The sequence below is a fragment of the Vipera berus genome, assembly GCF_964194415.1.
Source record: "Vipera berus genome assembly, chromosome: 6".
NCBI classification, from domain to species: Eukaryota; Metazoa; Chordata; class Lepidosauria; order Squamata; family Viperidae; genus Vipera; species Vipera berus.
Window position 1 is genome coordinate 74,136,989 of NC_138208.1, and position 72,089 is coordinate 74,209,077.

The 72,089-nt window shown below is 39.4% G+C and overlaps 1 protein-coding gene across 2 annotated transcripts; it reads left to right on the forward strand.

Annotated features, from left to right (window-relative positions):
- Nucleotides 1-14,699: 14,699 nt before the first annotated feature.
- SYT10 (synaptotagmin 10) lies at nucleotides 14,700-59,642 on the forward strand (the record flags this gene model as incomplete). Of its 2 annotated transcripts, none has more annotated exons than XM_081330264.1 (7): nucleotides 14,700-14,850; nucleotides 32,066-32,429; nucleotides 48,514-49,078; nucleotides 55,261-55,381; nucleotides 55,620-55,791; nucleotides 58,196-58,325; nucleotides 59,571-59,642. In XM_081330264.1, the coding sequence occupies 7 exons, from the start codon at nucleotides 14,700-14,702 to the stop codon at nucleotides 59,640-59,642; spliced, it is 1,575 nt and encodes a 524-aa protein (XP_081186390.1). The 2 variants fall into 2 exon arrangements, with proteins under 2 accessions (XP_081186390.1, XP_081186391.1); XM_081330265.1 differs by having other exon boundaries at nucleotides 14,700-14,835.
- Between the last annotated feature and the right edge of the window lie 12,447 nt (nucleotides 59,643-72,089).

A 72,089-nucleotide genomic window follows, 5' to 3' on the forward strand; every position in this document is an offset into this window, starting at 1 on the left:
AGGACTGTAATGAAATGCCTGCAATCCTGAATAGAGAGAACTCCACACTGCCAACATTTTGTTGCAATTCCCATTTTTTGAATGGAATCTCTGTGTAATACAGCATGTATGGTACGTGTACAGAAGGAGAAATTGAAATAGTCTTCCATGGTCTTGCGTATACAGGCAATCCTCAGTTACTCACAGCAGTTGGGAACAGAATATCTATCAGTAAGCCAATACAGTCATAAATTGTGATGTCATATGACTGCGCCACTTAGTGAAAGCAGTTCCAGCACTTCCAGTTGCCATTTTTAAGTAGGTCCTACACCACTGTTAAGAGCAATGTCACATGTTCACCATTTGTGACTTCCTGCTGCTTTCCCTATTGAATTTGCTTATCAGAAGCTGGCAGTAAAGGTCGCAAATGACTATCAAGTGACCATTAGATATTGTGATGTCATAATTGTGAGCTAGGCTCTAATGACTACTAAGTATTATTGATTGTTGTTACTGTTTTAAAAATTGTGATGTCATAATTGTGAGCTAGGCTCTAATGACTACTAAGTATTATTGATTGTTGTTACTGTTTTAAAAATTGTTGCTTGAGGGTATTTTTTTAATCAATGGTTTGTGTTAATTTATTTTACTGTGGATGCCTTAATGGTATTGTTGTTCCTTGTGTTATGGGTCTGCTGCCAAGAATCAATTTTCATTCCATTGATATAGAAATAAATCCTTAAATGCAACAATTGTAAAATGTTATACTAGAATGAAGTATCATTAATATGTTGATGACAGTTATAAAAGAATCTTTAGTTATGCAGCCACTAAAGTAGTATTTCTCAACCGCAGTAACTTTAAGATATGTGGACTTCAACTCCCAAAAGAAAAAGGCACATTATGTTAACAAGAAACCCACAAGTGATCCATAAATTAATCTCTTTAATGTCGCTTAAGTTGAATAGTTGCTCTTGAGTTTAAATAGCAAGAGGGGAGTTTGTTGAAAGCTTCTATTACTTGAATTTGCCTGGAAGCATAAGTTGGCAGAAAGAAAGAATGTAACCCTAATCTAAACAGTGGGGTGAAAGGATACATCAGAATATAAGCTAACTAGGTGCAGAGAGTATTTAGTATGTCCTGAGGGTTGATTTTATTGTGCGTGAACTCAAAATCAATGATTTCCTCCAGTACTACTTTTGCCTGAGGTGTAACTTCCATCTTGGTTGATTCTATCCTCGTGCCAACCTAGCAGTTCAAAAGCCTGCAAATGCAAGTAGATAAATAGGTACCACTTCAGTGGGAAGGTAACAGTGTTCCATGTGCCTCAGCATATAGTCATACTGGCCACATGACCATGGAAAGAGTCTTCAGACAACACTGACTCCCTCAACTAAGAAACTGAGATGAGCTCTGCCTCCTAGAGTCAGATATGACTGGACAGGGGACACCTTTACCTATCCATGGTTTATATGTTTATAACGTACTGTCTTGAAGCATAATCCTTTTGTCTAAGCCTAACATCCTTCCGTCGGGACGCGGTGGCTCAGTGGGTTAGGACGCTGAGCTTGTCGATCAGAAGGTCGGCAGTTTGGCGGGTCGAATCCCGAGTGCCGCGTAACAGACTGAGCGCCTGTTACTCGTCCCAGCTTCTGCCAACCTAGCAGTTCGAAAGCACGTAAAAATGCAAGTAGAAAAATAGGGACCACTACGGTGGGAAGGTAACAGCGTTCCGTGCGCCTTTGGCGTCTAGTCATGCCGGCCACATGACCACGGAGATGTCCTCGGACAAGCGCTGGCTCTTCGGCTTTGAAACGGAGATGAGCACCGGCTCCTAGAGTCGGAAACGACTAGCACACGTGTGCGGGGGAACCTTTACCTTTACCTAACATCCTTCCATGTTTATTTTGCTATTGTATGTTTCTAATAAGCTGAAAAACTGGTTTGGAACTTGGGCCCTATAATCGAGTAAGCCTAAATCTCTTCAGATTGCCTAGCCAACATAGGTAGTCCTCGATTTACAACCACAATTGAGCCCAAAATTTCTATTGCTAAGCAAAACATTTGTCAAGTGAGTTTTGCCCCATTTTATGACCTTTCTTGCCACAGCTGGGTGAATCACTGCAGTTGTTAAGTTTAACAAGGTTGGTAAGTGAATCTGGTTTCTCCATTGACTTTGCTCATCAGAAGGTTGCAGAAGCTGATCACATGACCCCAAAGCACTGCAAACATCATAATATGAGTCAATTGCCAAGCATCTGAATTTTGATTCACATGACCACACGGATGCTGCAGTGGGTGTGTGAACAATGGTCATAAGTCACTTTTTTTCAGTGCTGTTATAACTTCTAAGTCACTAAATGAACTATTGTAAGTCAAGGACTACCTGTACTGAAATTAAAATGCTCTTGTATTTACAGTTAACAGGAAACTGTTAACCTTGATAAAGTTGAAGAAAACAAGGTGGCGGCAATAAATAATTCTGAAAGCGAACTTTGCTGCTTTGTCCCTGATTTGTTGGGGCAGATTGCTTGTAAGAGAACTTTACAACATCTAGTGATCGTTCTTTCCATTTTCCCAGATGATTGCTTGTTCATGCACTACACTTGAAAAGGATAATAGATTGCAAGATAATCAACAACATACAGTGGGTCATATTGGAAAGATAGAAATGTTGTTTATGGTTGAATTACCTTCCTCCATGGCAAATGTTTGTGGGAATATTGCTGGTTCTAGGTTAGATCCTAACTATTCAGTTTGAGAGGGGGACCCTAACTATGGTTAAATAAATTGTCATTTAGAAGAGATAAAACCAGATGTACATTCAAAATAATATCTTGAATGTATATTTGGATTTATCTCTTCTATCTTCAAGATAATATCTTGAATGTAAGTATTTTTTATCAAAATATAACATGTATTTGTTTCTAGCTCTTTATGTAGGCTGTAGGAAACTTATCTAAACTTTTCTACTTTTTACGAGTTAATACCGAACAACTTTTGATAGTTTGTAAATTGTTGATTGTCTCAGAAAGGTCTTTTCCATACTTGTTCTGAAGTTATGAAATCAATAATTGGATGAGGTATTAGAATGTGAACTCTCTGAGCCTGAATTTGACTCTATAAATGTTGATTTAGAGAGTCTGCCTTTTGTAACTATCAACAAAGAACTTTTTTGTTCCTTTCTCTACTTAGTGTTAATGATTCTTGGCATTTTGTAGCCATCTTTTGATTTTAAAACTATTCTCTGAATGCATTGTGGAGGGGAGACATGCTACAGGCCTTGATCTTCAGATGCTCAGCATAAAATATTAACTCTGTGCTGGTAGCTCTGAACACCTGATAGGATCTCTTGATTGTAGAGTCCCTGAGTGGAAACACCTAAATAAATGAAGTTATACAGATGCAAAACAGTTTTTCCCAACCGGTTGTCTATGAATCTAGAGGGCTTTAGGTTGGAGAAAGATAATATAGGCTGGCGTGCACTTTTGCTACTCAGTGCACAGTGCAAATACAGATCTTAATTTTGTTATTTATTTAATATGCACCTGCCCTCTCTAACAAAAGAGCCCTCAGGCCTGTAAATCCTCAATGGATCAATTTTTCACACATGAAAAATAGTTTGAAAGTAACTGTCTTTCATCTTTATCATTTATTAATGGCATTGTCTGTATTTTAGTTCTGTAGTTGTCTTTTTCCTCAGAATTTTCCCTCATGAAATGGAGGTAGGTGAGACATAAATATATTTTATCAATAAATAAAGTGAACTAGTGTTAATGCAGACTTGTTTGACACTATAGGAAAATCACTGTTGAATCAAAAGAAATCCCTAGCTAAACTCTTTTTCTTTGTAAAAAACTCTGGCTCTTTTCTAAAATGTTCCTTTTTGTGCCATTTTTACCTTTTTTTAGCATAAACTCTAAATTTACCCATGAATAACTAGGTTGTCCCATTGTTAACAAATAAAGCGGCCTAGAATACAAGAAATATAGGATTGCACTTCCAAGTAAACTTTAATATGTTTTGAGTTTAATTTGTTGTTCAAGCCTAGTCACTATGCTATAGTTTATGGTCATTCAGTGTGAACCAACCATTTCATTTATTCAACAATCCCACTTATAATATACTATAATATACAGTATTTACTGGTATATACTTTGTGTGATAATAATTCACAGAGACTGCAATGACTTGTTTTATTAGGACCAAGCAGTTGAAAAAAATATAAATAGCCCACGTAAGTAGAAGAATCTGAAAAAAAAACCATGCATTTTCTTTAAAAAGAAATCTACAATGGAAGAGTAAGCACAACAGAGAATATACTGCTCACAAAAATGGAAGAAAGCCAATGGATTAAAGACTTAGTGCCAGACAAAGTGGTTTACACAAAAAGTGTCTCATGGCAGACTTAGGTAAGAATCTAAAAGCATGCTGAAAATAAGCTCATATAATCCCCTTGCTAAATTTTAGATAATTATTTTAGCTCCTTGTTGAAAAATTAGGGGCAAGACAACATGGTGAAGAATATGGAGAGAAAAATCAATTTATCCCAGTCTGATGATGTCTAAAGGGGTGAAAGAATTAATTCAGACCCCATGAAAGGCTTCAGCTTGATCCTGAGGAAGGGACGTTAGATAGGAGAGGAAGACTCTAGAGCAGTGATTCTCAACCTTGGCAGTTTGAAGATGTGTGGACTTCAACCCCCAGAATTCCCCAGCCGGGAGTTGAAATCTGCACATCTTCAAAGGCCAAGGTTGAGAAACACTGCCCTAGAGAACGTAGGCTCACACACTGTTACCTAGTAGCATTAATCACCAGTTATCTTGGGTCCAGAAGAACCTCAGAAAAAGGACAGAAAAAGTCTGTCTTCTTTTTTTTGAGGAACCAGTAAATACAGATTTTGGTAGCCTACTGCCCCCTCCTGTCATACGCAGCTGGAAAATCAACAAGCTCATCATGGAACTTTGGGCAGGGTGTAGAGATCACTTTTTAACAAATTGATAATACACCCCTGAAGAATCTTGGCTGAAATCCTGAAAAGATGGAGCTAGTCAGAGCTTCCTTCAAGGTGAGGAACTACACCTCTCTAATTTTGGAAAACTACAGCTCCTGGAAACCCATGTTAGTATTGCCAATGGTGAAATATGTTAAGTCATATAATTAAGGAACATCTGAAGAGCTAATGTACCATAGGTAACAGTGACCTAGGTCAGGGATAGGCAACCCTGGCTCTTTTATGACTGGTGGACTTCAACTCCTAGAATTCCTGAGCCAGCCATGCTGGCTCAGGAATTCTGGGAGTTGAAGTCCACGTGTCATAAAAGAGCCAGGGTTGCCTACCCCTGACCCAGGTAAACCAATTATGTATCTGACCCAGTATAATGTAGCTGTTATGTATTGGGCTCATTTGTAACACCACGTGGTAAGCTGGAGCAGCTAACGGCTCTCCAGCAACTCACACTCCCTGTTTCCAGTGCTGCTATTGGCTGCCCCCAGGCAGCAATGGGTTGCTTTAAACCTATTGGCTACCGCCTAGGGGCCAGGCTATAAATTGCTGCAGGCTGCAGCCTATTCCTCAGTTCAGATCCTGCAAGCAATAAACCATGAGCTTTGTTGAACTCACTTGGCTTGTCTTCATTCCTGCTCAACGAACTCACTACACAACACTGGCGGTGAAGGTGGGATCCTGCTTCTCCAAAAGAGCTGAAGTTCACTAGGGGAGAGGCAGCACATGCCTGGCGGGAAAAAGGCATCCCCCCCTATGGTCAGCTAGCCAGACACGCTAGCGACCACGTGCTCAGTGGATTAATCCCTGGGCCTTGGAGAAGCAGGATCAGAAGATGCAGGAACCAGCCAAGAAGACCAGAAGATGCCCAAAGTCGGAAGGCTTCACGAATTCAATATCAAGCGTCCAGAGGGATGGCCTTCCTACTTGTCCCAGGTAGAAAACTACCTCCGGGCCAACCAAGTCGCAGAAGGTGGGTTGAAGGCCACCACGCTGCTCTGTGTGTGCAGCCCAGCCACATTCTACCTGGCCGAAAATCTGTTCGCCCCGACGCCGCTGGAGTCAGTTTCCTATGCTAAGCTTAAGAAGAAGCTAGGAGAACATTTCCAGCCGAAGATCTTGGTGATTGCTTGGCATTACACTTTCAAACAGCGATTGCAGCAGCCTGGTGAGACTGCGTCAGAATACATCGCAGCCTTGAGGCAGGCTGCACGCCTGTGTAAATTTTCTGACATGGAAGAGCAACTGCGAAACTGGCTTGTCTGCGGCCTATGGAACCGAACGCTCCAACAAAGACTTTTTGCCAGACCGAATTTAACCTTCTTGGAAGCCCAGGACAAAGTTATGGCAGACGAAGCTGCCGGGGGTGCAGTCCAAACAGTCCAGCCCGCCAAAACAACAAAACACAAAGAAACAGTCCACCACGAGGATACCAAATGCTCAGAGGAATCTTCAGAGGAAGAAGATCCTGAAGTCAACAAGCTACACAAGGAGCCTGATGCACAGCACTGCAGCAGAAAGCAACAGCAAGAGGCTCCTTACAAGGCAGTTCTCTTACCTAGATGTAAAGGTTGTGGCAGCAGCCACCATCACGCTGATTGCAGATTCCGGTCAACCACCTGCAGGGCCTGTGGCAAAACAGGCCACATCTCAGCAGTTTGCAGAGCTTGCCAGAGGGACCAGCCACCGAAACACCAGTTGGAAGATCCGACCAAGAGAGGTACCGGGGCCCAGGGACCATTTAGTGTGGGGTTTTGTAAAAGCCGCAGAAGTGTATGCCGCACCGAGGCCCGACGTTCCCTCAAACAAAAATTTAAACTGCTGGTAGAGCTACAAGGTGTCCCCTGTAAAATGGAGTTGGACACAGGCTCTGATGTCTCTATTATTTCCCTGGACACTTTTAATTTCGTGTGCAGTCGCAGTAGAAAATGGGCCAAGGTAAGGCCCTCCTACATAATTCTGATTTCCAAAATGCTCAAGTCAAAGTTAAGGGGGAAACCACCTTGGCCGTAAAATTTAAGGGGTTTTATGGGCACCTGGATGTCGTAGTAGTAGGGGGTCAGAGAATGACTCTAATGGGACTCAATTGGTTTGATGCTTTAAGCATTCAAGTAACCGGTATCAACCGAACACAAGCTGTGAATCTAACATCAGTTTGCGAGGACTTTGCAGACGTTTTTGATTCAACCCTAGGAACATACACAGGCACGCCTATCTCGTTCAAGCTAGATCCCAACGTGGTTCCCATTAGGGTCACGCCTCGAAGGGTCCCCTTTGCCCTCAAACATAAAATTGACTCAGAAATAGACAAGCTTGTAGAACAGGGCGTTTTACAACCAGTTGATGGTGGGGAGTGGGAAACTCCAATAGACACACCACTTAAGGCCAATGGAGAAATTAGAATATGTGCAGACTATAAATGTACAATTAACAAAGCCCTCAAGCAACACGCTTACCCTGTCCCAGTGGTGAACCACATTTTAGCTTCCTTGCATGGGGGCACTATTTTCGCAAAATTAGATTTGGCACAGGCCTATCAGCAATTGCCAGTCGATGAGGCCACAGCCATGGCTCAGACGATCGTGACTCACAGGGGGGCTTTCAAAGTAAAGCGTTTACAATTTGGAGTTAGTGTTGCTCCAGGCATTTTCCAGGGAATCATGGAACGCACACTTAAAGGCATTCAGGGCATTTGCCCTTATTTTGATGATGTACTTATTGCTGGGGAATCTACTGAAGTGTTAGCCAGCAGGCTCAGGGCTGTCCTACAGAGCCTTCACAAAGCAGGCCTCAAATTAAAAAAGAGTAAATGTAGTATTGGGGTCTCTTCGACTGAATTTCTGGGATTTTGAATTGATGCTAACGGCATTCACCCTGCTGAATCCAAAGTGAAGTCCATTAAATTGGCTCCTAGTCCTAAATCCAAGGGAGAGCTACAAGCATTCTTGGGCCTCCTCAACTTCTACCATGCATTTCTGCCTAACATGGCCGCATTGGCAGAGCCTCTTCACAGGCTCCTAGATAAGAAAGCTCCATGGAAATGGACCAGCATTCACGAGAAAAGTTTCCAGGACCTAAAGGCACTATTGTCAGTAAAATCTACTGTAACTCATTTTAGAGAGTCTAAACCAGTTTGTTTAGCATGTGATGCATCTCCTTATGGGGTGGGGGCAGTCTTGAGTCATTTAGAAAAGAATGGAACACAAGTCCCTATTGCATTTGATTCAAGGACACTGTCCTCTGCTGAACGTAACTACGCTCAAATTGACAAAGAGGCCTTAGCCATTGTAGTAGGAATAAAAAAATTCCATGACTATTTATATGGCAGGGACTTCACGGTCTTCACAGACCACAAACCACTGTTGGGCCTTTTCACAACAGACAAACAAACTCCCCACATACTTTCCCCAAGAATGTTGAGATGGTCTATTTTCTTATCTGCATACACATTTAAGCTGGTTCACAAACCCGGTAAAGAAATGGGCCATGTAGATGGCCTGAGCAGACTCCCACTGCCACTAATGGAACCAAACCTGGCCCCTGCGGCCAGAATTCTGTCTATTCAGGACCTGCCAGAATTTCCCCTCCACACTGGGGACATAGCTGCAGAAACAGCTACAGATAAAACACTTAGTAGAGTGCTTTCCTGGGTACACATGGGGTGGTTAGATAAAAGCCCAGGCTCTGAGTTCCCGAGTCACTTTGTCAGAAGACATGAGCTATCAGCTCACAAGGGGTGCATCCTTTGGGGGAACAGAGTCATAATTCCCTCTTCACTGAGAGATAGAGTTTTACATCCAGGCATTGTCAGAATGAAAGCTTTAGCAAGAAGCTACCTTTGGTGGCCTGGTCTAGACAAGGACATTGAGGCACAGGTACATGGATGTTATACATGCCAGCAATCAAGGCCTGAAATGCCACACGCTCCAGTTCACAGGTGGGAGGAAACGCACACTCCCTGGTCTAGAATTCACATAGACTATACTGGGCCCTTTCAGGGACAGCTCTTCCTCATAGTGGTAGACAGCCACTCCAAATGGCTTGAGGTAATCTCAGTTGCTAACATGACTACTGCTAGGACCATCCAGGTGCTGAGAAAACTCTTTGCCACACATGGGTTGCCAGATGTCTTAGTTTCAGACAATGGGGCCCAATTCACTGCTGCTGAATTTCAGGCCTTCCTAAGAGCAAATCTCATCAGACATGTAACGTCTGCCCCTTTTCACCCACCCTCTAATGGTCAAGCCAAACGTATGGTGAGGACCATGAAGGAGTCACTTAAACGCATAGTAACAGGTGACTGGCATCACAGACTGGCAGATTTTTTACTTTGCCAGCATTCTACGCCCTGCACTGCTACAGGCAAAAGTCCTGCAGAACTGCATTGGGGGAGGCGACTGATCACTAAACTGGACAGGTTGCATCCATATAGAGTGGCAGCAGAAACCTCTCGACCAAAACCCCCAAGGGGGCTGCAAATGGGCAATTGGGTTTGGGCCAGAAACTATGAACATGGGAATCTGTGGGTCCCTGGTAAAATTACAAAATCATCTTGTCCCCTTTCTTATGAAGTGGGGCTGGAGGGAGGGCAAGTCATCAGATGCCACATTGATCAACTCAGGAAACTGTTTCCAGAATAAGCGAGGACTGCATCATAAGTCCCTCCCAAAGTCTCCAAACTTGCAGCCAAGCCAGCCCATACATGGACTCTCAAGACTCTTCCTTTATAAGCAATGAGGAACTGGGCATAGAGGAGGGGAGTCCAGAAGTACAACATGGATCCCCTGAAGGAGCAAGCCAATCAGATTTTAAAAACCGCTGTGCTAACTCTGCTGAGCAACCTGACTCTGGGGTGGGTCAACCAGAAGAGGCCAGCCAGAGAGCATCTAACTCCTTTGACTCAAGTGCATCAAGGGACATTGGTCTACCTGGCCCGATGGGTAAGTTGGTAGACCAGAAAGTGACTGGAACTCTGAGACGTTCCACAAGGGCACGCAAGCCTCCTACTTATCTAGCTGATTATGTTGTAAAATAAAGAAACTATAATGTTGTCTGTACTGTTGATTTGTCGCTGTACTGAAACAATAATGGAGGTATGATGTTAACTGTCTAGAATGCTGTTAATGGAAGCCTATTCGCTCAGGTGTTAAAATTATGTAACTGGCTAACTGATGTTATGATATTAAATTGTGTAACTTGTATTGCTAATAGTTGCTATGATGTTAAGTCTTGTATTTTGTATTGTTTGCTAAATGTTGCTATGATGTTGTCTGTTCTAAGAGGGGAGGGGTGTTATGTATTGGGCTCATTTGTAACACCACGTGGTAACCTGGAGCACCTAACGGCTCTCCAGCAACTCAGACTCCCCGTCTCCAGTGCTGCTATTGGCTGCCCCTAGGCGGCAATGGGTTGCTTTAAACCTATTGGCTGCCGCCTAGGGGCCAGGCTATAAATTGCTGCAGGCTGCAGCCTATTCTTCAGTTCAGATCCTGCAAGCAATAAACCATGAGCTTTGTTGAACTCACTTGCCTCATCTTCATTCCTGCGCAACGAACTCACTACACACCAGTAGCTTTATATACAGTATTCTTTCCTAAACTAATATAATCTAGTCCATCCCATGAGATTTAAACATTGCAAAGCAAGTTCTGCATCCTGCCAAAAGCTCCATGATACTTGATTTTTCCAGCCACAGAAAACAGGAGGAGGCAGTAGGGCACCAAAATCTTTATTTGCGGGTTACAGTAGTTTGCAAGTATAAATTCTAAGTCTCAATCATCTTCCAACTAAAACTCGTTGTACAACCCAACACTGAAAGTCATGTTGACAATCTCCAAATCACCTTCAAACATTGCAACCTAATGATAATTTTTTAATATCACTGCAGGGGAATACAATTGTATTTATCTCAGAGGTGCTTTTTCAAAAGCCAACTGGACTGTTTTTCCTTGAGGACAATGTTTCACTTCTCATCCAAGAAGCTTTATCAGTTCTGGCAGGATGGGCGGGGGTGGGGGGGAAGGGGCAGAACAGATGAAGCTTCTTGGATGAGAAGTGAAACATCGTCCTCAAGGAAAAAACAGTCTAGCTGCCTTTTGAAAAAGCATATTTGAGACAACTATGAGCTGGATGACTGAGAATCTCCACAGACACAATTGTATTTACTTTCATTTAAAGTACTTTTCATATGGTGCATATCATTTGGTCGGGGGGGGGGATGAGGACCTCCAATCACTTTTTGGGGTGCAGTCCATAGCTCAAAAAATAATGCTTGTCTTTACATTAAATATTTTTAATAGTAGGACTCAGACGACCTGGTGTAATGACCTGCAGAGATGCTGCAAACAGTGGTCATCTAGGTTCTTTTCCTTACCAGGCCCTGCCTTCTCCACATGGTATTTTTAGTGTCTCTGAATGCAGAACCTCACAATGTCTTCTCTGTTCTCTGGTATTTTAGGAATATTTCCATTCCAGCAGCTCCAAATCCTCTCTTCAGCAGGGATGCAAATTACTAGTAAGTAAAAGAAATTGACGAATGATCTCAGTGGTATACCATTATGCGTAAGAATCCCCTAGAGATATTTGTCATGATTCACTTGATAAATTGCTGTTTTATGTCGTGTTAAACACAGGGATGGTCCATGAAATTAAAAAGTGAGGACACAGTTCAGGTTTCTTCAAAATCATCCAAGTTCACACATCATACTAAGCTGCAAGTCTTCTTTTCTCCAAGCTGAAGGTCCTACATTTCTCCTGCTTGTCCTCATGGGGTATGTCTTCCAGGATCTCTTTGGGCAAAAAGGCAAGATATCAATAAAAAAATATTACTAATCTGTAACTCAGCCACTTGCAATGCACTGTATACATGGTAGTTAAACAGTTAAGCAATATACTGTATGTTTATCAGGACTTAGTATTTCACTCTGTGTTGCAGGGGGTGACAGTAATAAACCCCTCTTCTAATGATCACACTGTAATGAATTAGATACTTAATTACATATTCCCTAAGCAAAACCACCAGCTTTATCAAAATAAAATGAGAGAGCAATAACTAACAAGCACATTCTAAGCAGAAGTCTGAATCTAATTGCAGCCATGTTTTTACAAATCTTATGAAACCTTAGCACTAAGGAAAGTTAATTTAGAATATTTACAAAATGTATGAGCTAGTTTGGTGCAATGGTTAAGCTACCAGGGTAGGAACTGGGAAAATGTGAGTCCTTTCCAGCCTTTGACATAAAGCCAGTATCCATGGTGCCTTTCAAATCATGATTTAGTTGTAATGTTAGCCCAGGCAACTGAGAATTGTTCAAAAAATAATGAAACCTGGGTTAAATGGCATTAATTCATAGGACAGTGTGGGCCCAGCCATGGTTTGAAACGTGATTTAAGGTGACTAAATCACTGGATGAAGTTGGAGATCTCCCAGTGAAAGAAGATACACGTTCATACAACTGATAAATCACAGTGCAACATGGAAAGACTACTTTCATAGCAAGTATGAAATTTAATATAAGAAGTAGGAGCAAACAATAAGGCAGAGGAGGATTACATGCATGTCCTGCTCATAGGAGAAAAAGTTGCTGAATTTTACTGCCTCCTAGAATTGGTCCTCATATCACATTCAGCCGTGGTTTTCTTAATCAAGTTGTTCAATAAGCCACAGTGGCAGAATTCATACTTAAACCACCCAAAGATCATACCTGTGATTATGAAAATGCATATGCTTTCCCCTAGAGATATTTAAAACTTCACACATTTAGCCCAAGCAATCACAAACACAACTTGGGGGGCTTTGCTCTGATAGCGCTCTTATAATTTCGAACAATTGTATCAGTTCACAAGAAGAATAGGCTTGTGAAGAATAAGTATCCATATTCATCTAGTCTTCTCTAACAATCTCTCTGAGATATGTGAATTTCAGTTCCCATCATCCCATCTAGGACAGCTTTTTTTTAAAAAAAAAAGGGCTGTCTTTTGAGAATAACTGCTGTATATACAAAGTACTTTTATCCATCCTGAATATCCTTATAAAGTCCTATCAAATCAAGGTTTGGTTGCATGATGCCCTTCAGAGACTTTGAAATAAAGTACTGTTAATTACAAGGGACTCTGGAGATTGTATATTGAATGGCATTTCAGATTGTTTAGTTTTGTAGTTTATATCTTTATTCAACAGTTCCAGTATTATGGCGGCGGGAGAGGGGGGGACCAGACAGGTATCACAATATATATATTGAAGAAAGCTGACTAGCATTGATGATGTTACCTAGTCTGGGTAATAAAACGTCTGCAAGAAAATAAGCAAGGACCTCTTGTGCCAACCCTGAGCTACAAATATTCTCCTTTTCAATCAGCTCTGGTTAAATCTCGGTCAAACGAGTCAGTATCTGACTCCAAACGAGTAGCTGAATAAATAAATAAACCCATAGATTTAGCTGCATCGCTTAACCAGGCAAACTCTTCCCAAACTGTTGACTCTTTTTCAAAATGGAATTGTGTAATAAAAAATACAACAAGGGAAAGAATAAACAGCGTCGTCAAACCATTGACTTTCGCTTCACTGGGGATTAGAGGCAGCAAGGATGGAAAACATCTGTTGAATTTGTCCCTTTGCCTGCAACTCCTCCTAAGCCACGTTGGGGAGAGTTTGTGGGTTTCATATCTCTCTCTCTCTCTCTCTCTCTCTCTCTCTCTCTCTCTCTCTCTCTCTCTCTCTCTCTCTCTCTCTCTCTCTCTCTCTCTCTCTCTCTCTCTCTCTCTCTCTCTCTCTCTCTCTCTCTCTCTCTCTCCTCCCTCCCTCCCTCCCTCCCTCCCTCCCTCCCTCTCTCTCTCTCTCTCTCTCTCTCTCTCTCTCTCTCTCTCTCTCTCTCCCACGCAGTCACTGATCTGATATAAGTTGTTGCCTTTCTGCCAGCCCCTCCGCAATTCCCCACTGCCCGTGTCTACCACGGCGCCATGAGTTGCAATTCAAGCTTTCCAGAGCCGGGTCGTCTCGGGAGGCTACGCTGGACCACCCGCTCGCCTCCACCGCGATGGGGTTTATCCCTCCCCCCCCCCCTCAGCATTATTGCATGGCTCCTCCCTCCTCGGTTCTCCATCTCCCCAAGCGCGAGCGGATCCCGCTCGACGGGCTTCCCAGGACCCGCACTCCTCCCAAGCTCATCACCCGCACTCCTCCCAAGCACCCGCGCTCTGCTGCCATTGGACCAACTGCCTACCGATGCCCTCAAGGCACAAAAGACGTTGCTAAGTGCCGTGAGATTTTTTTTTCCCCGTGGCTTTTTTTTTAAAGCCTTCCACCCCAATTAGGCGTCCTTGTTCTTCGGAGGTGAATCTCGACTCACTTTGCAACGTGCGGATCGGACTGTTCTTTCCTCCGTTGCTAAGCACATCTCTCCGCTCCTCGTCCCTCCTCCTCCTGCTCCTCCTCCTCTTCCTCCCGCTCTTTTCGCACTGATGACTTGGAAGCTGGGGACTCTCCGGGTTTCGGGAGCTGGGCTGGGGTAGGGGGGGGCGGGTTAGATGTCTCTTTGCAGTCATGCCGCGGGTGACCACCATCCAAGAGCAAGAAGGTGGAGGGTGAGCCGTCCTTTGCCCGTCAGGAGAACCATGGCTCAGCTCGAGAGGAGAAAAGAGGAGGCTTAAAAAGAGAGAGAAAGAGAAAGAGAGAAAGAGAGAGAGAGAGAGAGAGAGTGGAAGAGGACTCAAGAAGATGAGTTTCTCCAAGGAAGATGGGGTGAGCGGCTTGTGCCACAAAGCTCTGCAGATCATCTCCGAGCTGTGCCTGGGAGGCCAAGTGGAACTGGAGAAATGTTCGGGCATTTTTCCTCTGGAGACCTCCAGCCAAGGTATAAGCCGCACAGGTAGAGTAAGTAGGCAGCTCCCTCGCTCGCTCGTCCCGGTCGCCGTCCCGGCTTCTTCTTCTTCCTTCCCCGCCGCTCGCGTCTCCTCTCGTCCGCCTTCTGGGCGAGCGCTGCGCGGTTGGCTGACAAAAGGCAGGAGGACTCGCGGAGAGGCGTGGGGGAAAGAGAGCCAGGTTTCCCTCGACTAATGGCGTCGGGGCTGTGTGGGCGTTGGGAAAGTTGAAGTTTTCCTCTCTTCCTGCCTTCTTCTGCTCCTTGGATAGGAAAGGCGAAGGGCGAGGGACCGGGAAATCCCGGATTCAACCCGAAGCGTGTGGGCAGGCGAGAGGGCTTCACTTCCCAAGTCACCCGAGAGTCGGGGAAAAGACGCGATCGAGTCTCTCATGAGTGCAGGGAGAAACAAAGGGGAAGCACTTGGCGGAAGTTTGGGGGCTGAGGACGCTATGCTCCTTTATATACAGTATGTATATATCCTCGACTTAGTTAGTCGATTTCTGGTGTCTCTGGCCGTCTTCGGAAACACACTGTGTGTGTGCAGAAACACATAAGTTAAACTTGCGCCTTCCACCTTACATTTTCTTTTTTTTCCCTCCCCGCTTTGCCTCTTGCTAACCAGCTCTAAAAGGAATTACTGTTACGGGTTTGTGTATTTACCATTTTTGTGGTAATCTTTCCCCCTGGGTTTCATATAATTTAGGATCAAAGGGGGGGAACATTCTGCTTTTATTGCAAAAGAGGGGAGACTGTTTTTAAATAAAACTTCTGATGTCACATTTGTTGTTGTTGTTGTTGTTGAAAGCTTTATAAGAACATTCCAACCAGGTTAGAGATGCTTAAATATATAGGAATGGGATTTTTTAAAAAAACAAACAAAAACCACCCCTGTTCCTATGCTCCTGAGATCCTCTAAGGCAGAGCTGCCCAAAGCTAGGAGCAAGGCAACAGGCAGATAGGGTTTGTGTGTCCTTGCTCTCTTCTCAAAAGAGGGAGGATTGTTTCCTTTTGTTTGCCATTGCATCTCATAAGGTCAGAATAATAGCATTGATTAATCAAGCAGCAATCGATCTTGTCCAGTATTTTGCTTCCAGCAGTGGCCAGCCAGATGCCTCCCCGATCTAGAGCAGGGAGGGCATAGATCAGAGGCAGGACACATGCTTTGCACGTAGAATATTCCAGTTCCAGTAGCTTCTTTTTTTAAAAAAAAAAGCTAGGAAAGGTCTGTCTCTGCTTGTTGCTAATTGGAATACATAAATATGAGCTATAGGTAATTCCGGGGTAAGAGGGGACCATATGAGCTAAATCTGGAGCCAGATAAGACAGAGATGTTATAGTTAAAGTGTCAACTGCTCTGGGTGGATTTGCAGTCGTAGATGAGTTTGTACTTTCTCTGAAAGTTACCATATGCTTTATGGAGTTCTTAGGAACTCTGTTCAGACATTATCAGGGATCAAAATTGTGTCCAAGAGTACTACTTACATGTGTATGAAAGTAAATGGAACTCTCTTCAGATTTGCTATTGGACATGCATACAGAAGATGTAACAACCCCAGATTTAGAGCTTTAACTTTATAATTCTTCCCAGTTTCAGATAGTCACACATTCCAGTGAACACTCATAAAAGGCTCCAGCAGTCTCTTTTCTGAGTAAACCGGGGAAGCTCAGAGCACTTTGGCCAGGTTAAACTCTTCCGATGATGTAGACCTGCCTTAAACTTCTTTCGCTGGTTGTCTATTTTCTATAGCAGTGCTTCTCACCTTGGAAATTCTAAGATGTGTGCACTTCAGTTCCCAGAGGTGCTGGCTGGGCAATTTTGGAAACTGAAGCCCGCACTTCTTAGAGTTACCAAGTTTGAGGCACACTGTTTTAGAGAAATCAATACTTTTTTTCACAGCAAGTGGTTTGCGAATGCCTTCTTCCTTGGGTTGGCACAGAATCGCCCAGTTTGCCTAAGGCAAGGCTAGAACTCACAGTCTCTCAGTTTCTAGCATGATGCCTTAAATCTCTACAGCAAACATGCTCTCAATAAAAGAAGACTAGAATACCAAAAATTCTTTATGTTGAGCTGCCATGAATGAAGTGCAAAGGGCAACTGGCTAAGGTCTAGGACAGTGTTTCTCAACCTTGGCAACTCTCAGATGTGTGAACTTCAGTTCTCGGAATTTCCTAGCCAGCCCTGAAGTCCACACATTGAAATCCACACTTCTTAGAGTTTCTAGTTTTGAGAAATACTGGCCTAGGATAATGTGAGCTACTGTTGCTGCTATATTGGTTGTCAGTTTGTTTCCAGGCCCAATTTAAAATTTGGATTTGTTCTTTAAAGACTGTTAAAGTTCAGTTCTAACATTTATTTATTTAGTATCAATAAATCAGGTCTTTGTTATATGTCTGTTGATTTAAAAATAGTCAGTTTTGTGGATATGGGGAAAAAGGCTGTTTTCATGGTGACTTTATGACTCTATCATTCTGCTAAGCTTGTAAGCCGCCCTGAGTCTTCGGAGAAGGGCGGGATATAAATGTAATAAAAATAAAAAAATAAAAATAAATAAATAAATAAATAAATAAAATAAATCATTCAGATGGGCACTATTCAGTCCATGGTTTTATACAGAAATAATATATTTGAACATGAGTGGTAATTCACTGATGGTTTCTTCAAGGAAAAAAGTCTGTTAAAACTATCCCATCCTTAATGATATAATAACCTTTTCCAAAATTCATATTATAACCCAAGTTCTGTCAAACATCACTAACCTGGATTCATTAGACAAGGATCTCAGGGAGAACTGTAAAGCACTAGGAAGTGGTATATAAGTCTAAGTGCTATTGCTATCTGATGAATCCAGTTGTTTTTTTTAAAAAAATAGGCCACAATCCTCCAAATGTTCATTTTATCTTTGGTAATATACTCAAGAATGTTCAAACTGAAAAATATCAATAGGCCAGTATGAATGAATCAATCGTAACTGGAATTTCAAGATTCAAAGAACTTGTAAGTCCAACGTCTTCAAGATTTTATCTTAAAAAGTTTTATTCTTAGGCTATAATAGGGAAGCATCAAAACGTATGTATATGTTCAATTTTGCATGAAGGTGAAAAACAGCAGGCATCATAGTTCCCTTAGAACTAGATTTGGTATAGATCAGGGCTTTTCAAACTTTTCACCCATTGTACCACTTTTAGGATATGACAACATCTGAGTACCACCAGTCGCCTAGCAAGGTGTCAAAAATTTGATGACCAAAAAAGAAAAAGAAAAAAGTGATGAAGTACAGGTAGTCCTCAACTTACAACAGTTCACTTAGTGACTGTTCGAAGTTACAATGGCACAGAAAAAAGTGCCCCCCAAGCCACAGCCGAGCAAGACACCTGCCTGCCCACCCAGTGGCGCTCTTCCTCCTGTCCGAGGTTTTCCCTGTTGTGAGCATTTCTGTTGAGGATTGGCAGCGGGGGTGGTGTGGGGTGGTGTTTGGTTTTTATTCCCCCCCCCATCTGCTGGGTGGTTGCAGCAGGTTTTGATCACTTCACATGACCCTGGGACACTGACCGTCATAAATATGAATCAGTTGCCAAGCATCTGAATGTAAATCACAAGACCCTGGAGATGCTGCAACATTCCAGCTGATCGGCATTTCTTCTGGGCTCAGAAGTGCCAGGATCAGCGCCGAGCTCCAGCTGGAGCCTGGCACTGATCCTGGTGCTTCCGCTGAGCCCTGACAGCCCTGCAGCTCCAGCCATCTCTCGCTCAGACTTGTGCGGTGCTGCCACCGGTTCAGCTCATTCCCCTCCCCCGCTACCACTTTTCTAGGATGGTCACGTACCACCTGCTAGGTGCCAATGTACCACAGGTGGTACCCATACCACTGGTCAAAAAGCCCTGAACTAGCTTGCCTCCCTCTCCTCCGAGGTCAAATGAGATGTTAAGCTGAAAAAATATGTGCATTTGCAACATTTGATCTCTTGTGGGCAAAAGTAAGAATGACCACTCGCTTTCCCTACAGGATAGTATATAACAAGTGTCTATGGAGATTCTCAATCATCCAGGTGATGGTTGTCCCAAAGGTGCTTTTTCAAGAGGCAACTGGACTTTCTTGTTTTTCTTTGAAGACGTTTCACTTCTCATCCAAGAAGCTTCTTCAGCTCTGAGGCTGAAGTGCTCAGAGCTGAACAAGCTTCTCGAAAGAGAAGCGAAACGTCTTCAACGAAAAGCAAGAAAGTCCAGTTGCCTCTTGAAAAAGCACCTTTGGGACAATAGTATAACAACTTTGTTGTATGTGATACTGGAAAATGACCGGAATATAATATAATTAATCAGAAAATTTCTTCCTAAAAGGACATCCTCCCCATGGATGGGACTTGACAATAGCCTATGTTGATTAATTAGCAGAGGCATCAGTGGGGCTTGTGGTTGACCAGGCTGAAGCTGACAGCTGAGAAACTGAATAAAACCTAAAACAGTGCTGGAGACTCCCCCAAGCTCTTTCCATGGAGATAATCCTCCAGATCATGGATGTCCCAAAGGTGTTCAAAAGCAAATGGACTTTCTTGGTTGTTTTTTCTCTTGAAAACATTTCACTTCTCATCCCAGAAGCTTCTTTAGAATACTCTTGTTGGTGTCAGAAAGCCTATCACACTCTCAGCTATCCCCTCAGGGTTCTCCATATATGAAAGTAAAGTTGTGCAGCATTGTAAATTATCTCTAACTTTCCCAGAAGGCCTCCAGAAGCCTCAAATGCTTCAAAAAGTACAGAGAAGTTTGAAACCAAATGATTCAATTTGCAGGTTTCTGCCTTGATTTACAGATCTGCTACTCTGCTTCAGTCAGGTAGCTGGATCGAACTTAAGTTGCTTGTATAAAAGTCTAATATGATCAAGGTAGAAGCAATTTTTACTTGAAGTATCCAGTTGCTGAACCACTGACAACATCCTGTCAAGCTTCTGACAGCATAACTTTGGTGGCTGTCATTGTACACAGTCAGATATAAACGTTATTTTCCATCCTTCCCCTGCCCCCGTTCATTATTCCCACCTCATCTCTGTAAAAGCTTATGTCCCAATCCTTGTTACCACAGGATAACCTACAAGTAGCTCTTCTTTCAGAATTTAGGACAAAGTCCAGGCCATTCTCTGTCACAGATAACATTTGAGACACACTCATGATTGTGGACTTAAACATATGAAATTGGTCCACACAATTTAGGAGCTATTTTGACATGAATGAGAATGCTTTTTAGAACTTTAGGTATCCTCACCACCAGCCCTGAAATTTTGATAAGTAATTTGAAAAACAGACATTAACCAAAATCATTTAGCTGTAGTCCAAGCTATTCAACAGAAATAATGTACAATCCTTCACGACTGTGCCTTAGAAAAGTCTAACAAAGCTTATTCAAAACTTATTGTAGTAGTTACAATGGTAGATTGGGAGTAAGTAAACAAGAGGTTTAAGTTGGCTTTCCACTATGGAGTTCACTGGGTGACATCGGGACATCAACCCATCTACCTCTCTTAAGTTTTATTCATCAGGATAAAATGAGAAAAATGGAAGATTCCCATCTAACTTCCTTGAGCTCTCAAAGAAAAGATGAAATATAAGTGCAGTTATACAAGAAGCATTCAACTAAAAGCAACTCAGATTGGAGGCTTCCTCTGCATTTTCTAAAGATTAATATTTATTTAGTATGTTCCTCTTTCCTGGGAAAAGGATGAGACTAATGTGCCTAATATTTGAAATCACTAGCTGTCCATGTGTCAGTAAAGTTAAGGATAGGAGAGTACCATTTGAGGTGTAAAGACACAAAAAGAGTCCAAAAATACTATGTGAGCAAAACAAAAATATTTCCACTTACCATCTTTCCCCATTAGTGTATGTAGTTGCTAAGAAATGAAAGTGTGTTCCAGGTATTCCTGTTTCAAAATTATATCTCTCTTCTTTAAATTCATTATATCTGGGGAGGAATCATAGCTCATCTTTGATGCAAACATACCTTGTTCTGTTCCTGGCATCACCAACATTTGTTTGCTTGTTTTGAGGGACTGTTGGACTAAAACTCTAGAGATTAATTGCAAGCAGAAATATACTTTAATACTTTTTCGGCCCCAAATTTAATCTGGCACAATGACTGGTTTTTTTTTCTTTTTCTTTTTGCAAGACTCTCTCAAGATCATCCACGAGATTGCAAAAATTTCCCAAACTCTCCAACAAATTCTGAGATTTTTAACATTATTTCATTATCATGAAGGAGGCAGACACCACTTGGAGATATGAAGCATCGCCAATTGTTTACACAGAATCCTGGAATAGATAGATAACATTTATGATCTGAAAAAAGGAAAGGTAGCTTTATTTTATTTATTTATTTTATTTATTTTATTGGATTTATATACCGCCCTTTCCCGAAGGACTCAGGGCGGTTTACAGGGTATTTAAAACAAGGAATACAAAAGTTAAAAACAATTTAAAAAAGATTAAATCAATCCCTGAAAAAAGTAAAAACCCCAATTAAAATAAAAATTCTCAGCCTGGGCCAGAGAGCTCGAAGAGCCAGGTCTTCAGGTCCCGGCGGAATGAACGGAGATCGGGGGCAGTCCTAAGCTCCACTGGTAGCTGGTTCCAGAGGGCAGCCGCACCCACTGAGAAGGCCTTCCCCCTGGGTGTTATCCGCCGGCAATCTTTAACTGGCGGCACCCTGAGAAGACCCTCCCTGTGGGAGCGAACTGGACGAAGGGAGCTTGATGCCGGCAGCAGGTGTTCCCTCAGATATCCCAGACCCAAGCCATTTAGGGCTTTATAGGTCATCACCAGCTTGAATCTCACCTTGAATCTCACCCGGAGGGCAACCGGAAGCCAATGCAGCTCGCGGAGTAAAGGTGTTACATGGGAGTATCGGGAGTATTAGATGGCTTTAATTAAAATGCCACTTTACTTCTGCTTTACTATACCTTTCAGAATTAGAGGAAAAAGTGTTTATGAAGTCCTTTGATAATTCTAAAGCAATACATCACCATTTATTTGTTATTATTCTTAACCTCAACATACCCAAACAATGGAATAGAATATATACATAAAAGAAAAATAAAGCAATTGTCCCCTGAAATAATTACCTTGTAGTTAAAGCTGTAGTGTATCCTATAGTCAGCATAGGTGGATTGTCAGAAAAACTGCTTCAAAGTATCCCTTGACACGCACAACCCCAGCATCCTATTTCTCAAAGCATCAGCACTATCAAGGATCTCTCCATGCAGGTGAGCCCATACACCTGCCCATTCAGAAGGCACTTCCACCAGGATTACATCCTAAATGAAAGTTTTCTCCCAAAATCAGTGTACAGCTGTTCACACATTTATGCCAACATAGAAAACATCTCCAAGAATTGTTTAAGTGAGAGTTGTCAACTGACAAGGTAGGAAAACTGGGCAGCATATGGGATTAATGGGTGTGTTTTAGATAATTTTCTGTCTAGCTTCTTTATTTGGGGGAGGAATTGTCTTAAAGTAATCTCTCTTGTTCTTGTACAGCAAGGTTTTGTGTCAGTCAGCAAGCTATGGAACAGATTTGTAAAAAAAAAAGAATGTTTTCATGAATGGGAAGACCTTTTGATCCATAAGTGTTTGATTCTGATTTAATTTCTTTATATATTTATAATTTCTACTGCATTCATTAGGATCTGTTAATGCTTAGGCTTCATGACCTTAGAAGCTTTATAAGCATCAAGATGTAAAAAGTCTAATTGTAGTTTCAGGACAAGAGAGATATAAATGTACTCTACTGTTAAGCATTGCTTCTGACTAAACTCTGTAATTACTCCAATTCAGTGCACATTAATTGGGCACATTAAGAACATACATTGCCTTTTAAGTATTTTGGATGTATAAACCCTAACCACTAGACCAAACTGGCTCTGGTTTCCTGGTAAAAAGTATTATTTGGTTGGTGCTGATTATTTATTCTCTTTGCAATACTGAATGAGAGCCTCCATAGCTTTTCTAAAACCTATATGAGTCCTAGAAAGAATGGCAATATCCCCTGTATACAGAGTTAGTTAAGGCTCACCATCCAAAACCGCCAGATAGCATTTCAATCTTTGACGTACCTTACCTAAAATAGCTTTATTAACAAGCAACCTAAAAGAAAGTAACTAAATGTTCTCATCATTACTGGTTTGTTGATTGGATAATAAACTCTTCTACTGTCCTATAAAGGAAAACAGGAGAAGGCATTATTCCATAGTGCAGGGGTGTCAAACTGCCGGCCCATGGGCCAGATACGTCATACGGAAGCCATGCCCACCCCATTGCCAGCAATGGGGAAAAAGTTCCAATATGTTGCGCAACATCAGGTGATGTCGCGAGTTTGACATGTCTGCCATAGTTTGTTAGCATAACTATTATCAGAGCTCATCAAGTTTGGGCAGCAGATGTCCATATTGGAAGGCAGTGCTCCTTCCCAGCAAAGTTGGGTGCATAATATTTCCCCCCCTAAACTTTCCCTTTTTTTTGTTTCCATTACTTTTTACTAGTCTTTGGCTTGCTTTTATTGTCCTCTGCTGAGCATGAAACATGATTTACTTGTTGTTAGAAAACAGTTTGTGCCATTATTGCATCATCATTCATTCTGGTATCATGCGGAGGGATGAGCTGCAGTTTCCTGTTGTGTGCCAGATGCTCTGCACTCCTGACCATTGGGCTCAGCTAGAAGGAAATGACCTGTGAAGCGAGGATACCTTTTCCCCTATAAAGCAGCATATGATTTATGACCATCATTTCTTGGGTTAAGCTCTTCCTATAACTGTAAAAGAAGCAAGAAAGAATCTGAGACAAGTCTTATCATCAGTCTACTATAGCAAAGCATCATCTACTATTCTATACATTCTTAACACATTATTTAAAAACAGAATCCATGGTTGCTTCCATATTGGAATCTTAGCCCTTGACTTACAACAGGTCACTTAGAATCCATTTGGAATTACAACAAAGTTACCTTAGGGCTAGTTAGCACCTGGATTCAAAGTTCCAATGCTCCTCCCCCCAGAGTCATGGGACCAAACTTCATGTGCTTGATAACACAGCCACAATGTATGTTTATAGCATTCCACAGTCACATGGCCACATGTCAATATCCAGCTCAGGAATCCAAATAAAACTCCGGGTTCATTCCATTTCCTAAAATCTTGCTGTTTATAGAATATACGGCATGGTAATGTCGAAGCAAAACTAACTCTGAGATTCCCGGACACTAGTTCATAGAATTAAACAATAATTTCTCCGGTCAAACCCCAATCCTCTCACATAATCCATGTAAACAATTTCACTTTGTTATGGGAACTGTCTGCTTCCTCACCACACCTGTTGCAGTGTCCTTGGAAAAGTTTCAGGCTCTTTTCAACGTAATCGTAGAGGTTTTGTTTCTCCATCTAATCCATTCTAAAGCAACACCTCCCCCCCTACTCTAATGGCAAGTTGAAATGAGGAGGCACATAGCTGCCAAAGATTCATTCATGGCACCACATTTTATGATAATTTTGCTGAAAACTGGTGCTTCCAGTTTTGGAAAAAACTGCACCCATTGTGAACCACTGATTGGCTTAACAACCACATTGTATGCTTTATGACCACAGCACTTGCTTATTGACTGCATAAAAAAAGGTCGTAATCGGGCTTCCGGTTCTGCGCAGTTTAGCGCAACAGCCAAGGGATCACGGGCTCTGCGCCCTACAGCTGATTTCTTTCTGTTTGGGGACCCTAAATGGGCCAAAAGCTGCCCTGGAGAGGTAGCAAGGAAGGAGGGAAGCCCCATCGAACCTGGGGAGATGGCGGTCGATCCAAACGTCTGGGGAAAGCTCTCCAAAAACCGACAGAAGAAAGGCTAGCATCACTCATGAATCTAGCCCAAGCTACATGCAGCCGAAACCAAAAAGCACTAAACTAAGCGTGATTGTAAACAGCGTGATTGAACTGGGTAAGAATATTGATTTTCTCTCTTCTACCTGACTGATTTCCTGAGAAAAAAAGAAAAACCCCAGAAGTAAAAATCCTCCAAAAGTGAGGGGGTTATCTTTGTTCCACCCTCCTCTAAACGAAAGTGGCAAATTAAGTTTCCGGGGGGGGGGGGGGAGGGGATTGAAATATGGTGCTGACATCTAGTGGTGGATGAAAATACTGCCCTAAATATACAGCCCAGAAAGAGAAGCCTGTTGTCGTGACCTACAAGGTGTTGATTAAACAAAGAACAGCTGGACTATCTAAAAAGTGAGAACTACAAAACTTAGAAAAAATTGACCTTCCTGGATTATAAATATTTTTTAAATTGTGACTTTAAAGTGATTGGTAGAGAAAGGACTTTTGGTTATTATGGAGCATCAGAGATGTGCAGAAAGAACATACCAAGAAAAAAACAAATACTTACCAGGAGGAAATGTTTGTTCTGTTACAACAAATGCAAATGACATTAACTTCAAACCATGAGGAAATTAAAAATGAATTTGAAAATTTAAATGGATGCACTCTCAATTTAACATCACAACAATCAAATGATAAGGGAAAAAATGAGAGATCATGTAAAGCAGACAATTGAACATAAGCTAGTGGAGATTCAAGTGGAGAAGGACTTGCAAGAATCATTGAACATTAAAAAGATAACTCTAAGATCACAAAGTAAATTTGAGGATAAGGAAAAAGATTTAACAAAATGGATTGCTGAGCCGTTGGGAGTACCACAAGAAATGGGGAGACAAGGGATGATGAGAGAAATCTTCAATGAATATGAAGGGCCAAAATCTTTTTATAAAGACATGATGTTTGATTTGTCTACTATATCCACAACGACATTTACAAGATTATGGAAAGACTCTTTGATGCAATGGAATATATTGATTGGGAGAGATGCTTGGCAAAAGAAGAGGGCTAAAGTGAGAACTGAGAAATTAGATGATGGGGTGTATCAGAGGGAATATTTAAAAATTAAACAGTTGCTTGAATATGGCTGAAGAATTGAAAGATTTTAGTTTAAGATGGATGAGCTCTCTAAGTAAGACAGTATCTTTTTTTCCTTTTGTTTTTCAATATGAGAACTATAAAAATGTGTGGGATGATTAACATAAAGGACATGTTTTAGATATTTAAATGTAATTGATTTTAAGAAAATTCCAACGAATAACTAAAAATGGGAAAAATATTTTTAATAGAGTTAAAAGATTAGATGATTGGATTTATTAAATGGAACGTTTAAAGACTAAACATAGGTTTAATTATGGATAAAAAGAACAGAAAGAAATTGGAAATAAGTGTATACTAATTCAAGAGGGATACGTATTTTAAGTAGTATATTTTTTCTTTTTTTTTCTTTCCTTTCTTCTCTTTTTTTTCTCTCTCTCTCACGTCTTTTCTTTTTCTATGTCTTTCTTTTGTGTCTTTTTCTTACTTATTTTTTAAGATATGAAAATAGATTTAAATACTTTAAGGTAATTAATTCTGGGAAAATTTTAACCAGTAGAAATGTTTTGAACATTGTAGGGAAAATAAATTTAAATAAGAATTGTAAACAGGATTTCTGACAAGGCAACCAAGTTGACCAGATAGAAAAGAAACATGATATTGGTGAGATTATTATTGGTAAAAATTTTAGAAAAACCTTTATATTTAATTGTTACTTTTCAAATTAATAAGAATTGTATTAATTTAGGTTGCAAAGAGTATATTATTGGAAGAAGAGAAAATCGAACAAAGCTATAATGTGGATTTTGGAATATAGAAATTAATCGATAGTGATTACTTTGTAAATATAAACACAGACAACACGCTGTTTACCAAATATCAATAAATCAGTAAAATATTATTTTTTTAAAAAAAGGTCGTAATCAAGTCAGTCATGTGTTCAACCAGTTTTATGACTATCATGACTTATGACTTAATTCATTATTAGTTCTTCTACTAAGACTGCAACATCTGGGTCATCATTGGATGGCAACAAAAAAGAATATAGAAAATTGTAATGCTTTGCGGTTATCTAACTGGGAATTTTGGAGTGCAACTATGGTAGCTCTACATTCCATCATTTTTCTTATTGAAGAAAATCTGAGTTTTTGGATCAAACGGAAGAACTGCACAAGCTGATTGGTGTGGCAGTTTTAACATCACTCTTCTTTATTTTAAGAGGTTGTATGCAGGCAATGATGCATTGGACCGATAAACATGTTATACCTCTGCAAACATCCTTTACAATTCTCTTTTTCATCATCTTGTAATTCTACTTTTTCAAAAGCCAAAGTGCTTTTCTCACAGAAATATTGGTCTGGGCACCAACATTTTAGCAATATTTCCACTGTAATAAAATAGCTCCACTCTACTTTCAAGACAAAATGGGCAATCTCAAATATCGTTGTGTTTATTTATTAGTTTCAGAATTGTATACTGCCAACTTCAAAATAATGCTCAGCCACTTACAGCAGTAAAAATAGAAAATAAAATCATAACATCATAAAACTATCATAAAGCAATAAAAATGAAACAATCATGTCATTAAGTAATACCAACCATCAATTCCATCCTAGATAATAGTGTTGCAAGCAGGCCACTATCACCCAAAGGCCTAAAAATGGGTTTCCATCAACTTTCTGAATGACAGCAGGAGAGGAAACATTTGGACAAGGGAAGTTACCAAGGAATTCTGCATCCAAACCTCCCCATAATTTGAGAAACATTAGAGGAGGAAATTTAAATCATCCTCCTTTAAGCTGAATGATCAAAACTAGTATGTCCCATTCATGAGAGATGATCCTGAAATCTCTGGTCCTCAAGCCAATTTTCTCCTCTCCACCAGTTAAAATGAAAGGTGTCTTAGAATGGGTAGAAGCTTGCTAAAGAGAGATTCAACCTAGGAGTAAGGATGTTCCAAAGGTGCCTATTTCAGGAGGAAACTGGAGTTTCTTATTTTTTTCTTTCAAGACGTTTCACTTCTCATCTTTACCTCTGTCCTCAGGGTCACCTGAGAAGTGCCAATGTGTGTGGAGCCTTCTTGGCTGCTGGATGTTTTCTGCCCCATGTCCCTTCACTGTTGAAGAAAGGTGCAGGCTGTTGGGGATGAATCTGTGTTGCCTGCCTCTCAAACTGAAGCTCAAATGGTTCCTGTAGTCTGCAAAGTTTTCTGGAAATCCATTCATAATCCTACACCATTCAAAGGGCAAAACTCACATAACAACAATAGAGATTTTGGGCTCAGCTGTGGTCACAGGTTGAGGGTACCTGTAGTGGTTTTAAATAATGGCTATTTTGTATTTCTATTGTTTTATTGTTGTATGTGGCCCAGAGTTGCTTTCTGTGAGATGTGCGGTCATATAAATTTGATTAATAAAATAAATAAATATACAAAATAAATATATTGTACATTGGAATAAAGTATAATTGCTTTTCAGCAATTTTTATTACTGCCAGTGAGAGTGACAAATAAAAAATATCTTATAATAAACACAGAAACTTTTATAAGTTCCTCTAGTGGATATCTTAAATATTAAAGAATATGTTAAAGTATTAAGCTTAGTCTTATGAGTTTTTAAATTCTGTATCTTAAGATACATATTGAATGAATGAACCTTTATTGTCAAAGTACAACCATGTATACATTGAGATTGGCTGAGCCTCCCTTCGTGCCCCCACCCCCAACTTACAGTGACACAAACCTTCCATCTTATTACACCATGTGAGCTAATTGCACAACGCACCGGCCTCGCAAGTCAATTATACATAATTCAAAAGCCTAACAGCCCATGGATAAAAGCTGTTCTTCAGCCTGTTGGTACGGCTGGCTATACTCCTATATCTCCTACCCGATGGTAGGAGAGTAAAGAGATACCGTCCAGGGTGTGAGTCATCTCTGAGAATTTTTCTCACTCTTCCAAGGCAGTGAGCCCTGGCGATATCATCCAGTGGTGTCAGGGGACAGCCCACAATGTCTTGTGCTGTGCTCACCACCCTCTATAATACTTTCCTATCCATGGCTGTCAGACCAGCATACCAAACCACAATACCATACGAGAGGACGCTCTCTATAGTAGACCGGTAAAAGAGGCTCATAAGCCGTTGTTCTACCCTGTTCTTCTGCAAGACCCTGAGAAAGTGAAGTCTCTGTTGGGCCTTTCTGGCCACCTGGGTTGTATTAACTTTCCAGGACAGATCTTCACAGAGGTAGACTCCCAGAAATTTAAAGGAGGAAACTCTCTCCACACAGTCCTCCCCGATGTAAAGTGGGGCAGGTTCCTCCTTTTTCCTCCGGAAGTCTAGCACCATCTCTTTCGTCTTGCCGATGTTCAGGTGCAAGTTGTTGTTACAACACCATATGGATAGTTTTTGAACCTCTGCCCTGTATGCTGTCTCATCCCCACCTGTAATACATATTCTGTATGTATTTGGCCTTAAGGGCTAGAAATTTGGAATTTGATCCTTTTGTAAGGTCTGAAAGATTGGGGGTAAGTCACACACCCACCCATTTTTTTCTTGCTCTGTTCAAAGTTAGAGTAATATTCAGTTATATGGCTGAGTAGCACCATTAGCAGGATCTTGTTGCTTTTCATCACAAAGATGAAAACAGTATCATGATGTTGCAATGCAAGTGCTGACGTTTTTAGACATGTGTGTGATGTGGTGATGCATTAGAAAAAGAGGAAGTGCTTGTATTGCAACACCAATGGCTTTCATCAGCTCACATCCTGTTCCATACCATAGCTGGGACGGCTTAAAGGATTGCAGTAACTGTTAGGATATTGTTTTCATTGATTTGATTTACTGGGGAAATGATGTCTAAGGACAGAATTTAATCAAATAAAAAGCAGCAATCCACCAGATCATATTGCACATTAAACCATACAAGGACCCTTCCAAATGACTTAGTTAACATAATTGCCCAACGAGAAGATCTGAAGAAAATTCATTCCACAGTTTAGGGGTGGCAGAAGAGGGACTTCCTCTGTGTTTGAGAATAAGGCTTCTAAGAGCAACAGTCTTCCCAGATGCTTTGGCTCTGCCATTTTTTATAAAAGGACAGGATCATAATAAGAAGAATGTTGCATTTAGACTAGCTTATAGTTATTCAGAACCACCAGGTCAAGGGAGATTTTTTTGAACAGAGAGTATTCTAAGCAAGAAGAGACAGATCCATCTTTCATTTCTTTTTGAGAAACTTAAAGGGAGATTTTGGCTTTCCTCCTTGCTGTCTATTATTGTTTTTTTCACTTCCACTGATAGAGATAGCCCTAGTCATAGCTGAGTTGAGTGGCTTATACATTTAACCAATGTGGGAAAATTGTGAATAACCAGTTTGTAGCTTATAGCAAAAGGGTAAAAACGATGCAGCAACTGGTTGAAAGCAACGTATAAGAAGTTGAGTTTATAGACATTTGTGGCCTTAATATGGATGACTGACCAAATTAGTGCTTCCTCAGGAATCCAAGGTGAGAACAGTGTCAACAGTCATCTTGGTAAAGCACTGCCATAGTTCATACTCAAATGAACTCACTGGGTGAAAGCCAGCATAAACACATGATCTCCTTCTAGAGGGCTCCTGGTTCAAACCCAATAATATCAGGTGCAATTGGAAAATTTATTCTGTGAAACCTGGAGACATTCTGCTAGTCTATGCTTCTAATATAGCAACAAATAGACGAGTGCCCTGATGAAACTTTTTCTATTCCTATATGCACCTTCCAGATCTTGACTGCAGTGCTTCTAAACCTAGGGTCCCCAATTTGGCATCCAAGATGCTCACAAACATCTCTCTTGGCACAAAATAGGCTTCCAGATTTTTTATAGTCCAATCTTCTGGAAGTTAGCATGCTGCCAAGCACTGACCTCCTCCTCCTCCTCTCTTTTAAGAATATCTCTATAGGTTTCCATGAAATTCCTTGTGAAATCACCTGATTCTAAACCGTCAATAAAGGACACATCTTAGATTTTTTTTCCCTGATAACCCAATAGCCCCAATAGAAACTAAATAATAATAATGATGATGATGATGATGATGATGATGATGATGATGATGATGGAAGGGACCTTGGAGGTCATCTAGTACAACCCCCTGCTCAGGCAGGAAACCCTATACCATTTCAGACAAATGGCTGTCCAGTATCTTCTTAAAAACTTCCAGTGTTGTAGCATTCACTGCTTCTGGAGGCAGGTTGTTCCACTGGTTAATTGTTCTAACTGTCAGGAAGTTTCTCCTTAGTTCTAGGTTGCTTCTCTCCTTGATTAGTTTCCATCCGTTGCTTAAATATTGTATCCTTTTATATGGCATAGAAAATACGGACAGTAAACCAGCAGCAACATTGGTGGATGATGATCCCAATTTCTTCAAATTGGGTGGTAGCTTGGGACTAACAATAGTAGCACCAGTGATTGCTTGTGCAATTCCTATTGCTGCTGACCCAATGAGATGGGTCTGCCTCCACTCTTGTAGTTTATGGAGATTCACTGATTCACTGAGCTATCTTGGCTAGCTGGCCAAGATGGGTGCTTTGAAATTTGAAAAATAGCTAACTAGCTATTTATTTCTTTATTTTTCAAATTCCAAACCATCCATCTCTCACACAAAGGGACTCTGGGTGATATACAAATAAAATATGAAAAACATTAAAAAGTACACATATATTTTTTTAAAAGGCAAGCAATGTTAAGGGCTTCCAGGGTGCTAACCAATCCCATGGCATGTTTTCACACCTTTCCAGAAGGCCAGTGGGAAGAGTATTCCACAGGGAAAGAGAGGCAATGGCTTCCTAGACCTCTCCAATTCAAATTCTTTCACGGACAGGATCTGCAACATACTTTTCCCTACCTGCCAGATGGGATGGACTGATGTAATGGATTCCCTAGGTAGCCTGGTCCTGTGCCACGTAGAGCTTTAAAGGTCATAACCAAACCTTGAATTAGACCTGGAAGCAAACTGGCACCCAATGCAGTTCATGCAGCAGAGGTATTACATGCACCATTTTTGGGGGCACCCAAAATTACCCACATAGCCTCGTTCTGTACCAACTGAAGCTGCTGGATACTTTGACTTACCGCTAAACCTAGCAAGAGGTTGACAGACATCCATGTTTTCCCCCAGCTGATTAAATCAGCACTCACATTGCATTATAACATGACTAATCTACTAATTGACCCAATTACATTTTGAATTAATCTACCAATTCAAAGAAATTAAAACCACTTGAATGCTTTGCTTCCTTGTTTGCAGACATCTCTGTCAGCCTGCTCGCAGTTGTCGTCAGCTTCTGTGGGCTCGCCTTGTTGCTAGTCTCACTCTTCGTCTTCTGGAAGTTGTGTTGGCCGTGCTGGCGAAGCAAACCCACTGCTTCAGACACAACAACAAACATCCCTCAGAGCACCATCAGCGTTCCCCCTGAGTTTTTGGAAACCAACGAGAAAAAGGAAACCCTTAAAGAAAATGGGAAGCCCTCAACAAATATCCTGGAGGCAGCGATGAAAATCAGCCACACTTCCCCTGACATTCCAGCAGAAGTCCAGAATGCTTTAAAAGAACATCTCATCAAACATGCTCGAATGCAAAGGCAGATTACAGAACCTACATCTTCGTCCAGGTAAGAGAAAGCTAAGCAAACTTTTACAGAGCCTCGCTCAAAATTGACCACCTAGTTAAGGATCGAAAACAAATGAATTATGCTGTCTGATTCTTAAACAAAAAATGCACAGCACTGTTTCTCAACCGGTGGTCTGCAGACCCCTGAGGGCCACAATGTCCATGACTTAAATCTTGAGTTAGGTCTTGGTGGTTTGTGACCATGGTCTGTGACGGGTCCATGGTGAAGAAAAGATTGAGAATCACTGCTGTACAATAATAAACTCAAAAGATAAACATTGATTTCAATTAAAATTCAACTCAGCTTTAATATATGTTACGTACATATTTCTATGATAGCTTTAAGTTATATTTAAATCCAGGTTTACATGCACTATTCTGTGGGTCTCCATATACAGTACACTTTAATTAAGGGAGGAAAGTTAGCTGCAAGAAAAGCTGCTTAAAAGGGACTGATTTAGATCTACATTCCAATCTGTATCTAGTTTTTATTCTCAGAATCAAACATGAGTGAGTATTTATGTAGCATGTAGTAAATTACAACAGTCTACGATAACATCTGACCACAGGGTAAAGCAGATTTCCATAGTTTCCTGCTAAATGATATAGAAAATATTATTTCCCTTTTTCAACACCTGATCTGACATCTCAAGAAACTACAAAAACAGAGAAAAGTTTGATCACCTTAAAGCAGAGTGATGCAGAGGGCTGGCATAACAGTTATACTCCATAAAATGAAACCTTTTCTGCACCAGTAGCATTCCAGTGGGAATGCAAAATACCTATTCCTGCCATTTGTTTGACTGATTTTTTTTTAAAATCCAAAGTTAATTTAATTAACATTAAATTAAAGGCACTGGTTCTAAATAACTTCAGGCAACTTAGCATAATCAAGAACAATAAAAGTAAGAACAGATCACAGAAGTCCAGAATAGATGCAAATAGCTCAAATAGAAAATAGAATAGCTCAAAACAATCTACATGGGCTCAGCAGCCACCCTACCTCTAAAGCCTGGAAGAACAACCAGGTTTTTAAAAATTTTCAAAACATCATTACAATGGGAGCTATACAAATCCCTTTGAGGATACTATTTCTGAGGAAAAGCACATTGACCGAGAAAGACCATTTCCTAGATCCCAATAAATGGCATTCTTTAGACAACCCAAGTTGCACATCAGTCTCAACTTGGGAAGTACAACCCCATACAAAACTAAATATGGAAAGTTCCTAATGTCCTCACTCAAGCTTATTGGGATTGATCCTGATCCTAATCTTTCCCAGCCATACAATCACACCCTCCAGACAATGAGGCAGACATTGTCAGCATCACTTGGCTGGCCCAGGATTAAGATTTATAGTTGGGTACCATCAGCATACAAATGGTATCAAATTAATGATTAATCTCACCCAGACATCTCAGGTAGATGTTAAGCAAAAGGGATGAGCGTATTGAATCTTCAGGTACCCCACAAATGAGACATTCTGGGTGTTCTGTTACAGGCAGTTGTATTGTGGATTTAATTCCTTGTTAAGACACTTATTGGTCTGTTTAAGCGAATTTAGTCACATTTAACGGCCCTTTCCAGACAGTGAACTCATAAAGCACCTGGTTCATCTGAAATACCTTTATTTTGCATGTAGAAGGTGGTTACAGCAGAGAAGGTGCGGTCAGGTGAAATCTGGTCGGTGCTTTAAGGTTGAAAGACAGTAACAGGATTACTGTCCGCATGGCTTGTGTTCAGATGTTACAATGGAGGATGGACACAAGGGAGCAAGGAGAAGGAGGAGGTCCAACCCAGAAGGGGTGGATCCTAGTACAGCATCATGAGCAGGATAGGAAATACATCACAAAGGGGGAAGGTACTGGCAGACCCAATTAGCATATTATAATTTCCCAAGAACAGCCACGTGGTGGCAGCACACTCCCCGTCTGGTGTTTCATAATACCACTATATAAATCCCATAACGGTAGTTATGCAAATGCAAATACACGTTTGTGGTTTGTTGTTGTCAGAAAACACCTAAGAAATATAAGTAATACATCTGAGAAAAATATATAAAAATAAACATGCATACATATAAATGTAAACTTGAGGGATATACAAAAAAATAAACATGATATATGAGGCATAAAAACCTGAGAGATATAAGAGGTAAACATGCGTCCATATAGGACATAAAACCTGAGATATATAAGTAAACATGCATACATATTGCAATAATAAAACTGCCATTTCAGGCTGAGTTTTTGCTTGTTGTGTTCAAGACCTGAAAGATATAAAAGAACATGCATATATATTGCAACAATAACAATTGCCTTTTCAGGCTTCAATAGCCTGGATCAGGCTGAAGGCACTTTTCTTCTTGAAGGCAGGATTCAACAGGGAAAGCAATGAGTTCAGTGTTCAAGGGTTAGAGGCAAGACAAGTTCTTTGATAGTCTTATGGAGGTTTTAGTGCCTTTCGATTCTTGAGCTCGTTGGTCCTTAAACAGAACAAGGTCTCTAGCTTGGAGATTGGGTGAAGAGGAAACGTTGGTGACTGGAGCATGACTTGATGCTCCCCGCCATGCTGCTCCCCACCATAACTTGAAGCAGGGTTGGATACAGGTGGTTGCTGTGGATTGCCTGGAAGTGGATCAGGATGTGTAGCTGTATCGTGTTTGTTGCTATCGCATTCTGTGCACTTGTCAAAGGCTTTTCAATTTTTAGCAAAATGGCCATATGAAGCACAGCACCTGTAGCATATTCGTCCCTACCACTGAATTGCTCCATTTAGAAGGAGGTGGTACAGGATGTGAGTTGCCACCACCTGAATCACTCCATAGAGGAGGAGATGATACAGGAAGTGAGATGTCCATCTTTCTTGTAGAAACAGCTCCACGTGAGTCTCTGTGCTGAGCTGCTGTGTTATCATACCTTGGTGATGGTAATGGAGCAGGCACACTGGATTCAGTGAAGTTGAAGCTGGGTTCATTGTTCGTCCAGGCGTGATGACTTATAAACCTGCAAAAATATGAGAATAGGGGAAAGGAAAAGAGTAGGTCAAGTTCCTTTCTGGTGGTAAGGTTGAGATCACCAACAACAGCTTTGAAGATTGTTTTCCAGGATCTGAAGTCTTCTGGATGGTCATTAAACTTTGAGAGGCTATTGGCAGTGAGCTCTCAACAAGTCGCGTGTTTGGCGTACTCAGGAAGGTCTGGTCTCTCACTCTTTGATGCTGAAGAAACTTGTGGGACCTCTTGGGTGTGGGAGTTCTCTGGTGAATAAGGATCAGGTACACCAGGATAGAATGATGTTGCAGGAGCATTTAGCTCTGGTGTAATCTCTAAAAATTTGTGCTGGTTGTTGATTCAACCGTTGATCATTGCTGGAAGTTACGTAGTCATTGGCAAGAGGTAATGCAATTTGAGGTGTTGGCGCACCTGTTTCTGGGCGTTGAAGAGGTGCTGGCCTTGGCAGGCTTGGGGCTTCTGTGCTGTCTGTAGGAAGCACAGTTGATGCACCTGTGCTGCTTTGAAGAAGAGGTGTAGGCCCTGGCAGGCACGGGGCTTCTGTGCTGTTTGGAGGGAGCACAGCTGGCGCACCTGTGTTGCTTTGTTGAAGAGGTGTAGGCCCTTGCAGGTGCAGGACTTCTGTGCTCTTTGTGGGAAGCACGGTTGACGCACCTGTGTTGCTTTGAAGAAGAGGTGTAGGCTCTGTCAGGCGCGGAGCTTCTGTGCTGTTTGGAGGGAGCATAGCTGACGCACCTGTGTTGTTTGGTTGAAGAGGTGTAGGCTCTTGCAGGCTCGGGACTTCTGTGCTGTTTGGAGGGTGCACAGCTGGCGCACCTGTGTTGCTTTGTTGAAGAGGTGTAGGCCCTTGCAGGCGCGGGACTTCTATAAAGCACCTGTTCTTGGGAAATTATAATATGCTAATTGGGTCTGCCAGTACCTTCCCCCTTTGTGATGTATTTCCTATCCTGCTCATGATACTGTACTAGGATCCACCCCTTCTGGGTTGGACTTCCTCCTTCTCCTTGCTCCCTTGTGTCCATCCTCCATTGTAACATCTGAACACAAGCCATGCGGACAGTAATCCTGTTACTGTCTTTCGACTGTTCTGTTACAGGCAGTTGTATTGTGGATTTAATTCCTTGTTAAGACACTTATTGGTCTGTTTAAGCGAATTTAGTCACATTTAACGGCCCTTTCCAGACAGTGAACTCATAAAGCACCTGGTTCATCTGAAATACCTTTATTTTGCATGTAGAAGGTGGTTACAGCAGAGAAGGTGCGGTCAGGTGAAATCTGGTCGGTGTTTTAAGGTTGAAAGACAGTAACAGGATTACTGTCCGCATGGCTTGTAGTATCCCTTTGAGGATACTATTTCTGAGGAAAAGCACATTGACCGAGAAAGACCATTTCCTAGATCCCAATAAATGGCATTCTTTAGACAACCCAAGTTGCACATCAGTCTCAACTTGGGAAGTACAACCCCATACAAAACTAAATATGGAAAGTTCCTAATGTCCTCACTCAAGCTTATTGGGATTGATCCTGATCCTAATCTTTCCCAGCCATACAATCACACCCTCCAGACAATGAGGCAGACATTGTCAGCATCACTTGGCTGGCCCAGGATTAAGATTTATAGTTGGGTACCATCAGCATACAAATGGTATCAAATTAATGATTAATCTCACCCAGACATCTCAGGTAGATGTTAAGCAAAAGGGATGAGCGTATTGAATCTTCAGGTACCCCACAAATGAGACATTCTGGGTGTTCTGTTACAGGCAGTTGTATTGTGGATTTAATTCCTTGTTAAGACACTTATTGGTCTGTTTAAGCGAATTTAGTCACATTTAACGGCCCTTTCCAGACAGTGAACTCATAAAGCACCTGGTTCATCTGAAATACCTTTATTTTGCATGTAGAAGGTGGTTACAGCAGAGAAGGTGCGGTCAGGTGAAATCTGGTCGGTGCTTTAAGGTTGAAAGACAGTAACAGGATTACTGTCCGCATGGCTTGTGTTCAGATGTTACAATGGAGGATGGACACAAGGGAGCAAGGAGAAGGAGGAGGTCCAACCCAGAAGGGGTGGATCCTAGTACAGCATCATGAGCAGGATAGGAAATACATCACAAAGGGGGAAGGTACTGGCAGACCCAATTAGCATATTATAATTTCCCAAGAACAGCCACGTGGTGGCAGCACACTGGTCTTCGTCGTTCCCTCTTGTCAACAGCAACTAGAACCAGCCATGGTCCATCCCTCACTCTCACAATTGTGCCCATATTTCTCTCTTCTAATCTGCATGATTCAGTAAAGACCTGAAGATCAGGGAGTTTGCTGATATGAACCCCCTAGGGTACTTCGCTGATGTATGTTCTTTCTAATCTTGAGCTAGTACATGCAGGGTGTGTGGTGGGAAGAAGTTACAAAAACATTAGGGCAGGGCCAACAGCTGAAACAATGTTCACTGGGAATTAAACCTCAAATTTCCAAGCAGGACAGTTGTTAAGTGAGCTTTGCCCCACTTTATGACCTTTCTTTCCACAGTTGTTAAGTGAATCACTGCACTTGTTAAGTTAGTAACATGGTTGTTAAGTGGATCTGGCTTCCCCATTGACTTTGCATGTCAGAAAAGGTGATCACATGACCCCGGGATACTGCAACCATCATAAATACATGCCAGTTGCCAAGTATCTGAATTTTGATCACGTGACCGTGAAGATGCTACCATGGTCATAAGTGTGAAAAATGGTCATAAGTCCATAAGCACTTTTTTCAGTGCTTTTGTAACTTTGAATGGTCATTAAATGAATAGTTGTAAATTAAGGACTACCTGCACATGAACAAAAAACAGGTTTAGACATAGGGGTTGGTGTGAGTATGGGTGTGTGTGTCTGTGTCCATGACTATAATAGATAAGGCACAAAATACATTAAGGTAAGAAATAACACAAAGCAATGAACTAGCTATCAAATTATTTTTTTATATAAAAACCAATTTATTCTTTACCATTAATAGTTCACGTCCATCCTTATCCAACAATCAAGATTCTATCAAGACATAACTGAGAACAATATGCTAGCACTTAGCTAGCATCAGCTTAGCACTTAGCTGTCACATCAACCAACAAATGATTTAAGAAGACGGTGATTAGACACATCTGATTTTAATGTACTAAGAACATTAAGGGCGAAATGCTTGGAGTTTGTATTTGAGGTAATTGAAAGAATACTTTTGTTAAATAGCAGGTTCTTTGGTGCAGGAATGAAGACGCAGAACGGAGTACAGGGTAACTCATTGTTTATTTCGTGCTGGAACTGTACTGGGGAAATGCCTGCAACTAGCCAGAATATATAGTCTAGCCCCTAGGCGGCAGCCAATAGGTTTGAATCAACCATTGCCGCCTGGAGATAGCCAATTGCAGCACAGGAGACTTGTAGTCTGGGTTGCTGGAGAGCCATTAGCTGCTCCAGCAACCCACGTATTTCACAAGAGCCCAGTACATAACAACTTTCTTAAACAGAAAGTTCTGAACAAAAAAAAATAAATAGAAAAATTCTGTGAGCCTTGTTTTGCAAATTATGGCCAGTGTTCCATGTATGCAGTGTTGACTGATTGATTGATTATGTGCCATCAAATCATTTTTGACACCTAGCCACCATAGAGATATATTTTCTTTACAAACATATATCCTTAATCTGTTCTTTCAAATCTTCCAACTGTAACTGAGTTCATCCATCTTGCTGATGGTCATTCACTTCTCTTTCCTTCTACCTTTCCCAGTGTTAGAGCCTTTTCCAGAGAGCTGGGTCTTCACATAACAAGTTTGAAGTAGGATAGTTTCAGCTAGGTCAAGTAAGATTTGTTCAATGATCCATCAATTTGTTTTCTTGGCTGTCCTTGGTATTCTCAGGGATCTTCTCTGACATTCGCATTCAAAGGTGTCAATATTCTTCCTATCCTACTTCTTTAAAGACCAACTTTTGCTTCCAAGGATTGTCATGGGGACTTTAATTTTGGTCTCATTTTTTTTTCCATTGTGCTCTTTGACTTTTAGTAGTGGGTTTGAAGATCCTTTGCATTTTCATCTATTGGTGTTACCAACATAGTGCATGTTATTGATGTTTCAATCTGTTTTGCCAAGTTCTGGCCCTACCATATCTTCCTGAGCTGTATATAAGTTTCTCATGAGGACAATAGGATTCCCATTCTTCTTATCATTTTCCCTTGCTTGACATCATCGACAAAATCAGAGACTTTTCTATAATCGATGAAGCACATGCTGACTTCTTTTTGGTATTCTTTGGCTTTCTCAACCATCCAGTCTGCATCAGCAATAATGTATAATGTTTTTTTTTTCTAAAACTAGCTTGAATATCTGGCATCTCTTTTTCCCTCTAGGACTCTAATCTGCATTGGATGATCCTAACCGTTATTTTGCTACCATGCAAAATTAAGGATATGTATACCCTGTTAAAAGGGACACGGTGGCTCAGTGGGTTAGGATGCTGAGCTTGTCGATCAGAAGGTCGGCAGTTTGGCAGGTCGAATCCCGAGTGCCACGTAACAGAGTGAGTGCCTGTTACTCGTCCCAGCTTCTGCCAACCTAGCAGTTCAAAAGCACGTAAAAATGCAAGTAGAAAAATAGGGACCACTGTGGTGGGAAGGTAACAGCATTCCGTGCACCTTTGGCGTCCAGTCATGCCGGCCACATGACCACGGAGATGTCCTCGGACAAGCGCTAGCTCTTCGGCTTTGAAACAGAGATGAGCACCGGCCCCTAGAGTTGGAAATGACTAGCACGCGTGTGCGGGGGAACCTTTACCTTTACTACTGTATACCCTGTTAAATCTACTTTTTTTTTGTGCTGGAATGTAAATTGATATCTTCCCATTGTTTGGTCTTTGTATCATTCTCCAGGTTTGTTGGCAAATTTGATTAGAATCTTGGCTGATATTTTTTTCTGTTGCTTACCATATTTTCAGTAGGTAGTTCATCACTACCTTTCAACTTGGCAGTGAACGGAGTGTTGATTTAATTTCATCTTCTAGTTCCAGTCGCTTTTATAACTAAGAAATATCTTCTAAGATATCTTGGATGTTGATGTCTCTATTATATGTTTCACTGTACTTCTATGATATTCTTTGATCTCCTTCGACTTGGTTACTCTTTGTACATTGATGTCCTTTAGCATACCAATTCAAGGTTGGAACCTCCTTCTAAAATCAGAGATCTTTTGAAAGACTTTCCTTGTTTTTCTATGTCTGTTTCCATCTTTAGTGTCTCTGCAATGGTTGTTATACTGCTTCTTGTCTCTTCTAACAGCTGCCTGAAACTCTTGGCTAAGTTCCTTCTGACATTTTTGTGTTTCTTGGCTTTGTCTTCTTTTCCCTTCTTTCTATGGTTTGCTCTGAGATTCATTTGCTTTCTTCTCTTTCTTCATTTTGGCAGTCTCTTTTCACATTCATCCTTAACAGCTAAGTTCATTCCATAATTCCTCTGATTCTCCACCAATGAAATTCAGGACTTCAAAATAAATTCCTGATGTGCTCCTTCAAAATGGTGAGCATGTGTTCAAGATCATGAGATCATATCATATATGTAAAAAAAATGCCCCTTTTCAGTGTAAACCCAAATGGTACGAGTACATGTGTCCCTGGGAAATACTCGCCACAAGCATTTCATGGATGTATAGATAATCTGTGGTCTTCAGAAAATTCCTTCAGACTTGTTGAAATAGTACTGCCCCCGACCTTCGATCATTTCGCCGAGACCTGAAGACCTGGCTCTTCGAGCTTTCCGGCCCAGGCTGAGTTTTAACTGGGGTTTTAACTGGGATTTTATATTTTTTTCAGGGATTTAGTTTAATCTTTTTTAATTGCTCTTAATTTTTGTATTGATGTTTTATATACCCTGTAAACCGCCCTGAGTCCTATGGGAAAGGGCGGTATATAAATTCAAAAAAATTCAAATTCAAATTCAAATTCATCCCTAGTTGGAACCATTCAGGATATAATCTGTATGCCCAAAACAAGGCAGATACTCCATGCTGCTCCTAATATAGTTCCAAAAATTTATTGAGAAGGACAGAGAAAAGGAAATAGATATGGCAGTGGCAGATGTTGTGGAAAGCTGAAGTAGCAGTGACGCATCATTCCATTTCAGGAAACAGTATGACTAGTACACCTGCTGTCAACTTCACTCCAGATATTCTCTAATGAGTTATGTTGTTTCCCTCCACAGGCAATTTTCATTGAGTCATTGTACAGTTCATTGTTAGAAACCTAACTCTTATGTAGATGAAGCCCTTAGTGTTCTGGATTCCCTAAATCCCATGCTTCGGTGCTAGGAATGTGAATATATATCAATGCCGGAACAGACTTTTGGTCTGTATCCTCTTCCTTGTGGCTATCAATAAAGAGTGCAGTATCTGAGGGTGGAGGTTCGTTCTCTGATCTTGTGGGTTGGTTTCCGAATGTTTCGTTACCAGGTTAGGCAACATCTTCAGTGGAGTTTACGGAATGTCAGTGCCAGTGCTCTTCTATTTATAAGGGCTTCAGGTATGGGTGTGTCAAGTGTACCAAGTGCTTTTTTTGTAAAAGAAAAAGGTGCCGGAACTCACACATGTCATACAACCCGCCTTGCCTATCCTACAAGGTTCCATCCAAAAAAGGTGCCGGAACTCCGTTCTGAGCGTTCTATGACAAAAAAAGCCCTGAGTGTACCAAGCCTCTCACTGATGACTCACCCCTGACCCACTGATAATTCACACCCTCCAATGACCCTGACCCAAAATAAACTCCCCGTCACAAGATCCATCAAGCCTCTCTCTGATGACTCATCTCAAGACCCTCACTTGACACACCCACACCTGAAGCCTTTATAAATGGAAGATCATTGACACACAAACATCCCCTAAACTCCACTGGAGATGTTACCTAGCCTGGTAACAAAATGTTCAGAAACCAACCCACAAGCTCAGAGAACCCATTTCTATGCATTAATAATAAAACTATCAGAGTTAAAATGATTCTACTGAAAGGAAAACTAACCTTGATTCTGAGTACTCATCGCATAGGAAGGGGAAGCAATGCAATGAACCTTAATTAAATATTTTACATTCTCCTATTTTTTTACTGTTTCATAAGAGATCTGCACATAAAAAGAGTCTTTATGTTTTGATTCCTGGCAACATTAAACGACATGAGGAAAAGCAGTTTTGTGTTACTGTCTGTTTATCTCCAGAATGCAATTTCACTTCACTTGGAAGCTCATGAAAAGCATTCTTGTTGATGGTAAAAAACCAATTCCTACCAATATATTTATGAGTGAAAAAAGCTTATGGTGCTGCTGGTTAGTCTCATCATTTCACCATCTCAAATTTACAAAGTTTTCCTAAGACCTGAAATTTAGAATAAGACTTTCAATGTAGATTTTATTTCATGATTCCAAAGTACTGTAGATATTGAAAAATATTCCACATTCACTAGTTGTAATTCAAATTTTAATTTTAAAAAATTAGCCTTTATCACACTTTGTTGTGATTTTGCTGAACTCTATAAACAATTTCTCATATTGGGTGCATTCATTTCCAGTCTTTTCTTGTAGATTGCTTTTAGACTTTCATTATCATCGATCAGGAGAGAAGCTGGCTTCTTTCATAATGTAACATTTTATCAGGTAATAGGAAAGAATCTGGGAGTACAGCTTTTATATCTGGACACAAGAAGATAATTGATTTTCTTTTTTCTTTTTCTTTTAATTGCAGAAAACATGCCACTTAGATTAGATTAAATTCCTTTTTTTCTTCAACTAGAAGATGGCAAGGCTGCACTTAACATCATGATTTTTGGAGCTGGGGGAGGTTCTTGCTCATAATGAGGGTTTCAGGGACTAAAGGAGAGGAGACATGTAGTAAATTCCTTGCAACCTGTCCATTACCGTTGCTGTGTTCCCTATTTATTCAAGGTTACAATAATGCTTTTATTATAAATTGAATGTTCTTACTATGTAGGGACTAATCCATAAGAATTTGTTTAGGCGGTGATGGAATCCAGGAGAAAAGTAACCTGTAATTAAGGAGAAACTTCGTAACAATCAATAGAATTAACCAGTGGAACAGCTTGCCTTGAGAAGTTGTGGGTGCTTCATCACTGAAGGTTTTTAAGAAGAGACTGGACAGCTACTTGTCTGAAATGTTATAGTACTTGAATAGGGGCTTGGTCTTGAAGGCTTCCAAAATCCCTTCCACTTCTATTCTGATTGAAGGTTCTAAGCTATTATGCCCAACCTTGTAACTGAATAAAGATAAACTATATTGTTTGTATCCATAAGATAAGAGGTTCAACTCCCAGCATCTCCTGGTAGAACTTACATTCTTGAGGTTGATCAACACAACTCACTGGGCATGAGACAACATTTTAGCATCCTATCCAGAGAAATTGGCAAGTAAAGATGAATAAATCTGCCTACTAAGTACTACATTTTCATATATTGTCTCATTTTTCCAATCATAATGATTTTTGCCATTCAGTTTTAAATACTTTTTAAATATGTGCACAATTATGTATTCAAATTTTCTGTGCTTTTCCCAGCACTCATTATTAAAAGCCTTTTTGTGATTATAGCTATCAAAACACACATGCTTGTGTTTATTTCCCTTTAATTTATAGCTCTTTAGAAGCATCTGCTGCTGTTGCTGCTTAGAAAATTCCCAACATTCCCAATATAACATTACATTATATTGGTTCAGGAAATGTGAAACTGAGTATCTGCAGTAAAATTAGTGAAGCAAATTCACAGACTTATAAGTCTTGTTTTTTTTTAAATGTTAGAATATAACTATTGGGTTAGGACCTAGATCTCAGATAATTTTCCAGATCAGAACTGAGGTTTTAGTAAGTTGCACATTCAGCCAAACCAAGATAACTACAATTTTCAGCGCAGATATTGAATGAAAGTAATAGTAGATTCCAGCACTGGACAGGCAATTTGCACAGGACTCACATTCTATGAATCTACAAACCATGTATGACTTGCCCGAAGAAAAAACTTTGTAATGATATATATCCTAGTTATTTCAACAATACATAGTCTCAGCTCTTAAGCCTTCATTGAATGATTATCTTGTGAATAACTGAGATTATTTTAAATATGGATGGTGTTTCCATAAATCACCACCATCAATGGTTAGCTCAAAACCCTAAATTAAAGTTTCTTTCAGCATGATCATTTACTGAAATTTTCATGCAAGTTCCAATTTGTCTGCTAGTGGATCATCTCATTCTATGCTACAGGAACTCAGAAGAATGGACAAGAGAGTGTTAGCTTTCTTTCAATGCTAGTCTCTATTAAATAGGCTTATTTTGAAGTTACTACAGTATATAGTCATCAAAAGCATAACTGATATACTGTACCTTCTTACATGATTCTAGATTCTGGAGTTACGTTTTCCATTCCTGGAAACAATCATTACTTCATGATCTTAAGGGATCCTATCTAATCTACATCTAACTGATAAAATATGTTGTGTTATTTATTCAAAACATGCTAAATAATTTCTGTTGGATTTGAATATTCTTCTATTCCTGGTCACTCTCCCAAATGCTTCTCCTAATCTTGTGGCCCAAGGTCACCATAGCATGTTGGTTTCTGCTGCCACTAAATGAATGAAAGAAACCACCACAATCTAAGTTGAGTAGCTTGTTTATCAACTCATGTCGCATTACATGATTAAATTGTTTGACTTGTAGCTGAATGCATGAAACTGAGCCAGCGGAAAAGCATTATGTTGGTATTGTCTGATTTCATTTCCCTCTGATACTGGATCTGGAATATTGTGCATAACCAGGCAGGAGTCTAATGCTAGAAAGAACCTGCAGCTGTGGCCTGGTGAGGAGAGAGTGGAGTAGAAGTCTTAAAGGTAACATCGAGGGAAGAAGGAGGTGATGGAAGTAGATAGGATAGCAATGTCTTGTTTCAGGTCCGCTGTAGGGTGAGAGCACAGGTGGCATTCCTGGGCAGGAAAAGCTGATATCACAGACCCTCAAGCAAAACTGGAGCCATGCCAGAAGAGAATAACTCCATGCAAGAGTCAATCTGAAACATAAATTGTTTCAGTAAACTTACTCGTTCCTCTGCATTTTCTGAAATTGGCTGTTCTTGTCTGAAAGGAACATGAACCTCAGACATTTTGAAGTGTCCCACTCCATGCAAGGAGAGGAATTAAATACATCCAGTTAATGCTATTTTAATTTTTTTAAAAAAACTAAGGTTCCACTATAGCAAACCCAGATTGTTGGGGGCAATAAGCTGACTTTGTAATAATGCCGCTGGGGGGGGGGGCGAAAGCCCTAATAAGCAGGCATATACATAGAATGAAGGCTATTGCTAAGCACATTGATTTGTGCTTTAGATTGTAAGCTGCCCTGAGTCTTCAGAGAAGGGCGGGATATAAATGGGATTTTTTTAAAAAAAATCTGCAAGAGCAATTCATTTGGCAAATTTCCGCTGCTATTGTCCCTGGGGCACAAATTCCCACTGGACAATTTCAGTGGAGCTACAGATCTGACAAGATGCTGCTGATAATTTGTGTGTTTAAATTCTCTAGAACATGGAGGACCATTTTTGGTTTGCCTTCAAGGCTCCAAAAAGTGAAGATGAATCCAGGCAAAGCAACAAATCAAAGTGCAGGGATATGGCACGTGTGGGAGGAACAGCATAGCTGATGTGAGCTGTTAAGTGTGCACTTTCTAATTAGCTGTGCTCCTGACACCTTTGTAGGGCAATCATACAAATCCCATAGTTTCTGTGGTTCAGAAAAGCATTCCCACGTTGCTATGGGAACAAAACACATCTGAATAATTTGCACATCAATCAGCTGTCTCCACGAAATGTTGGGATTCAGAAACTGACGCAAACCACTGTGTCATTAGAGCACAAATATCATTGAATATGATGATATTATATCATCTAGGGAATAACTCTCTCTGTAGCATCCAACCTAGGCAGGCTGTGAAGTTGCTAACAATAGAAGCCAAAGGGAACAATGTTATATATTCAGTACAGGTGTTTTAAATAGAGCTATGCAGAAGAATTCTGCACATACATTATTTTTTTCCTAGCACATCTCAGTCCATTTAATGAAATGGCATTTGCTTCAATATTTTCTTTCTCAAATAAGAAAAGAATTTAATTAAAATACACATGTGCATCCATTTAGTAAGAAGGTCAGCTGTGGATGTCTGTGAAGGTCCATAGTACATGATACAATCATCTGCTAATTATTAAGTTTCCCAGGATTCCAAGCTTCTATTAGGTTCAAAAAGAAGACAAATCTAGGGGCTTCTTCAGATAAGGAAATACCAGAACCAGAGAGCAGAACTGTACAAATCTTTTGGACGATGCTTCAGAATGTACGGAGCACCCTATGAAGCACCTCTTCTTGCATTATTAAGCAACCACATGTGGTGCTTCAAAAAGATGCTGCTGGGCATCTGCACAGAAAGACATTTTGCTTCAGCATTCAAAGGCAATGTAGCCAGGAAATGGGAGAGACAGAACACGACAAAGCTTCATTGCTCCTCTTTACTGCAGGCTGGCATTTTTGTTCAAGAGGCAAAAGTTGGAAGTTGGGAGAGAAATGGTAATTCAAAAAAAAAATCTGCCCCATGTTTGAACCAACCATCTTCTATTTACAAGGCAAGTATTGTGACCATTACAACATTCATGAGGAAATGACCTGTAATTGTGTCAAAAAGCAGAATAAGCACTGATTCAGTTGATGGTGCACTCCTGCCTTTATGAAGTAGCATTGAAATGCAGCATTTAGCCAACAACAATGCCAAGTGCTCTATGAACAAAGACCCTCAAGGCAACATAATATAGAAAAGTATAATTGGATGGGCAGAAAAACAACAACATTGAACTGTCTTTGACATCGAGTGTGGGCTTAGTAGAGGAGGATGTCATCTATTCTGTCTTCCAGAAGTGGTTGTTGTCCTTTTTTGATGAAGGGCAAACATGCAATATAGAAAAGCCACTTATGAAATAGGAAAATGAAAAATAAAAACTTCTTTGAGTCAGCCTAGCTTCCAGTATCCTTATGACCCATGCAGTGGTGGGATTCAAATATGTGAACAACAGGTTCTCTGTGTGGATGCCGCTTCCGGAAGTCCATTCTGGGCCTGGGCAACAAAAAATTAACTACCGGTGGCAACAACACAGAATGGCTACTCTTCTTCCAGAAAACAAGGGGAGAATTGAAAGGCTAATTAGCTCATTTCATTTATTTTAATTTCCTAGTTTACTTTTCAAGATCATACTCTTCTACAAATCACCATCGTAGGTAGTCCTTGACTTAAAACAATCCACTAGTGACCATTCAAAGTTACAACGGCACTGAAAAAAAGTGACTTATGGCCATTTTTCACACTTTTGACCATTGCAGCATCCCCATGGTCACATGATCAGAATTCAGACACTCGGCCATTGGTACATATTTATGATGGTTGCAGTGTCCGGGGTCATGTGATCACCTCTGACAAACAAACTCAATGGGAAAGCCAGATTCACTTACTGTATCAACTTAGTTATTACTAGCTTTACAACTACAGTGATTCACTTAACAATTGTGGCAAGAAAGGTTGTAAAATGGTGCAAACGTCACTCAATTTTGGGCTCAGTTGCGGTCATAAGTCAAGGACTACTACTTGAATGATGACTTCTGGGGTGGAACTGGTAGATGGGTTTTCTTCCCTCATTTCCTTTTCTTGTAAGTTTAGACCATTTCACCTTTTCTTACCCTCTCCCTGATTTACTTAGTCTGCATTTCTTCCTTTTTTCCCCTCCCTTTCCTCTGATCTACCTAATTCTCCATTTCCTGTTTTCTGAATTATCCTTATTCTTCTTGGACTGAAATACTGACTTATGTTCCTGGATTATCTAGCGTCATTAATAACTGTTCCCTCATGAGAGTTGTAACAATGATATTGAAGTGCTGATTTACTTCCTTCATTTTTAATAGTATCCAAGTTATTTTTTTTCCCTTCAGGACAATCTAAGCTAATTTCTTTCTGTTTGTTTAACGCAGGCACAACTCTTTCAGGAGACATTTGCCAAGGCAAATGCAGGTGTCCAGCATTGATTTTAACATGGGTCCAGAACCAGTTTTACAAAGAGGGGAGACAACAACCAGCATTGGACGGATAAAACCTGAGCTGTACAAGCAAAAGTCTGTGGATTCTGAAGGCAAGAAAGAGGATGTGAAAACCTGTGGGAAACTCAACTTTACGCTCAAATATGATTATGAAAATGAACTGCTTTTGGTCACCATCATTAAAGCTTTGGAGTTACCAGCTAAAGACTTTACGGGAACCTCAGATCCGTATGTGAAAATCTACCTTCTTCCAGACAGGAAAAAAAAGTTTCAGACACGGGTTCATAGGAAGACTTTAAACCCTGTCTTTAATGAAACCTTTCAGTTTCCTGTGGCCTATGATCAACTTTGCAACAGGAAGCTGCATTTCAGCATGTACGATTTTGACAGGTTTTCTAGACATGATATGATTGGGGAAGTTATTCTTGATAACTTTTTTGAAGTTTCTGATCTATCTAGAGAGGCTGCAGTATGGAAAGACATCCATTGTGCCACTACAGTAAGTACCCTGTCTCAAAAAAAAAAAAAAAGGTTTTACGAGATTTCAAAATATCTAAGTCTTGTATCTTCTTACTTAAATTCCTCCAGGTCAGATATTTTCTTTCTGTAGCTGTCACATATAATGCGGTATGATAACAATGGATTTTTAACCCTCATCCTGTCAAGACACTTATGAACACATTAACTGATAACCTTCCAAATGCAGAGACCAATGGGCTCATTTTTTCAATCTGTATGTGAAATTTACTTTCTTCTAAAGGGAGACAAATAAAGTTTCAGCTATAGACTCATAGGAAGACTTTAATCCTGTATCCAATTAATCTTTTCATTTTCCTATAGCCTACATTTTACTGAAATATACCTCAGTCCCCTTATTTTACCATTTATTACTCTCACTTCCTTTATGTCCAACCCGGTGTTGAAGATGGCTAATACTAACAAAAATAAGAACTTAATGATAGAATTATAATTAAGTGTAAGTAACTCCATACCAAATCAACTCATAATTGAACCCATAATTTACTAATGTTAGTAAATGGTGCTTACATTAAATCTGGGGTGAGCTTGGGGTGTCACAGAATTGAGTTTTATGATGTCTTTAATCCAGTTCAGGCAGGTAGAAATATGGATTAGTGTCTTATTGATTTCATTCTTAAGTCAATCTATTATTGATGATAAATCTTATTCTTGTTTATATGGACAGAGTTATGGAAAAATTACTTCTGAGGCTGTAGAAAACAGCAAATACAGAAACAGTTTGTGTTTGTAATCTATATACTATCTTAGATTTCATTTAAGAAGAAGTTGCTCCTAAAAAAAATATCAAAGCCTACGGGAACCCAGTGTCAAAGCCTAGACTAGCCCTGATGAAGTTACCTAGTTTGGGTAATGAAATGTCTACAAGAAAACAGCCAAGCTCAAAGAACAACAAAGACACCTCATTTCAGATATTCTCCTTTATTAGTGTCAAAGCCATTACATATGGAAAGAGAGGAAAATAATTCTTCCCTTGGATTTAGTTAAAAAAAACACCCACAGATGATCATACTATAGCATTCCGAAATTGCAAAGTTGTTATGCTCATATGTGGAATCAATGAAAGGTAGCTTTGGACAGAAGATTTTCCAAGACCTATCTAAAAACAGAGCTAAAGATATGCAGAATAATTGGAGTTAAATTCCAAACACCTATGAAACTATACAAGGAGGCTTGGGAATTCTGGGAGTTGAAGTCCAAACATCTTAAAGTTGCTGAGGTTGAGAAACATTGTTCCAGAGCAGGGGTGTCAAACTGCTGGCCCACAGGCTGGTTTCATGATACCAAAGCCGCGCCCACCCCACTGCCAGCAATGCAAAGAAGAGTCGCAATACGTTGCAACATGTCACGTGACATGTTTGACACCCATGTTCTAGAGAGATCAAGACTTCAGGACACCATCCTAACAACTACTGAGCTAGTTGTGTAATCTATTTGTCATCAAATTTCTCCAACATTAATCATGAATGGAAAATAATGGTTGTAGAAGAAATGAGCCAATGGGGGAGAGAAAGTTTAGTATATACTTGGCTCAGCTTAGACTATGTGTAACCTTTAATGATCAAGATATAAATAGCTCCAGCAGCATGCAGTTACTTAGCATTTAAAGAAAGATGGCTTTTTAAATATATCATAGTTCACTGTTACGCAGAAAGACCAAGGTTTTCACTTTTAAAACTCGGCATGGCCATAGAGATTTGGTGCTTATAACTGGTTCTTTCAAATGAGTGACTTTTAAGATGAGTAAGAGTTCCTAATATATATGCAGCATAACATTCTGACTTTAGAAGGAACCCTTTCGGCTCTCTGAGGCACACAAAGCCAATTACATTGTCCAGCTTACTGTGCCTGTCTCCTGATGTGGTGCTAATGAACAAAGGTTTTTTTCTTTTCTTTTCTATTAGAATTCTAAATCACAAGCTTTCTACTTTACAAGAGTGAAGTGAGAGAGTGCAGATCTTGCATTGGGAGATCCATAATCCAATTGTGAAGCTCCTGAATGCAGTGAGCTAGGCTTTAATTAAAGCTTTGGAAACATAAAATCAGCCCATGATTCATGCTAAGGACAATGGAATTTAGATCTGGTATAATATAATGGATGAATACTATCCCTGTGGACTGTAGTCTATGGAGATTCTCAGTCACCAAATCATCTTATTAATCATCCAGGCCATGATTGTCCCAAAGCTGTTTTTCCAAAAGGCAACTGAACTTCTTTAGTTGTTTTTTTCCTTGAAAACATTTCATTTCTCATCCAAGAAGCTTCTTCAGTTCTGAACTGAAGAAGCGTCTTGAATGAGAAGTGAAAAGTTTTCAAGGAAAAAAAAACCAAGAAAGTCCAGTTACTTTTTGGAAAAGCCACTTTAGGTGTCCCTGTGGACTGTACACTATGATCTGGCAGAGCCTGCATCCAGTGTGGAGTGGGCCAATACTTATATGAGGAACGGCTGCTGGAATTGGGTATGTGTAGTTTAACAAAGAGAAGGGTGAGGGGTGACATGATAGCAGTGTTCCAATATCTCAGGGGCTGCTATAAGGAAGTGGGAGTCAAGCAATTCTCCAAAACACCTGAAGGCAGGACAAGAAGCAACGGATGGAAACTAGTCAAGGAGAGAAGCAACCAAGAACTAAGGAGAAACTTCCTGACAGTTAGAACAATTAATCAGTGGAACAACCTGCCTCCAGAAATAGTGAATGCTCCAACACTGAAAGTTTTTAAGAAGAGACTGGACAGCCATTTGTCTGAAATGATACAGGGTTTCCTGCCTGAGCAGGGGGTTGGACTAGATGACCTCCAAGGTCCCTTCCAACATCATCATCATCATTCATTCATTCATTCAAGGTGGAACAGGCTTTTTTGACCAAGATATTGGAACACTGCTATCATGTCACCCCTAGTCCTTCTTTTCATTAGATCAGACAGTAGAGGCCAGTGGTCAATCATCTTAGCTATTCCATTTTGGCTGGTGCTGCTAAACCATCCTGATTTCAGGAAAGATTCAGGCCTCCAAAGTTCTAATAACTTCTGCACCTCTAGATTTTGAAACCTCATGCCACATTCTGTAGGATTCATCTGAACCACGGTTTCTCTGACCTCCATCATTAAACCTGATCAAATACATACTCAGGAAGGAGCTGCAGTCCATCTGGATTCTCTGATAGCTATATTAAATCCAACCCATGTTCTAGATACATTATGCAAGATATTTAAAAACAAAAGAAAATCATACACAGCAAAGTACACTTTTGTATTGGTTTTACTCCTCATAGGCATAAAAGGCATTGCTTTGGGCCACCTTCCATAAAACATAATTTACAAATATATCAATGCAATTTTGTATGATTTATGAGCTAAGCACTAGTTTGAGGATTCTTTTTGACCTTTGTCTAAAAATCCAAAAATTTAATATTATATATCATAAACTGCGAATAATTAACCTTAGTAAGCTCTGGGTATTGCTACTGTATGTACCGCTAATGAATCTGTATATGTTCATCATGGTTAATTTATTTTAAGCCAATATTTATCAATCTGGGCAACCAGACATGTAAATTTCAACTCCCAATTCCCCAGCTGGCATGGAAAATGAAGTCTATACATCTTCAAGTTGTCAAGATTGAGAAACATCTTCTTTAAGCCTAATTTTATGCCAGCATTGTTCACATTAATATATAGCAGAATCAGAGTCAGGAATTTCTGTCTAACATATTAGTAGATGATCAGTGTAGCTACCAGTTAAGTCTCCAGCAACCAAATGTTTTTCAAAGACTCTTCCTGACTCATCTTGTCCTGTATCCTGGGGTATTTGCAAAAATCCTTATGGGTTGTTGTGCTACTTGCTGGAATGAAGGTGCAATTAAATCTTACAGCCCCTTGTTCATCAGGTCTCAGCAGTTTCCCAGTTGTTAAGTTGTTATACTGCCAAATTCAAAGTTTCCTTTCCCACTTCTGTTTGCCTTTTACATGAATCTGATGCAACACAAACTAAACGTTCCTGAAATTGACAATGATCTGACATCATTTGATGCCCCCAGCCACCCTGCCATGAACACATATTTATTCATAGGAATATTTTAATCTTTTAAGAGGAATAGTGTGGTGGCCTAGTAGTAAAGACATTTGCCTCTCACTCAGAAGTTTGAGAGTTCAATCCTAGGTAGCAGGAGATGTTTCACTTTTAGGTCGCAAATTAAAAATATGTGCTATGAACTCCACATAGGCATCAGGAAAGGCATCTGGCCAGTAAACACTCAGCTCCATTCAGTCACCCCAATTCTACTCTGAATTAAGGGATTACAAGGTCATTAAAAAGAAAAATAATAATTTTGGGGGTGAAAACATCACTGATCAATGCATTTTTGTACCAGGTATAAAATGGATGAATGCATTTAATAGTTAAAATGAGGAATACAATTATTGGCATTGTAAAAATATAGACAATATTAACCACATCCTTTTAGTGCTATCTCCATAAGGGGAGGTGGATGAGTTAAAGAAATCTGCATGATCAGAGCTCTTCCCCTTGGCATGTGTTACACATATGTTACACATATACAAAAGGGCAGGGCTTCAGTTGACCAGTTGTGCTGACATCTTGACTTTTTTTAAAAAAACTTCTCCCCATAGACACCCTGTCTTTTGAACATGTTTTCTTATAAAGAATTATATCCAAAGCTATTGAGATGCCCTTTATTAAAAAGCAGAATTAGTTTCTCTCATGCACAAATGTCAGGGTATAGATGTAATTATATATGCATTTAACTGGGAATAACTCCCATCAAAATTAATGGCGCTTCTGTAAAAATGGTTATAAGATTGGATCAAGGAGTCTTTTATTTCTAAAATGAAACTACAGTCCACATTCTCGGACCAAAGCAGTGTCTTTTTAAAAAATTATGGAGATTTTTATCACTATCATCTCATTTTATGAAAGACAGAAATCTAATACAATTGAGGGGAAGGTTGAAATAAGGTTATCTTTTAAATTATGACTTTTTAAAAAATTAATGCCTCAATTAATTCGTTCAGACAAAACTATAGCCCATTGAATATTGCCATATAATTCCCATAATAACTGGCCTTCAGTAGCGCTAACAGCTATTGGAGCAAATAGTATTGGAAGAGCTACAGATTTCCTAAGCTTCCAATCTGCTTAACAGCAGTTACAAATTCATTTATATTTTACCCTCTCTTTCTGAGGTTACATTATTTCCTTCTTTCCATAGTCTATCTTTTCTAATTAACAATTCCATAAATCATGCATTCAGTTTTTCAACAAAAGGTTCACTAGTCACTAATAAATACAATTATTCTTCGTTATAATTTTTCTTTGCTTTTCTTTTTTTTCTTTCTCTTCTGTATTCTTTGTACTTTTTTCTCCACTTATTACTTTTCTTTATTTTCCATAGTTTTCTCTTTCAAAATTTTCATTGTTTTTGTTCTTTTAAAAAAATTGTTAATAAATAAAAATCATGCACGCTTGCACACACACACACACACACACACACATACACACAAACACCCTAACTGTTGGTATATGTCTTCCTCAATTTTAGGTCCTCTACCAGAGGTCTGAGAATTTGTGGGTTCTGCACAATATCTTAGCTCTGCACTCTTCTGGACAGAAAGCTCTGTTCCTAGGATCGGTTAGAGCCACTCTCCCAGATCTCCTCCCATTAGATCTATTGTAGTAGCATTCCAAGTTTCCTTGTCTCCCCCATGCATGGTTTGTTCTAGTAGCCTACTTATCATCAGATTATCCTAGAACTTCAACGTCTGACATGGACCTTGTTAATCTGGGCAACATCTGACCTGGCGTGACTCTTCTCCTTAGTGTCACTCTCATATATGAGGTAGGCAGATGAAGCATAAGGGGGTCTTTGCTCAAGGACCCCCAACTGATTTAGAAAGGAATGAGCCTGAATTTTAACTCTGCTCTTCCTTGTCAAAAGCAGTCTAATCGCTACGCTATCCAGTCACTCTATATGGAAGGTGTACAGATTTCCCATTTTGGGTATGTACTACATACCAAAGTTCAAATAATATCAGTTTAGAGAAGATTTCCAGCGAGAAAAAAGTTGAGATAAAAGTAAGATCCTGTATATGTGTTTTAACAAATGTACTTTTCTGGAATATGTTTACAGGAAAGCATTGACCTGGGGGAAATCATGTTTTCCCTTTGCTACTTGCCTACAGCAGGGAGGATGACCCTCACAGTCATCAAATGCCGAAATCTCAAAGCAATGGATATCACTGGTTCATCAGGTGAGTAGATGCCTTTCCACTTAGCCCACCTGGTTGGAGTTGATGGGGAAACAGAGCCTTATCAGGATTTTAAGACCCTGGTGCTGAATTTTCTGAAAGGGCTATTCAAGCATGATCAAAGAGGTTACAGCCACCCATTGTGATTCCTAGATGAAATTGGCCGATTATTTGTATTTTTGTCTGCTGGAAAAATTGTCCATGCACTTCTAGTTGTTCAGTTCTCTTCCTGTTATCTCAGATCCCTATGTCAAGGTATCTCTGATGTGTGACGGTCGACGCCTAAAAAAGAGGAAAACAACCACAAAGAAGAACACTCTCAACCCAGTGTACAGTGAAGCAATAGTTTTTGACATTCCTCCTGAAAACGTGGATCAAGTCAGCCTCTCCATTGCTGTCATGGATTATGACCGGTAGTAATGTTGAATTTTTCTCTTTCCAAAGAAATGAATAAATATCTCTTGTAAATGTGTATAATGTTACAAATATATTAACATGGGACCTACAGCTTAAGGTCATTGCCTGGACTCCTATTTACTGCTCTGTTTGATCTTCTACCAGGTCTTTTATCAAAATACATATCATTCCTCCCTTACAAATAATAATAATAATAATAATAATAATAATAATAATAATAATAATAATAATAATAATAATAATAATAATAATAATAATAATAATAATAATAAGTTGGAAGGGACCATGGAGGTCATCTAGTCCAACCCCCTGCTAAGGCAGGAAACCCTATACCATTTCAGACAAATGGCTGTCCAGTCTCTTCTTAAAAACTTCCAGTGTTGGAGCTTCTGGAGGCAGGTTGTTCCACTGGTTAGTTGTTCTAACTGTCAGGAAGTTTCTCCTTAGTTCTAGGTTGCTTCTCTCCTTGACTAGTTTCCATCCGTTGCTTCTTGTCCTGCTTTCAGGTGCTTTGGAGAATAGCTTGGCTCCCTCTTCTTTGTGGCAGCCCCTCATAATCTTCCTTCGTTAAATTATTTTGGACTGTGAAAGATCCAAATTTAGAGGATATAATATGATTTGGAACACATGTGCATGTTGCTTCTACCTTTAAAGCATCTGTATCTTTTCCTGGGTTTGTACAGCTATGCTTTACAGATGATGAATGTCCCAAAAAGATTCATTCTCAAGTGTTCACAACAGGTGCTATCTGCATGTCTCCACATTTCTCAAATCTCGAAGCCTGCTGATTGATAAGCATTTGAGGATTGTAATTTGCATATATGATGGTAATAAAATTAGTACAAATTAGTATAAATTTTGGCTGGTAATTGCGACAATCTGCAGCAAGCTTTCTACCACCAAGTTCTCCACCTGGAATGGTCTATGGCAGGGGTGTCAAACTCAATTTCATTGAGGGCCACATCAGCATTGCGGTTGCCCTCAGGGGGCTGGGTGGGTGTGGCCTGGGTGGGTGTGGCCTACTGGGTGGGTGTGGCTAAAGTGTGTATGGCCTACTGGGTGGGCGTGGCCAGCTCTACATCGTTCGCATCAAGGGTGCCTATGGGGGCCTGGGCAGGAGTGGGACAGATCGGAGGGTCTCTGGCAGAAGGAGGGTCTCTGGGCCAGGGCCAAGGCAATGGGGGCCGTTCCCTCACTGTTTCCAGAATGGCTTCGCGGGTCACATGAAACCACTTCACGGGCCGGATCCAGCCCCCGGGCCTTGTGTTTGACATGTCTGGTCTATGGGATCACCCAGAGCATGGCATCTAGTATCAATCTCAGGGGTCAGACAGACTATGGGAAGGCAAAATAGTTCAATAAAAGACAGTTTTAAAAGAAAAAAAGAAAAAGATGTATTATTTGACCAACATCATTAATTGCTGTTTTGGTCATATATGGTTTATACTTAGATATCCTACCATGAAAATAAATGTTAGTGTTTCATTTTCAGACAACGTAAACTCAAAGATTGCCAACTCCAGATTCTGGACCTTAGAAACAAATTTAGCTTCTATCGCCAGGTGCAAAATAAGTCTAGTTCTCACGCTTAATAGATTATTTGATAAATGGTGAAAGGACATATTTAAAATGGTCCCTAACAACAGATGCTACAGCAAACCCCCAAAATGCACTGTTGTAGTGGATACATAGAGATGTGAGGACTGCAACTGAATAGGAAGGAAACAAGCTGCAGCAACTTCCAACTCTTTTATTGTATATTTTAAAGCACCTTTCTAGACTTTATAAGGACAGCCTTATCCTTTGAAGCGTTATTATTCTCACATCTAAAAAGCCCAGAAAGATTTGATGAAATCTCAGAACTTGAAAGAATTCAATGAATAACATTTCCAGGTGCCAACAGGTGAGGCAATGTCCTGTATCTATTTGACCTTCTCCAGTCACTGTAGAAGAGAGAGAAAAATATAAAACAAGGAAATTGCATTTTTCTTAATTTGCACAACTCATGCAACTCACAAATCCTACATATTCTTGATACAAAAGATAGTTATTCCATCTGCAGCTTTTATTGTTTTACATCAGAGCATTCTCAGCCCCAGCCCAAAAATAACTAGAACAATCTAGCCAAAGTTCAGAATCTAGCCAGAATCATGCCAGACTAAACTCTTGACCTAATGGATATAACCTGGGAGATTCCAGGGAGTAACTATCCTAATTCTCTTCTTCTGTCTCCTTTCCAACCTTGGCTATATTGTCTTTTCTCTCGCCTCCACCTCCAGCCACTTCTTTATAGTCATTTGGTAGAGAGATGGGCAGCATAAAATTTGAAAATAAATAAAAGTATAGTCCATCACAAGTATATACTGTTCTGTGGACAAATTTCCTTCTCTTTAATCCTAGAGTAGGGCACAATGAAGTGATTGGAGTCTGTAGGACTGGACTGGATGCAGAAGGACTTGGAAGAGACCACTGGAATGAAATGCTGGCATATCCGCGCAAACCAATAACTCACTGGCATCCGTTACTAGAGGTAAGGATAAAAATATTTCCATGAAGTAGCTAATTCCTATGTTTTTCCCCTACTCCCCATATAGATTCTCCTGCACTTTTTCTCCTTTAATTCTCCTTCAGTCTGATAAAAGAACAATTCCTTTGGCAACTTTAATCTCTAAAGTTAATCTATCCATTTCTGCACAATCTAATATTTTCTTAATTAGCATTTCTTCAGCTGGTAAATTCTCATTTTTCCAATATTGGCATACATAATTCTCGCTGCGGTTACTACATGTAATGTTAAATACTCAGTCTCTTTATCATAGTTGGGATCTTTCCTAACAGGAACAACTCTGGTTTAAATTCTATTTGTTTTTTAATCATCTTCTCCAACCGTAAGTGTATCTTAAGCCAAAACATTTTAGCTTTAGAACATGGCCACCAGAGGTGATAATAGGTACCTGGTCTTTGGCTGCATTTCCAACAAACATTTGGAGTATTTTTAAACATTTTCGCTAGTCTCACTGGTGTCATGTGCCATCTATAAAACATTTTATACAGATTTTCTTTATACGATACAGCTTTAGTTAATCTAGTATTTCTGTCCCATAACTTTTCCCATTCTTCAAGTTCTATAGTATGACCAACATTTTTTGCCCAAATTATCATTGTTTCCTTACAACCAGGTTTCTTAGTGATGGACTTGCTGTCTAATTGTGGTCAGTGAGTGAGGACTACCTGTAGTAAAAAATAACCACACTGATACCAGCACCTTCTGCTACTTCTAAGTGGAAAATCAGCTGCAGGAGAGATTTGAAAATAATTTTCAAATAGCTAAGACTAAGGTAGGAGAACAGAGACTCTTCCATGAGCAACAGTCACCAAATGACTGATTACAGAAGTCCAGTGAGTATAACTCCCAATGTTTCATTTATCTTTTAAGAAAACTAAGCAATTACTGGACTGGGACAGGACTATTTTTAAATCCTTTCTGCACCTGCACCGATACTGGTACACAATCTCTTTCTACATATTAAATGGCCTTCTGAATATACTATCTAGGTAGAGAGTTGAAACTATTGATGCCTGTGTGTAGATCCAGTTTATTCAGGGTACCATGGGTGTGGAGCCATGAGTGGGTGAGGGTTATTGCCTTGGTATTCTGCTTGTAGGCTTCCTGGAGGCATCAAATTGGCCAAAGTGAGAAGCAGGATGCTGGACTTCGTGGACCTTGATTCAGTAGGTCATTTCTTATTTTCTTAAAATGTATCATCTGTTCCAGTTGCCAGGCCAAGCAACCAGCTTTGACAGTCAAGGATCCTGTTCATCACCAAAACCACCACTTACACCCTAGACTGAACAGCGGTGTAACATTCGCACCATAACCATATACAACTGGAGGTTTGGGTCTAACTCGTGACCAACATCATCATCGTTTTTATCTGCTGTGCCTCTAGAGTATCATGTCACTGTTTCTTTCTCTACTTCCAGATGTGTTTTATTAGCAGACAGAATTCTGTCTTCTCTGTATGTATGGATTTAAAAGTATATTCAGGCACATTTATAAGGTTTGGAGATCCATGTCACGATGCCCCAAATTCAGTGGTGGGATTCAAATATGTAAACAACCGTTTCTCTGTGTGGATGCCGCTTCCGGAAGTCCATTCTGGGCCTGGGCAACAAAAATTAGCTACTGGTTTTGCCGAAGTGGTGCGAACTGGCTGAATCCTACCACTGCCCAAATTAAATCCATTTCATACTTCCTTTTAAAAAAAGTATTTCAATTATGACAATGTTTACATACCTCAAAGGCCAAGGTAGGTTGCCAGTGAATCCTTGATATATAGAAAGGAGCAGGTTTTTTGATGTACATTGATACTAACGTTTTAAAATGCTCGCTGGTTTACTTGGAATATTTAAATAAATAAACAGAGCCAGTAGACAAAGGAAACACAATCACTCACTAATATTGCAAAAAAGTAAAGGAAGGAATAAAATCAAAGTCCTGATATTCACAGGAAGTTTTTTTCTTGCCAGATTCACAGGCATAAATATCATATTACAAGGAATTTCAGGACAGGGAGCAAACATGGTTTATTCCTTCTGGTTTTGGTTTGTTGGCTTGTTTGTTTTTAATAGGTTCTAAAGCTGCTTTCTTCATAAATCCTATACCTCCCCAGCTTCTAGTTACAAATAAATTTTCAATTTTTATTTTTTATTCAAAACATTAAAATACAAACTCCCAAAAAAGGAAAAATACAAAAGCAAAATAAAACTAAACTAAACAAGACCACACAAAATAGTGCAGAAAAACAAACAAACATAGACATAAATTGTCCCCTCTAGCTGAATACAGATAAGGATAATAGCTCCTCCCCACCTTGCAAAGCAGGCACACAATTTATAAATTTCTACAACAGTGTTTATCCATCCCACTAAGCCTGACATATTTCTGCTATATATAAACATAGTTAACAGGTAAAACGAACAGCTACTGTAAATTAAACTTCATAATCCTCTGTTAACAGTCAATTTATTGTATTTCACTCCCTCCCTCCCTCCACTTTTCCATTTACAATTCCAAAAATCATTCACATTTCTGTCCAAATGTTGACCAAATGTCCATAAAGGGTTTCCAGAATTTTATAAAAATACTTATTTTAGTCCTGGTCAAACAAGTCAACTTTATATTCTTTTTTCCTTCTTTTTTCAGCTTCTAACAATCTTAATCTTTAATTTATCAAGTTGCTGTCAGGATTGAATCTCTATTCAGACTTACCTTTTCCTATCTCAAAGATTCCTTCAAGGTTTTAGGAACCCCAAGTCAGTCAATAATCTGTTGATGATTTAATTGCATTAAGTATGTCATCTTGAGTACTTATAAAAGGGAAAAACTTAATTAAATATGGCCCTACTCAGGCTTTAAAAAAATTCCAGCATATGAAAAGACATGATAATACATAATTCAGCTCTGATTTTTTGGGGGACATGGAGTTTCTTTTTGGACATGGAGTTCATGAGCAATAGGCCATACAAACTTTTCAGGAACTGCCATCTATTTTTAAAGCATTTATTTTTTAAAAAATATGTAAAACTATACCACATAAAACCACCAAACTATGATATTGTAGTTATGGTGTTGAACTAATGCCAAGGAGACCCAAGGAGATTCTAGTCTAATCATATAGATCATTTGGTGACCTTGAGCCAGTCATTCTCTCAGCCTAATCTGCTTACTAAATTGCTGTAGGAGAAAAAATGGAAGAAAGAGCATTTTGTATACCACTTTGCATACCACAAAAAAGTGGGATATAAATCATTGAAACAACCGTAGTGGCTTTGGACCTCATAAAGGACACAATGGGATGATAGAGACTAGCCTAAGGGCTAGATCACCTTCTGAAAAATAGGTTTTTGTGACTGGTCATACCTACCATGGCAGCTTTTTTGTAAAAATCAAGTCTTAGTCTATGATTAACTACTAGAGTATACTTATCAAATGGGATCTTAATCACATATATGGAAAAACATATTGCAAAAACTTTTCATTAACTTACTGCAATCAAAAGCGAACATTTCATGTCTTAGCACATTACCAAATGGTTATGTGTCTAATCCACACCAAATAGCAAGGGAAAATAGAACTTGGTATCACAAAAAAATCTCATCAGTGCTGTTCATTGATCAGCAGGGAGACTTCCTAAGAGGATATAAAACCATGCTGAATAATACCATAGGTTTTCCTGCTCCTTTTACTCTGAATTTGCAATATAAACTGATAGTTGGTTCATGCACATCTCTATAGGTGATACAATGTACAGCTGAAGAATTTCAAGAACCGTAGTCCAAATCTAACTGGAATTAAATTGGGAATAAATTGGGAATTAAATAAATTAAATTTATTAAATAAATAAATTGGGAAAATAGGATTAAATGATACAACAATGTTACTTAGTTCACCTATTCTCCAAAGCCATAATAGAGGTGGGGGAAATGACTGGCATTGGTTTACTTCTGTTGTTTAAATTCAAACTGAGTGGCTTGAAAAAGAGAATATCTTTATGTGATATACTCTTTTTCAAGCCACCCAGTTTGAATTTAAACAACAGAAGTAACCCAACACCAATCATTTCCCCCACCTGTCTTATGGCTTTGGATAATGGGTGAACTAAGTCTTTATGTGATATGAACCTAATCAATTACAGATTGTTAATCAGATCAAGGTATAATAATACAATGTATAAATCAAATCTATATCTAGGTCAAATTTGAAATTCTGGTTCAGTATATCCTCATGCCTTTAAACTGTGCTACATGGATGAATACTTATTCTGAAATCACAGATGCTCGATACACTCAGCCTGTTCACATAAGGCCTCTCGTCCACTAAATATCCTTGTCCTATTCCAATAGAAATATGTATCATGGCTTAAATTCAGGGAATGCCTGCCAGAAATGCACAAAAGAGCACACTTATGCATTTGAAAAGTTGCCTGTTTACATTTACATATACATACAGGTATGTATTTATATATGAAAAGAGTCAGGGTGGTATAGTGGTTAGGTTGCTGGACTAGGAATGAGGAGGGATCCAGGTTCTCTCTTTCAGCACTGAAGCCACTTGGGCATATTGGGCCAGTCACTCTTTCTCAGCTGTAGACTGGGAATTTGAAAAATATCTATCTACCAACCTGAACTGGTTCTGGTATGTTACAGTCTCTAACCTTTAACTACCTTAATAATTCTTAGGTCTTTGGTTAAATCTTAGGTTGCAAGTCTAACCATAGATTACCTACACATAATAAAATCACAAAATACAAAGACCTGCAAATAGAAGTAGAAGGATTATGGCAAAGGATTGTGGATAGTACCAATAATAATAGGTGCCTTGGGTGCAATACCAAAACATCTGGAGCACCACTTGAATATCATCGGCACTGACAAAATCAGCATCAGTCAATTGCTAAAGCAGCTTTACTTGGAACAATTTATAGCCTACAGCGATACCTCTGATCCCACCAAACACCATCTGCCTATTCCTAGGGAAGGCCTAAATAGGTAGGTAAAGATGTCAAATACAGTCTAAACATCTGGTTGACTGTGCAACCAACCAACCTTCTTTATTATTTGTTTGTTTGGGGTTTTTTTGTTTGTTTACTTACTTACTTACTTACTTACTTACTTACTTACTTACTCATTCTCCATTCATGCATATAAACCCACAGTCTAGGGGTTCTGGCTTTAAATACCCTTTCATATGCAAATATCTCCAATATTTCCAATCAACTATTTGAAGAGAAAGACTAAGAATTTTTTTCCTTTCTATTCCATATAAAAGAGTTGCACAGAAAGTCACAATGACATAATTCAAGAATAGGGAGGCGAGGACATTGAAAATGTTTCCATGTTCAATCGCTGGTAACAATTTCTGACTTTTACTGGCCAAAAGCATAATGAAAATACGTTTGGCTCCAATATATCACAGAAATATATGTCCTCTTGATTATTTAATCCTAGTATAAAACACTTCATTTTTTTTTACTTTTGAAAACATATTTTGGGATGTTTGAATAAATATTTTAATATTTTGCATTGGTACAAAACAATTACAATCTGGAACATATTTCCAATATGTAAAAACTGTAAGATTGCTTTGAAATGCTGGAATTTAAAGTCTCTTTGCTTGTGTGCTTTCTCTTATTTGTACTAATTGTACTTGTGGTAAATTAAAATGAGATCCTTAAAAAATGTTTAGATATAATAGATTACATAATGTATTGTTTCTTGTTTCAGGCAAAAATGGGCACATTGTGTATGGCCAAACAATGGGCATTTATCAGTTTTTAAATTTCTAAAAGTTTTTGTGTTGAAAAGTGTGATATAGCCCAACATTTCTAAGCTTTGCAAGAATGTTTTTCTGAGAAGGCAAGGTCACAAGAGGCTGCATTCATACCATGATAAGTCAAAATAGTGTCCCTCTGGTTTTAGTTTAATATATTATATGAATCTTGGCACTACATTTTGTAAACTATGATTTGTGGCTAAGCATGTTGGGTGAACCCAGCCAATTTTGACTTATTCAATCAAGCATGGTTAAGCAAACCATAGCTTCCTGCACTATGTGAACTCAGACACAGAGTTAAAACTGCTTTTATATACCTAAAAATGTGTCATGAATTAAGGAATGTCTCTAATAATGTGTTGTTAATATTTATATTTAACTTTGTAAAATCTGTTCCTATGCAGCACTTGTTCATTTAGTAGAGTTTGGGGGCGGGGGGGACAAAATATTTGTGTGAGCATTGCTGAAATGAAAGAGGCTTGGTTAGCAGTTCGTAGCAGATTATTCTTCCAATGCTGGCTTCCATATTGATGCTAACCATTCATATTATTGGAGCAAGACCTTCTGTGTTCTCACTGAAAGGGCCCAATCAAGCAGATGCCTTCAAGGGGATGAATGAAATGCTTTCACAGGCAAAAAGATTGTGTGATAGGTCACCTTGAAGGTCTTGAGAATGCGAGTTATTGCTTCTCTCTTGCACAATGATGCAATCAGACAGGACAATTTGAACTGAAACAGTAGATCAGAAAAAAAAATTAATATTATCCCTGCTTCTTCCCCATTTTGAAATATTTGAAGAAGAATGAGTCAAGAGGATAAGCTACATAAAATATTAGGAAGCTGCTTATATTATTAAATGTGATTTTTGGTCCAGTTACGTTCAAAGCTTTTCTACGATCTGCTACGAGATCCAAGTACCTTCTTCAAGCAAAACATGTACTGTTTCACTAAGTACAATACTTACTCTGCTCACAGAGGGAGAAAAAAATGATTAAACACTCAATTCAAATTGCACAAGTATACCATTTTGCAGTGGAGAAGTGTCAACTAGAGTTTCCTGACATGTATCTTTGTTGCAATAGTTCTGACTTGTGTATTGAGGGTTTGGTCACAATTTTCTGCATCAGATCTCTACCTGATTTTGTGCAAGTAATATGTATTCATCACAACTTGTAAGACATCTTGGTTTTCTAAAATGCAAATGATATTCTTAGATCATTCAAGTACAGCCATTTTGAGAAATTGGATATATTATGTTACGAATGCTTTTGGCAATTTCCTACAGGTTGTACAGTTATTGGTAGGCAACTTGTTTGCATTAAAAGTTATGCATTTCTTGTTTGCATCAAAAGATGTGTATTTCTGAGCACTTATATTGCCCCTTGCACATGATATATTTATATATTTGTATGAAGGTGGAAGAAATATAGTTTACTTTTGATAATGATGAGAATGAAATTATTTATCAATTTAATAACATAGATAAAAACTATATATATTTCATACAAAACAAATTATTCTATTTTCTTCTAAATTGCTTGCCATATTTTGTCCACTTCAAAAGTCCATGTTACTAGAAATAGCCATGGATCACATAATACTGTACAATACAATGCTCTTGACTGCATGGTCCAGTTTTCCATTATCATCTACAGGCAATTAACTTTCTTGTTTTATGCTTAGCGACATCTTCTTGTAGTGATGACACTTTCTTGAAGCAATGAGTTTCTCAATCAAGGCCATTCAGCAAAAATAAAACCATATTTACTGTCCCTCATATTTTCTTGTCTGTTCTACTGAATTGGTAGATAAAATTCAGGGAAGAGAAATAAAATTTTCATGCAGGCACTGTCTGTTTTTAATTGTCTCATTCTATTTTTTTTCCTTGTTCTAAACCACAGAACACAAAAATGCTTACTGTTCGTCAAGTGTGAGTGGTACATGCATGCATTCATGGACCTGTTCCAACATTACATACAAATGGAGGGTTCATTTCTTTGCATGAACATATCTGATCTGAAATATACATTTCCAAACTAGATAAATTCCTTTCATATGGATGCAGTGTAAAAGGGCCATAAGTACAGGTGACAATGAAAGATTTACAGGTTCTTAAGAATAAGAAACATTATTTTCTATTTTTACTCTTATATTCAGGAAATCTACCCCATGGGAATGAGGTGGACAGAATCTGACTTTTGATACTTTAATCACAAGAGCCTTTTGCATATAAATGAAGAGATATATAATAGATATTTTTTTGTTTGTAAAACAATATCACAGGTTCATTGTATGAAAACTAAATCGTATAAATAATAATGATATCAAGCAATGGAATTCTAATAATTGGAAATAGTGCTGTATTTTTAAAAAATAAAATCCATTATTAAATCAGAGTAAAGACTGATGACTGCAGAGTGTAGAGCATCAGAAAGGTAGCCTGATACTTTTTTGGACTGCATTTCCCATCAGCCCAAATCAGAAGGGCCAATTGTAATAAGCTGTGGAAATTACAGTCCAAAACCTCCGGAAAGTACCAGGGTTCTTGGACCTGCTGTTGAGATAAATTACAAATGCTGTTGATAATTGTAAGTATTCTTCCAATGCTTCAGTAGGCATTTGGATTCCTCTTTTTCTTCCAGTACTACCAACAATGATCATAAAGAACCTTGTAAGAAAAATGTACTGGCATTTTCCCAGCATTGATATTTATACAAAGAAAGACCATCCATTTAAACTTGCTATGGGAAACAGAAGAGTCCTGACAGCTTTCCTATAGATTGGACAAGGTTCAGTCTTGCTGAATTTTGTACCGTTCAAGGACTTCTTCCATGCATTGGTCCTTGCTTATCCCAGAGCTAAGGAGTAAAGCAATCACGCTGCTAGTTTTGCGTGTGAACGTGCCTCAGCAGTCCAAATTCAAGTTAACTGCCTGTCTGTAGAACAATGTAAGGCCAAGTCAGTGTAGCCTATGGAATACAACGGTGTAGTCTTTGCTATTCGATGTCAGCTGAATGGGGTTTTGTTTTGTACTTTTTCTGCCGTGTTAAGTATGTGCCTTTTTCAAGCCAGTTTGTGATTTGGCCCTTAGCCATTGTTCACATTGGTATCTCCGGCTGCTATATTTAACAGACAGTTTTTAAAAGCACATTTTTCTCCCTAAATGTTCTGGGCTTTTTGTATGTGCTAACCAGCCATTTGTGGAACTCTAAAAGTATATGATTGTTATTACTAATATAGTACCTTTTTCTTTTATTTATTTATTTATTGCACTAGCTCTAAAGAAATGTACGTTTCTGTATTTTTACAATCAACTGTCTCAAAAGTATACAGATCTATTTGTCGGTAGAGAGAAATATCAAGCTATGTAAGGGCACCTCAAATGTATGTCATGAAAATGTACAGTTTGTGATAATTTTATATTGAAAAAGACAAAAACAAGAAACATTTGATATAATTTTATTCTATTTGTTTCATATGTATTTTGAACAAGAAATAAAGTGATCAAACATCTTATTTGTATTTCTTCAAATCATTTAAGATTATTTTATTAATGCAGCTGCAAAGATCTAGATCATGGCCATGAAAGCCACTAATTCCTAAAATCAGGTGCAAAATATAAATTAGTAAGAATCATTAAAATCAGAAACAGTATAAACCAGGGGCAGGCAACCTTGGCTCTTTTATGACTCGTGGACTTCAACTCCCAGAATTCATGCTGGCTCAGGAATTCTGGGAGTTGAAGTCCACGAGTCATAAAAGAGCCAAGGTTGCCTACCTCTGGTATAAACCTTATGTTTTCTACCAAAATATGTTACACTGAAAAGAAGCTAACATACGTATTCTGATTTCTAACTATCAGCTGTACAAATATGGCTGACTTCCTACAGTGTCTAAGAAGAATTAAAAACACTACAGGTCTCCAAACCAAGCAAGGGATTATACCCATCTATTGTCCCCCAAAATGGACTTGGCTAGTAGATTGGATTCTTTTACCCATCAAAAAGGTAAAGGAGCCCCTGCAGATTTTACTCCACTAGTCTTTTGGGCAGTGCTCATCTCTGTTTCAAGGCCATTGAGCCAGCCCTGTCTGAAGACATTTCCACAGCCATGTGGCCAGCAAGACATCATGGAGCGCTGTTATCTTCCCACCAAAATGGTACCTATTTATCTACTTGCATTTGCATGCTTTTAAACTGCTAGGTTGGCAGGAGCTGGGGCAGGAACAAGAGCTCACCCCATTGCATGGCAGTCAAATTAAAGAGAGGCAAGAATCATTTTTATTTGATAAGCAAGTGGCAGATATTCCAAATTGAGAACCTGGATGAACACTTGATTCTTTGCTTCTTTGGTAATCCTGATCCAGAAATGGGGTATATTTTCATTCCTGTTGGAGGGAAAATAAATAAACGTTCCTTTATTGCAAATATCAAGTATGGGGCCTCTATCACAGTGACGAAGCAAAAAAGCACACATATCAGAACCACAGTTGTGACAGTGGAGGCATCTACTGTGGGAAAAGTAAAAAAATGTCAAGATGGCAGCCTTGGCCATGAGTTTTAGGCCCCAACCCTTCTATTGTGTCATATATAAAAGTGTCGGGGTTTCAGTCATGCTGAGGTTGCAATGGCCATCTTGAATTTTTGATCTCCCCTTCCCTTGTGATGCCCTCCCCTTCCCCCTCTATCACAGAGTCTCTTTGATTGCTATTTATTTTCAGATAAATAGTTCAACTTTCAACATGGCCAGGTGTGATGAAAATAATAAATCCCAGGAAAATGCCCTAAAATCTGTAAGGTCTCAATTTTAGCCAGCTGAAATGACCCCTGATTTACTGCCAATCAGTTCTCTTTTGACAAAACTAACAACAACAACATGCATCATTTGTGTGTGATTGATTTAAGCAGGTAACAAATTGTCCCATGGTTTGCTCATTAGATTGTTAAATCAAGAACATTGAAAAACATTGGTTTGGATTTCTATTCTAATCATGCTTCTGATGTCCGGTGGCACCAACATTAATCTGCTCCCACCAAACTGCCCACTTAACAAAACACAAATTGTTTTAAAGATCTATTGCAAATATTCATACTGCCTTGGAGAAACCAATGATTCTTTTTGCTGAAAGATTTAGGACAACATTCAAGGATAATGAGGATACACTGGTTGGTTGTGATCCAAATGCTAAGCTGTAATACAATTTCAACTTTGTGTATTGTAGGAATCCAGCCAATTGTGAATTTTTCCACAAAACACAATTAAACAAACCATGTTTAGTGTGGTACAGGATAGGATTCATTCTATTTATTGGGACAAGAGGTAGTCTTTGCTTAATGACAGTAATTGGGACCAGCAACTCTTGTCACTAAGAAGCACCTTGTTAAAGTGCAATATTATGTGATTGCACCAACTTACAATGGCAGTTGTGGCAATCCCAATTGCTGCTATTACCAGTAGATGAATCCCATGCAGTCACAGCATCCCTTAGTCACAAAAGCACCATTTGCAACTTCTTTTGGCTTCCCCATTGCCTTTACTGGTAAGAAGCCGGCAGTGAAGGTTGCAGTCACTGCATAACTGCAGAACACTGCAACCATCATAATTGCGAGCCATTTGCCAAGCACCTGAATCGTAATCACATGACCATAACGACACTGCAGCGGCGCCAAGTATGAGGAATAGTTGTAAGTCCTTCTCACTCAGCACTGTCGTATTGTGGGAAGAATCCAGAGAAAGAAATATTTGGGGGAATATTAAGAAGGCAAATATATTTCCCCAAAGGAATAATGGAGAAGATCTTTAAAAACACAGAAACCAGCCCCAGCCCCTTCCCCAAGCATAAAACTCAGCAGAGGCTAGCTTTTAGAAATGCAGATGTAATATTCCATTCAGGAAGGTTGGCACCAGGAAGCTTAGAAGCTGATGAGATTAGGAAGACAAAGATCCCTAGCATCAACAATCCCTCACACCAAAAAAATCCAACAAAGGACATGGTCATCAGCCACAACACCAGAGAAGCAGGATTTGGCCTTTGGGACATAATAGGACTCCCTACTACATGTGGTCAGCCTTCTCAGAGCCACACTTCTGTCTGGCTCTACTCTTCAATAAACTCCAAACTTCTTTTTAAAAGCAGTCTCCATTTTGTTTATTCCCAGTTTGGACTGGACCCTGATGAAGTCTTTTCTTTCAACAGTATCTTCAAAGAGTCACAGAACAAGTGGTCCCTGAATGAGAACTACCTGTAGTGTGTTGAAATATTTCATCATTCACACATAGTTCACACACATTACATGCGGTGAAGTTCTTGTACACAAGTCAAAGTAAAGATAATCAAGCAAATACTAAACATAAGAGAATTTCCTAACTTTTCTGATATTTTTTTTATCTCCCTTTAGGATTGCCATCCATGGAATCCTCCCTACTTTTCCCCTGTGGCTATTGAAGCCCACTCTCTTTAAGTCTAGAATATGATACTAACTTCAGATAGTTTGAAACATGCCATTCTGGATTTATTGTTCAGGGATGTCATGCAGAAAAATAATGTCATGTTTCATTACCCAAACTAGGTAACATCATCAATGCTAGTGACTTGCACTGATGTTATCTAGTATGGATAATGAAACAACTACAAGAAAACAACCAAACTCAGAGAGCACCAAGGATCCCTGAGCTACAAATATTCTCCTTTATTGTTATAAGCATTCCTATCAGCAAGAGGATGCTAGTCTAGATAAACTTTGGCTTGATCCATTAGCAATCCCTAATGTCCTTTTCAAAGAAAATCATTACAGGGGAAGTTCCTTGTGATTCAGATCCCCATAAATGAATGCCAGTAATATGTGAATATTGCTTTTATAAGAAAATGATCCAAACATCTTCACTGTATGGAAACATAATGAGGAATTTCTCATCTTATGCCAAACAGTGTAGATCTCTGGAAATGCAACTTCTGATACCTCTTACTAATGTCAGCAGCCATTATTAATGTTTGATATACCTACCTCCGGTTCTGCTAAACCTGTCAGATAGCTTTTTTCTGAAAAATAGTTTGATATATCTAGAGAAAGTAGCAGACCCAAAAGAAGTAAGTATTTCTTTTTCCTCTAAAAGAAAAGAGAAACACAGTTAAAGGAGATTGTACTTTTATGAAGCAAAGATCCCTTTTCTTTCTTAATTTCATCTACTGTAATCTCTTAAAGTTCAGAAAGGGCTTTCATGAAGAATATCTTCAGATGGATAGAGGTACTAAAAAGAAGCAGCCTCCAAGGAAGCTAAAAACTAATTTACTCACAAGAGAGGAAATGATCTTATTATTTTCTCATTGCAATCTTTTTCCAACCCAGTAGATTGCACTTCAGATGTGCTAGAATGGCATCTATTCACATCTTCCAATCCTTGGGAGGTTATCAATTTGCAGAAAGGTGCAGATTCAATAATAACCTCCTGGTAACAAGTGATATTTTTTTCCTAGTTTTTGTGTTTGGTGAGCTTTCTGTTGTTGTTGTCGTCGTCGTTGTTTTACATATTTTAGTTTATTAGAAATAGGAGCTAAGGAAATTTCATAAAACAAGGACAATCACATCTGGGGCTGTGATTGGGAAGGAAATTAAGATGATAGAGGTACAGAAAACCAGAGACACTAGGTTAAATTTAAAAAATGTATATTTACCTGAGGGCAGGACAAGAGGTAGCATGGAAGATCATTAAAGAGACATCCTATGGAGAACTAAGGAGAAATTTCCTGACAGTGAGAACAATTAATCAGTGGAAAGGTTTGCCTCCAGAAGTTGTGTGTGCTCCAACACTGGAGCTTTTCAAAATGAGACTGGACAGTCATTTATCCAGAATTGTATGAGTCTCCTGCTCAAGCAGGGACTAGAAGACCTTCAAAGTCCCCTCCAACCCTATTATTCTATGTTCTCTTTCACAACTTTAATGGTCTTTTTCCCGTTTCCC